Genomic DNA, 60,822 nt, shown 5'->3' on the forward strand with positions numbered 1-60,822 from the left:
TACATTTAAAAAATCTCTTCACAAGGCTCTTTGTACCCCGAGATACGCCTATAGGTTGCCTCTGAAACTCAGAGTCCCCTTGTCTGGGGGCCACCTCCTGCAGCCCAGCTCTCCCACTGATCCTGGCTCCAGCTGAAACCCTGGGCGTCCAGATTCCCGTCCCTGGCAAGCAGGCTGCCTGTGGCTTTCGGTCTTACTAAACACGTTGTTTCCACTTCTTTCCCGTTGGGAGAACACTAATTGGACCCTGCCATTCCCTCCTTAGGGGTTCTTGGCCCATGAGGAGACATAACTACCCACCCGACCTGTGTCAACCCAGAGGCCCCATCTCCTCAACCTCCACGTCAGTTCTCTGTCATTAAACCACGAGGACAGTCAGGAGCGCCTTTAACGATGCTCCTCCCTGGGCCGGAAGGAGACTGTGGAAGCAGCCGCCCACGGCCACCGCGCACCCCCCTGGGTGTGGGTGTTCTTCTCTTCTGTCATTTCATCCTGGCCGTCCACGCCTGGACTGTCTTTCGTTCCGGCGAAAGTTCCAGATGGAGCGGCATGTTAGGCTGGTTTCGGTTTAAGATCTTCATTAGGAAAGTGAATAACTTTGCCAACAGCAACGGAGAGCTTGTTCCCCGAATGAGGGGCTGATTATATACCGCTGCACGCGGCAGTGTTGGGTTCGGGCCCACGGGGCGCGGCTGTTTTGATCGCGCACAGGTGACCAGAGTCTGTGCATTATTCTCGAGTCAGGCATGAGGCCACCTGGGCTCCGAACCCTTGCATTTTGAGGCAGCGCTCTGCGATGGGAAGAGACACCTTTGGGCAAGTCACTTAAGAGTTTGATCTCCTTTGATGGTGAACATGGCAAATTTTGTATCATTTATTTTACTGCAATAAAGGGGGAAAACGTTTATTTCTTCATTTACCAGATCAGGTTGTCAATCTCTAAGGTTCCTTCCAGGCCTAGAACTCTGTGTTGACTCTGCAACCTTACTTAGGTTAGTCCTAGAAGGATCTGAAACCTAGCTGGAAACTTGGGAATCAGCTCTAGACAGCTTTTAAAATTGGCATTGTTTAAATAAGAGGTAACTTGTGGGAAAAAATCTCCTTTGTCTTCCAAATCCTTATTTCAAGGATCATCAGTCGGATTTCCTAGTGTTGCAGGCTGCATTCTTATTCACAGGGCCCCGGACTTTCCGCAGGTGTATCACCTATGCCCCACGCACGTGTAATCAATCACGCTGCTTCACCAGGAGGCCCAGGATTCAACCAGACATTGGCTCTGAAGGACCAGCACAACTCAAACACCAAAACTGACACGCTCTGTAAAGGAGAAGACTCAGGGGCCCTTTGGACGGATGTAGATGTGTCTGCATTTTAAATGAAATGGCACATTAAATATTACTTGTTAAATCTGAGGCAGATCTTTTCAAGTAACCGCCTCAGGAGCTTGTTGCACAGGTGCTAGTACTAATCACGTACCCACGAGCCCCGAACCTCCCCGAATCCCATCCGTAAACAAAGGTGGGCGCGTGCTAAATCAATGCATTTCAGATGGTGCCCTGCAGCCCCGTGGGGCACCTCGGGGCCGTCCTAGGAGCCCACAGAACCCCAAGCCTCCACTCCCTGCTCCCACCACATGAGAGCAGCTTGCATCCAGTTCTGTTGGGCTTCCGTATGCAAAACTTTTGAAGGAAAGTTTCCATTATTGAACTGAAAAGTTTGGAAGCCACTGCACTAGGTAGCCACTCCATTCCTTCCAGCAACGTGCTCCGAAGCCACGTTGCTCGCCTGCCTCTGCTGCTCCAGCAGGAGGCGGAGAGTTTCCTCATGCAGGACTTTCCCCCGAGCCAAGTCCTCGCGTGAACGAGAAGGTGAACATCTCAACTGAAGCTGTTGTTCGCCGGTAGCTGCTGGGCCCCGTCATAGCTCCAGGGGCTTGGGACAGCTCACGGGATGCCCACAGCCCTGTCCACAGCACCCCCAGGGACACAGCTCGCCCAGGGTTGGCAGCAGGGCAAAAATTACGTGTTCTCAGGTCAACCTGGGGAGTCCGGTGTTCCCTTGAGCTCTCACGGTTGCGTATGCAGCCTCACGACACCCCAAAAAGTGGGCGCTGCCCTCACTGCCTTGTCATCGGTGAGGGAACTGGAGGCTGAAAAGGCGGGGTAACGTCCCCAAGCCAAATGACAGAACCAGAACTTTCCTTTAGTGTTTTCTTAAATTGTGACATCTAGCCTCCTGGGATAAGACATACACTATAATGACTATTATCAAGCAAACACCTACGTATCTGCTACCCAGGAAACAGGCTGCTGCCGCCCCCCCCCCCCCAGGGCTCCCCTTCTGCCCCACCTGGGTCCCTTCTCTGTCCTGCTTCACTCCCCCACCCAGGGGACACTGACCTGACTTCTCTCCATAATCACCTCCTTGCTTTATTGTTACCTTACCACCTAAGAGGTGTACAAAGCCAGGATTTCTACCCCGGTCTCAAACCCCCGCCTATGCTCTTCACCTCGAGACAATGCTTCCTCTTGTTCTGTCAGCTGCTGAACGATGAGTTTACATCTTTCAGTTGCGAATTTGTTTCTCCTTTTAGACCTGTCAATGTCTGCTTGATGCATCTTGAAGCTGTTATTAGACACATACGAATTTCGAATTTTTCTTCCTTTTTTCATTACATGTCCCTCTTGATCTCTAACAATGATTCTTAAAGTATTATAGCTCCTGGCCTTCAAGTCTCATTTAATTTAACTCAGTATAATAACGCTACCCCAGCTTTCTTGGGATTAGTCTTCATGGTATCTCTCTACACCTTTTTTCTGCCCCCATAAGAACTGGAGAATCTTTCTACGGCACATGTTTTTAGCATTTTGACCTATTTGCAAAGTCATTAAAACTTTACAGTTCTGAAATATAAGACTAGAAAAAGAAATAAGGAGAAAAACAAAAACCAAAAAGATATGAATAGTGCCCTGGCCAGGTGGCTCCGTGGGTTAGAGCTTCATCCCACACTACGCCAAGGTTGCAGGTTCGATCCCCGGTCAGGGCACATACAAGAAGCAACCAGTGAATGCATGAATGAGTGGAACAACAAAATCAATGTCTGTCTCTCCCCTCCTCCCCTCTCTAAAAAAATAAATGTTTAACGTGAACGAGTCTAAGCCTGAGAACGAGCCTCCGGCCTGGCTCACACTTCTTCGGCGGCTGTGTTTCTCCGTGAAGAAAGGCTGCGTGTGGCCAGGTTTCCATAAATCAGTGCGCTGCATCGACATCACACTCACTCACACCGGTGATGTCTAACAGGACCAAACTAGTGAGCTGTTTATTTACACTGTTTATAAACACACGCATGTTTAGTACATAAATTAGTCACACTTGGCACCACAAGCACCACAAGTCAAACTACTTTATTGTCCAAGAGACTCTTTCTGGGGACACCAGCGGCCCGTTCGTTCACGGTGGCAGGAGCGCAGGCAGGCTCCGAGCCCTCACTCCTCGGCGCTCTGGGTGCCCACGTAGTCCTGGAGAAGCGCCTGCGCCTCCGCCCGCCGGCTCAGCTTGGTGGCCTTGCCCTGAAAGCGGCCTTTCTTCCCCGCTCCTTTCCCCTCCAGCACCTCAGCCACCCTGGAGAGCAGAGAGAGATACGGTCAGGGGTGAGGGTGTTCAAGGGAAAAGCCACGCAGAGCAGCCCCGAGTCTTTCCCCGTGGGCTTGGGGAAGGGAGAGGAAGAGCAGATGGCTTCTGGAAATCCTTCATAAATATACTCGCACAGGAGCACAAAGGTAGCGCACCTCGTTTACTGTGAGAGTGAGTAACTGGAAACAAGGGGAACATCTGGGTAAATTACGGCCGCCTCCAGGGAGCAGGGTGAGTGTGCACTAGGGGTGCAGGGCCCCAGACACAACACCAGAGGGGAGCGGCAGTGAGGCAAAGCGGGGAGGGAAGGGTGAGACTGTGGCAACGTGCACACGCCTGTCCTGCCTGAAGAGGGCGCCCCTGCGCAGCCTCCTCCTAGCCACCACCACAAGAGGAGTGTGAGCCCAGTACTGCCAGAAGAGTGCCTTTCCCCGGCCCCCTTTTTTGAGAAAAGCTAGAACTATGTATCTTAGCCCTGGCTAGTGTGGCTCAGTGACCTGAGCACCGGCCTGTGAACCAAAAGGTCGCTGGTTCGATTCCCAGTCAGGGCACATGCCTGGGCCACAGCCCAGGTCCTTGGTTGCAGGCGTGTGACCAGTCGGTGCATCTCTCACATCAATGTTTGCCTCCCTCTCTCGCTCCCTCCCCATTTTCCTAAAATAAATAAAATCTTTAAAAAATTTAAAATAGCATATAGGCCAAATCAGTCTATCAGTCTACAGGCCAATTCTGGCTACCTGTCAGGAACCTGTTTTAAAGGCTTGCGTTTCCCCGCCATGCTTTGGAGTGAACACATTCATCGGAGCCACTGAGGACTTTGAGAACTCCTACTCGAAAGAACGGGGGGCACTGCGCCACCACTATCTAATTTAACATGAAACACAAACAATAATACAAGGGGAAAGAAATCCAACCAAGCTCTGATTTTTCACCAACAATTACATCAATGCCTTTACTTCATTTCGAAATCCTAAAATTTCTCCCCCAAAGAGTTTGCACCTCTGCTTTGCTGGTGCCTTAACCAGCTGCCTCATCTGCCTACTGGTAACCGAGCACCTGTGTTCCTGTCTAACTGATGAATCCCAACTTCCAAATGAAGAAACAAAGCACATGAGCTTTAGGGCCGAAAGTTCTGAGTTCAAGACTCAGCTCTGCCACTTGGTGAGCTCGCAGGCACGTGGTGTACAATCCCCCCCCGTAAAACTGGGAGTGAGAGGGGGTGATGATTATTAGTTCAGCCCACCACACAGGTCTGTGACGTGGACCGAAATGAGGCTGCAGATGTGGTGGCCTTTGTCATCGGCAAAGGGCTGTAACAGGTTAGGCTTATAGGCGCCCCGCCCTGCACGACGGTCCACGGAAGATTACCTGGGCCCCAGGGTCTCCACGGCCTCGGCTGGCCCTGCCAGGAGGAAGAGGCCAGCACCTTTCTCGTCGCCCACAGTTAGGAACAGGAGCGTCTCCTAGGAGGGAAGACAAGGAGATGAGCCTTAAGATGAACGTAAGGATCTGGGGTCAAACCCTCTAACCTGTGCCCTATGCTCAGTCTCAAGAACAAATTTTAAAATCATACTGCAATTATAAATACATCAAATCAACATGTTGTATACCTTAAATTTATACAACGTTGTACCTCAATTCAAAATAAAACAGCTCCCCCCGCCCACAAATCACCAGTGCTGAGTGATAATGCAGACCCTCCACTCTGGCCCACCGGAGCTGAGAAACTTTCTCCAAGTGACCATAGGAACTTCGGTTCCACATTAAGAAGACACTCCTGACCACGGCCAAACGTACAGCACCCTTCGTGACCTGGCGGCCAGCCTTGGCAGCCTGGCCACCATGCATCCCCCGTGCACCCCACGCTTCCCAAACCTCTGAGCTTCCCTCCGCCTGGCCACCTCTGCTCCCTCGCCTGTGGCCGCTCCGCAGTCCTCAGGCCCCCGTCCGCCAACCCCCCCCCACCCTTCCAGGCAAGGTGCTCCTCCGCCTCTGGCATTGGCCACCCTGAATTATAAATGGCGACAGAATTATGAAGAGAGATATACACACAGCCTTCTCTGGACAGGTATCCCAAAAAGTGGGTTTCGGAATAAATATGAAAGAGAGGCCTGGAAGTTAGGAGAGCCCGGGAAGTGAGGACTGTCGGGACGGGGAAGGGCCGAGAAGCCAGAGCAAAGGGAAAACGGAGGACGGCCTTCGAAGGGCCACGCCGATCCTCGTGGTTCTACGACCAGCCCTTGGCGCACACAACCTGGGTGGTGCAGGGAACACCCAGCTCTGTACAAGGGGCTTGGAGACTGGTCAGCGTCTCAGGCCCAGAAGTCAGCACCACAGACCTAGCTCGACACCCAAAGCAGAGCTTGGCCCACAGCTCTGACCGTAAGGAAACGGTCCTGAGTGAGCCGCCGTTCCCGGTTCCCGGCTCCTCGTGTGTCCCCGCGGAGGGGCGGCCGCTGAACCAACCACCGCACTCCGGCCTCTGCCCGGGGCGCACAGAGAGCCGCAGGCCCCTCTCACCTCTGACCCGATCTGGTTGGCGATGATGTTCATGAACTCAGAATCCCCCTCCTTCCTACAACAAAAGGCACAGACGCGCGTGAGACGCACGAGGGAGAGGGAGCTGGGAAACCGGGGGACGCCCAGCCTCCTGCTGCCCGTCTGCGCGGCCCCAGATGCCCTCGGGAAGGACGACGAGCGCTGGCCGAGGGCCCGCAGCACGAGCTTCTCAGAGTCCGCAGCTCACAACAAGCTTTGCATTTGCTCCTGTCTCCCTCCCACGGGGCTCCCCGAGGCAGACAGAGGCCTGCTGGGTGGTGACGGGGGTGAGGGACGGCGATGAAAGTCAGAGTGAAGATACACCAAACCCAGGAAATCCTACAGGTAACACGTTTCTTAGGGTCCACCCAGCCTTGAGAATGCCAGTGAGAGACCCGCCAGCCACTGCGCAGGGCGCACGGGACAGGCGGAGCCCGAGAGCCCGACGCCCCCGCCTCACCTCACCTCTCACCTGCGTAACCCTCTCACCTGTGTAATGTGACCACCCCTCCCCAGTCGGGGCTGTCCCTGAGGCGGTGGGCGGTGTGCACAGCCAGGTCTCTGAGCAGGTTCAGGTTGTTCTGAAACGCATGGAGAGGATGACAAGAGAGCACCCCCTTCCCTCCACTTCCTTCTCCGCCCCCCCCCCCCCGCCCCGACCCCTGACAAACTGCACGTGTGGTCAGGTGGAGAGGCTGGGTCGGGCAGCCCATTCCGTGCCGAGCCCACGCCCTCTCCGGCCCCCGGGGAATAATCACCTTCTGCAGGAGCTTGGCGGAGTTCTGCAGCTTCTTCACGGCCTCCACGTGCTCCTCTGCCCCACACCTGCAAGGGACAGGCCCGTGGACATCTGCCCGCTTCCCGGTTCCTTTCAGTGTGGGGCGCACAGCGCTTAACGTTCACGAGGACGCCTTTCCCCCAGAGAGATTCCTCTGGCTGCCGTACAGGTAGGGGAGCTAAGCCCCGGGGGCCCGGGACCCGAGACGCAGGAGGCAACCGCAGGGGCATACTTAAGCAGCGCGGTCAGTGCTTTTTCGGTCCCGTAGCTTCTCTCCATCCACTTCAGCACCCGGCTCCCAGCCACAAATATCAGGTTGGTTTTGTTCTTTTTCCCCTTCTCAGTGCCCAGGATCTTAATGACCTGCACAAGGCGAGGGGGTAGCACCCACACTCGCACACACACGCAGAAGACACAGCGGGTGCTGGGCCCGAGGGAAGGGGACACCCAGACCTCCCCTCCGCCGGGGGAAGCAGAAAAGCAGCGACTGCGCTCAGGACCGCCCAGCTGCCCCGCTCCAGCACTCCCAGCCCTGTCTCGACCCCACACTCCCCGACACCCTCTCCCCCAGCCACCCCAAAGCCCTTCCTCACCCACCTGGAGGTCGCTGAGATTGCTCACGTGGGTCCCGCAGCACATGTTGGAATCAACACTCTGGATGGTGACAACTCGAATGGGCCCGGCATGGTCATCCGGCAGACCCCGGCCCCTCACCTGGAACACAGGGGAAGGGAGGGGCGGTCTGAATTCGGAAGAGGAGCCCGCGGAGGGCCTATCCGTGGAAACCGCCCCGCTGGCTCTTCCCTCACCTGCTCCACCTCAGGGTCGTCTGGGCTCAGCTCTCGCACGTTCACGGGCAGCCGGTCCCTGATTTTTTCATTGGCACTCTGCTCGATGGCGGCTGCCTGCTCTGCCGTCACGGAGGGGCTGTCCAGCTCGATCACACAGCGGAGTCGCCCCAACTCCCTGTCAGAAGAAGCATGGTGGCCACAGGATGTTGATGATGCCAGCAATAGTAACATAAAAAAGTTTATGGAGCCCTGGCTCCCGTAGCTCAGTGGACTGAGCGCGGGCTGTGAACCCAAGTGTCGCAGGTTCGATTCCCAGTCAGGGTACATGCCTGGGTTGCAGGCCATGACCCCCAGCAACCGCACACTGATGTTTCTCTCTCTCTATCTCTCCCTCCCTTCCCTCTCTAAAAGTAAATAAAATCTTTTTAAAATTTTTTTAAAAAGTGTATGGTTTACAAACAATGGCCATGTCTATCATCTTATTTAACCCTCACAAAAGTGCTGCAGGCAGACGGTCACTTCCATCTCACAGGTGACGGGTAGCAAAGGACGTGACCGAGGTCGCACAGCCAGGATTCACCCTGAGGGTCTTTAGGCTCAAAATTCTACGGTCCTTCCTAAGCGAGGGCAGGCGTCTCTCCTCTCGTCCCGGGGTCTCCCCTAAGAAACACACGGTCGCCCACCACCCCTCTTCAAGAAGAGCAGAACACGGCAGACTCTGAACACTGCTCTTTCTTGCCCACCCCCACCCCCAGAGCCTATTCCTGGGGAAGGAGCCCGTAGTCGGGGGCACACCCCAAGGTCAGCCCGCAGCCTCCCGCTCACCACGACGTCGTCTTCAGCCCGAACAGATGGTCAGCGACCGCTGTGATGAGATGCTGCGCTGAGCAGAGAGAACAAGGGACAGAGAGTGAGGGGCCCAGACAGCCACACGTCCCCACAGCAGCGCCGCGGACGCTCTCCCTGTCGCAGACTGCCAGGCAACGGGTGAGCTCCTTGAAACACTTCACTGAAAATCCCCACGAGACCCCCGCAGGCGGCTTTATGACGCCATTCCACACTGAGGACACTGAGGCCTAGACATGTCAAGCAACCTGCCAGAGCAATGTGGCTTATCAGGGGCAGGATCCGAACTGAAGGCTGAATGTGCCACATTCACTCGATAAATATTTATCCAGTGCCTGCCATAGGCAAGGCGCAGGGCTTAACAGTAGAGACACAACATTTATCCCTGACTGATGACAGGGAGGAGGAGGAAGAGGAGGAATTAACCAGGAAGGCAATGGGAATAACACAGCCAAAGGCCTTGGAGGAGGAAAGAAATAGGATGTGTTCAAGGAATCGAGAGGAAGCCGGCATGGCCAGCAGGCAGGGAGCAACGGGGAGGGCACCAGCTGAGGCTGGGGCAGCACACAGGCAGGGCTTGGGGGCCGTGAGCATCTAGCATCACCACGAGCAACAGGGGCCTTTGAAGAGCTTTAAGTAGAAGAGCAACATGATCAGATTTTAATTTTTTATTTTAAGCCTCACCTGGGGACTTTTTTTTTTAATTTGCCTTTTTAGAGAGAGAGGGAGAAGGGAGAGAAAGAAACATCGATGTGCGAGAAGCATCGATCAGATGCCTCCACACTCACCCAGAACGGGGATCTGCACCAGGACCAGGGACGAACCTGCAACCCAGGCATGTGCCCTGACCCGGAACCGGACCTGCAACCTTTGGGTTATAGAACAACACTCCTACCACTGAGCCACACCAGCCAGAGCCAGATTTCAACTTTTTTTTAATGTCTTTTTTTAAATTTTTTAAGATTTTATTTATTTTTAGAGAGGGAAGGGAGGGAGAAAGAGAGAGAAACATCAATGTGTGGTTGCTGGGGACCGTGGCCTGCAACCCAGGCATGTGCCCTGACTGGGAATCAAACCTACGATGCTTTGGTTTGCAGCCCGCGCTCAATCCACTGAGCCACACCAGCCAGGGCAGATTTCAACTTTTAAAAGACTGTTCTGGCTCTTTCGTGAAGAACAGGCTGCAAAGAAGCAAGATCAAACGTGGGGAGACTGCCACGAGGCCGTCACAGGGGTCTTGGGAGAGACCGTGAGCACCAGGACTAAGGCAGTCACGCTGGCAATGGGAGGGAACAGAGACGTGTTCAGAAAAGAAACCGGCAGGCCTCGGTGACCCACTGCCATCCCCACACAGGTGTCTGCACTAACCTCCAGGATCCTGGCAACTGGGTGGATGCTAACGCTGTGCTCCGGACACAGAGGATGCTATCGGAAGACCCCGTCTGGGGGAGTGGGCGACAGTTTTTTTTTTAAGATTTACTTATTTTTAGAGAGAGGGGATGGCAGGGAGAAAGAGAAACATAGATGTGTGTGAGAGAGAGAGAGAGAGAGAGATCGGCTGCTTCTCGCATGTGCCCTGAGCAGGGACCAAACCCACAGCCCAGACATGTGCCCTGCCTGGGAGTGAAACCAGCAGCCTCTTGCCTCCAGAAACGACGCCCAACCGGGCCACGCTGGTCAAGGTCACATGCCTGAGTTGCAAGTTCATCCCTGGTCTGGGCATGGGCAGCCCTGGTCCGGACATGTATGATCCCCATTCCGGGTGAGTGTGGAGGCACTCAGTGGTCAAGGCTGGGGGACTTTTTAATTCCATTTCGGGCATTTTGAGTTTAAGAAGACTGTGAGACATCCAGATAAAGATACCGAGTGGGAAGTTAGTAGCACTCACACAGCAGTTACTTGAATACTTTTACTTTAATTGCTCACATTGCTCTTCTAACATCCACCGTGCCCTGCCTCCATCGGAGCAGATTCTGAATGTCTGTCTTTTCCAAAAGGCTAACTCCCGGAGAACCCAAACCACACCTCCATCATCGCGGTGCCCCCCACACACAGCACCTGCCCCTCCATGCTCGCCGCGCCTACCTGAGTGCTGCTGCATGTGGTCAAACCTCCGCCCCCAGTCCACCCGGACTTGGACCTCAGTCCCAGGGGTCAGGGGCGTCTGCGTGAAATGATCAGCCTGGGCCCCCCGGCGGGTCACTCTCAGCACAGAGACATCATTGATCGTGCCACGGTCATCGGGCTGAGGAAACGAAGTAAGAATAATCAGTGGTGGAAAGCAGGGCTCACCCTCACTCCTGGATACAAAGACCCTCTGGGAAGTGTGTGAGAAACACACCCAGAATCTGAGATTCCCTACGGAATGCCCAGCGAGGCAGTCCGCTTGGTTCCATGAGGGAACTGTCTCATCCTCTTCACGCTGAACACCTGTATATTCTGTTCTTCAGAACAGAGTACCAGGATTAAAACAGAGATTGTAACTACAACCATGAAGATTTCAGTAAAACCCAAAGAACCTTAATCCTCACTCTCATTCCCTTAGTTTAGATCCTTATCTGTCAATAACATCTAAAATGATGCAAATTTTCCTCTTTCCCTCCACTCCATCCTCTGCACTGCTACTAGAACTAGAATTGAAAATATTCATCCATCCCTAGCCAGGTGGCTCAGTTGGTTGAAGGGTCATCCCACACACCAAAAGGTTGTGGGTTCAATTCCTGGTTAGGGCACATGCCTAGGTTACAGGAGGCAACCGACTGATGTTTCTCTCTCTCTCTCCCTCTCCACCTTCCTCTCTAAAAACTAATAAAACATATCCCTGTGTGGGGATTAAAATAAAAATATTCACTCATTTAAAAAAACGTCAAATGCCAACTGCTTGCAAGACACTGCACCAGCCTAAAAATACAATGTAAACGAGACCTGATCCCTCAAGGAACTTGAGAGTCTGGAGACAAACACAGACCAGACATGTGAACAAGTAACTGCAATATGATCTACCACATGCCGTAACATGGGAAAGTACATTGTTCTAGGAGCTCAAAGGAAAGAGACCTAACAGTCTTAAAAAAAAATCAAGGAAGACTTCCTAAAAGAAGTGAGGTATAAAATGTAATGTTCTGTGGTTGCCTGAGGTCACAAATTTTCTTCAGCAGGTCAGACGACCTCCGTGTTGGGAAAATCCTTGTAATAATGATGATACTGATAGGAAATTGGGACTTTGTCACTGTCAAGTTTCCTGAACATGTTCTCTCATGTCATTCCTTTGCCTAAGTACCTCCATGGCTCACCATGGCTTCCTAGATGAACTCCACACGCCTCAACACATCCTTCAGGGACCTCTGCACTGGCCTCACTTACCATCCCAAGGTCATCTCCAGCCTGTCATCACGCCACACACAGCAGAGACTCCGACCATATCTCACTATTTGCAGTTACCTAGACTCGTCAGGTTCTTGCAGGCTTCCCTGCCTTTGTCTGTGCAGTTATCTCTGCTGGAAAAGCCCCTCCCATAATGCCCTCCTTCGGTGTTACTATCCGCCTTTCCCCGGTTCACACTGGACCTTGCTGCTACCCCGTCACAGCTCCCGTAAGTCTGCCCTGTCATGCTTGCTCACGGGAACCATTTTGAGTTCTTGTCAAACGCCAAGCTAACTCCTACCTCAGGGCCTTTGCACTTGTTACTCCTGCTACCTAGAAGACTTACCCCTCCCCCAGCGGCACCACCAGATATTTACAATGGCTTTCCTCCTCACTTCTCTTAGGTCTCTACTGAAATAACTTGCCTCCTACCTAAGAGAATATTCTATCACTCTCTTTCCCGCAGGCTTTCATTTTATTTATAGCACTTATCTATTAACAGCTTTGCCTGTCCTCTCCAATAAATACTAGTATTCTGAGTATGTGGAGGCACTGTTTTGTTAGGTCCTTACCCTTAGATCCTGGAACAGTACCCGAATGTGTTATGACTAGGTAAGAATTTGTTGATAAATATCTGCTGAATGGGCAAATGAAGTGAATTGAACTTCCATCGTGTTCATTACGGCTGGGGGACGGAGGGGCAGGAGACCATTTTCCACCTGCGCAGAAAGGAATTAGGGGCTTCACGGGTGGGGGGAGGAGGGAAGGAGGCGCCCGTTACCTGTCCCCCGCCCTCGGGGAAAAGCAGCGTGTCTTCTAGCACCACCTGAAAACCGCTCAGCACTTCCTTCTTGCCATTGCTTCCCTCGGTTTGCAGCTCCGCTGGACGGCAGGACACCACGGTGGTGGTGAACTGAACAGAGAGATGAGAGCTTAAGCCCCGACCCCACCCCTCGGTACACCGGGACCGGATCTAGCTCCGCTGTCCCTCCGCACGGCCGCTCCTCCCGCACCTCCCCATCCGCTCAGCAGCATGAGGTTCCTCTCCAAGCCGGCCGCACCTCCCTGGCGTAGCTGTCCCGCTGACACCGGAACGCCATCGCAGTTTCCTCCCGGGACGCGGAACCGTGCGCACCGTAACGCCAGGGGGCGGACGGAGGCCGAAAGGGGACAATCCTCATTACGGGCGCGTCTCCGCGCAGAAGCTAGAAAGCAAGGAATGAAGTGTGTTTGGGACAAATTCATTGAGAACTCCACTTGCACACATTCCGGGCTGTTTAGCCACTGTTGTAGGACTATGGAAATGACCAGAGGACAAAACTGCGACCCGAGCTTGGCGAGGCACTGAGTTTAGCCCGTCGGGCTCCAGGGATGTGTGTGAGGTAGAGGTGGTGATGGTACTGGCTTGGATACGAGGCGGCGTGCGTAATAGAAATGCAACGCAAGCCACATTTATTAATAATATATTTTATTTAACTCAACGTATCTAGAATATTTTTCATCATGTAGTAGGTATATAAAAATAAGTTTTTTCCCCATACAAAATTTTCAAAACCTGGTATGTATTTTACACTCACATCTCAGTTCGAGCTGGCCACGTTTCAAGTACAATGTGTGACTAGTGCTATCTAACTGGACAGTGTAAATAAAGAAGTTAACAAGCTGCAATCAATACATCAAAACTTTAAACCATCTAAAAGTTAAAATTAACTTTCTGCTCTTTCAAACCAACTAATAAAAAGCCTAAAGACTCCAGATGTTTCAGATTTTAGAATTTTTCAGAATTTAGAATTTTTAGGTAGTAATGGGGAGAGCACACTCCATGTGTACCTGACACACTCCATTTGGAACTCTGGAGCAAAATCACGTAATCAAACTCATTGATATTTATGCTGAGAAATATACTAAATGGAATAAACAGACTATAAACAGCCTCACATAAATTTAGGTCATGTTTTGCTGCCAAATAAGCTTTGGTGGTTTTTTTAGGTCAGTTTTCAGAACTTTTCAGTTTTCAGCATTGTGGATGGGGGATGTGCTGTACAAATTCAAGTCCCAACTTAGCCACTTACTGTGACCTCTTTGATCACCTATGAAGAAAAGACCTAATTATGTTAAACAGTTGATATGAAATTCAAAAATTTTAATGAGATACTAAATAGTAAATTGTACAATATAATACAAATACAACTGTATATTAGCAGCTTTACTTCACATTTAAGAACTAATGTCAGCTTTAAAAGTATGAAGATTTCTGGCTGGTGTGGCTCAGTGGATTGAGTACTGGACTGCGAACAGAAAGGTCACAGGTTTGATTTCTGGTCAGGACACATGCCTGGGTCGTGGGCCAGGTGCCAGGGCATGTGAGAGGCAGCCACCAATGTTTCTCTCACACACTGTTTCTCTCCCCCTCTTTCTCCCTCCCATCTCCTCTCTCTAAAGAGTAAATAAAGTAAATAAAAATATAAAGAGATTTCTGGAGTATGCAGGAAGCTGAGGTGCATTTCTGGCTGGTTCTAGGGGTGGCGGTGGTATAAGCCTTACAGTGAAAGGCTGGTTTCTGCTGAGAAACCAGAGCATAGGTCTGTGCAACAGGAAGTCGTCCCCCCTCCCCACCCCCTGGTTACAGCCTGCCTCCACCATCTTTCTTCCAGTCTCAACAGTGAGGGCCAGGATCTCTGACACCCACCCCCACCTTGGAGAGGAACTGCAGAGGGAGAAGAGGCTTGCCTCTAGCAGGTAGAAGTACAAGCAGGAAAGAAACAGACCAGTTCCTAGGGATTTATTATAAACCATTTGCTGCCCCTTTGGCTTCTGCTCTACCATGTCCATGCACACGCTCACATACTCAAGAGAGCCCTGCTGAGCGGCCCGATCACAGAGATCTCAGCCAATGGGTAGGAAGTCAGAAGTGCCACCAGTCTACTCCTTTGCTATTCTGCCATCGGATACAGCAGCCATAGTCAAGTGCCTAGGAAAAAGAAATAGGAGGGCCCTTAATGAAGAGCTTCTAGGAAAGATCTGAGATCCCAGAGGACCCTGGTGCACAGCCAAAGAGCTGGACCAAGGCCCAGGCTCCAGCTTGTCAGAATGACTGGAAGAGGGCCGCAACATCCTCCCCAGCTCTGCTGTGCAGAAGTTAATTACTTGTTGCATCGGCACTGTCAGAATCATCCTGGGAAAAAAGAAAAAGACAAAAACACCTGTAGAGTGTGCAGAGAGTGAACATTTGTGTTCATAAACACTGCTCAGTCCCCTCTGCTCTCCATTTTCTTTTGTGATGTTCTGAGTCACATAACTTCTTGGGAGGCTAACACAGGATTTAGGACTCAATGAATAGTATTATGTCATGTATCATTTAGTTTCGGAATTTCAATTCATGCCACAGCTCTTCACAGCTGTAAAGGTAGCCAACGGGGCCGGATCTGTCCCGGGATGGAGAAGCAGAGGGAGGGATGGAAGTGAGGGGGGGTCTTGCTGGGGTTTTGAAGCCTGCAGAACACTCAACCTCCTGTGTCAAGTTCAAATTTGGCTAACATGCACTAAGAATTACTGTGTGCTAGGAACAGACACAGGAGCTTTCTAGTATCTTATTTTTAAGGGCAAAAGGGAAATAGAAGAGTTGAGAGGCAGGCTTTACTTACATCCAGATCATCCATGGCAGGGGGAGGTCTCTTGGCTTGGACCTTGCTCAGAAGCTAGGGGGGAGAGAAAAGTGGTCACAGGAGAGAAGAGCAACCTGCATACTGATGGGCCCAGAAGAACAGCCCCAGCCAGACAACTGCCCTATCTTTAAAGCCCCCAACACATCCGGGGAATGAATTAGAGAAAAGTACATTGATTTCCTTTTTAAAAGGAAATTTAAACACATACACAGAACACTGTCCTTACTAATCCAAGTCAGGATCGGCTAGTGTTTTTGCAACTTAAATAACTGGTGCTGAAATTCTGAAACCAAATAACACGTGGCAGGGTGCAATTTACTGGGAAAATGGTGACTTTTAATGTGAATTTTATGCTGCTTAGTTTGAGCTTCCCACGAAGTTGTCTGGCTCAAGAAAAGGCACACACACAACACACACACACAATAGAGATCAACAATTACAGGAAAAGAGGAAGAGGTTTAGCCAAATTTTTCAGAACACAGGCTATACTCTATGAATAGTGAGTGAACCTATGTATATAATTTCACTAATAGAATACTCATTTATCCCATCCCTACTAAACATTGCATAAAAAACATAAAGAATATCAGCACCAGTGAGCAGCCAGTCTGGGGAGCTCATGTATTTCTGCCTAGCCCTGATGACAACCCTCCAGAGAATGTGCACAGGGACACGGAAAGTGATCGAGATGGACGCAAAACGGCATTACCTCTGCGTAATGCTCCACCTGAGCCAGCTCCACCTCTTCATCCCCTTCCCAGTCTCTCCAGTTATCGAAGTCCACAGACAACCACACTGGCTGCAAGGAGAAGCACGAACAGTCACAGGCCAGGAGGGCAGCAGACGCGCACGGAGAAGTGCGAAGTGCGGTCGTGTGCACAGAAGCGTGCTTGGGGAGGAAGGTCAATGGGAATAGTCTTCCCAACAGCACCCCTCTGACTAACCCCACCTTCGGACTGCCACGTCATCATCACCATCCATACGGATTTACCGAGAGCCTATTAAGCACAATGCCAGGCATAGCACAGAGAGGCACAGAAATTCTGCCCTCCAAAAGCAGACTATGGACTGGGGAAGTAACACAACTGGAAATATAACTCTCATAAAGTATCACAGAGTCAACCAAGCAAGACAGGGACAATTCTTCGAGGCCCATGTTCCAAGTTCCCACACTTAGAGAAGTTATCCACTCATTCATTTAACAGACACTTATTGAACGCATACAATGGGCCAGACTCTGAGATTGGCACTGGGATCATAAATATGTTCAGTGCATAGTCCCAGCCATGGAGGAGCAAGGGGAGAAGGGAAATGTAAATAAATAATTATAATACAGTGTGGGAAGGGTGGTGGTAGGTTGTGTAGGGGATATTTTGGGGGAATCCAGGCTTCTTGGAGTCGCACAGCCTTGAAGGATGAGCGGGGGTTAGGTGGGAGAAGGTAGTGGTGATGGAGGCTTTCCAGGAAGAAGGCTCAGCTTGAGCAAAGGTACGAAGCCTGATCTGTGCAAAAGAGCTGCAAGCAGCTTGCTGGGGCTGGAAGGTGAAGTTGGAGGCAGAGAGTAAAGGGACATGAGGCTACAGCGGGAGGAATAGCCAGGGCATGGTCTTTTTTTTTTTAAAGATTTTATTTATTTGTTTTTAGAGAGAAGGAAGGGAGGGAGAAAGAGAGGGAGAGAAACATCAATGTATGGTTGCCTCTCACATGCCACCACTGGGGACCTGGCCCGCAACCCAGGCACGTGCCCTGACTGGGAATTGAACCGGAGACCCTTTGGTTCGCAGCCCGTGCTCAATCCACTGAGCTAAACCAGCCAGGGCACCAGGGCATGATCTTATGTCATGCTGTGGTGCTTGAACTTCAACCTAAAGGGCAGCAGTTATGAGCTCAAATGCCTGTAAGAGTCAGGAAGATAATGAAAAGCAGTCAAGTGAGGTGGACCTCATGCCCCATTTAAAGCACCAACTCCAGGCATTTGGGAGTTTTAGACCAGTGGGCCAAAATCTCCATTTTTCAAGAGAAGCTAATACTCTGGATTTGTAGGTGAAATCTCCGTTATTTTTATATGTCAGCAACCAATCAAAGATTCTAAATATCAGTAATCAAAGTAATGTTTAACACCGCGAAGAGTACTAAAATAAATCTGAGAGCTAGACCCAACCAGCAGACAGCCAATTTGCAGCCTTTAGGAGAAAAGAAGCCACCGCAGAATCTTTAGTAAGGGTCTGACACAGCCAAATGTGTGTTTTAGACAGACCGTAATGGGAGCGATGCATTAAATAGATCGGGGGTGGGCTGAAAATACACAACAAACTTCACCCAGTGATGGATGAGGCCTGAATTAGGAAGAGATAAAGGAATGGATCCGATATTATCCAGAAAGTCAAAGAGGCAGGACCCCAGTGAGCGACTAAATGTTGGTGGGAAAGGGAGGCTATGGAGATTCCCAGACCTAGCTCGGGCCCCTGCACACATGGGCAGAGAGCACAGGAGCACGAGCAGGCCACCCCCTACCTTGATGTCCTCCTTGGTGAGCCGGGGCCAGGCCACTTTCTCCTTCCATTTCCTCACAAAGCAGGTAATGGAGCGGCCAGAGCGCTTATCCTGAGAGTCCTGCCAGGTGGAGAGCCTCATTTTGAGGGTCTGAGGTTTAGAATGAATCTCCCATTGTTCCAGGCAGGCTTCCCATCCAAACCTTCCCGTGCCACCCCATCCTTACCTTGGAGTTCACCTTGGCATAGAACTCAATCTCATTGTACAATTCCACTCCATCGGCATTCCTGCAGCTGAGGAGACAATGCAGCGGAGGAGATGCAGGAGGGAGTGGGGGGGGGGGCTTAGGAGATGGGAAATGTCCCCGGGAAACCGGGTTCTACAGAGGGGAGGCCGGTACCTGAACACAATGCGGTGGTCTTCTATGAGCACGTGGACGTCGGTGCTGTCCTCGACACAAAACTCCATGAACACATACTTGGGCCTGTCATACCACAGAGTCCGGGCCTGCTGCCTGAAGAGGAGTGGAGGTGGGGCTTCGTAGGGGTGGGAGAGGGAAGACTGGGAGCATTTGGGAAAGATGGGAGGAGGGAAGGTATGGGGATATTTTATGCTACCGCCCTGTCAACATGGAGCCAAATGAAACAAGAGGAGGTGGAAGGGGGGTGATGGGAATGGGTGTGTGTGGCGAGGGTGAATCTGGGGAGAATCAAAAGCGTGGGAGTAGAGGTGGCCCTGGCTAGGTAGTTCAGTTGGTTAGAGCATCATCCTTTTTTTTTTTTCCTTTTTTAGGACAGAGGGGAAGGGAGGGAGAGAGAGAGAAACATCAATGTGTGGTTGCCTGTTGCACACCCTGATATGGGAACCTGGCCAGCAACCCAGGCATGTGCCCTGACTGGGTATCAAACCGGAGACCCTGTGCAAACCACAGAGTTGCCGGTGCTCAATCCACTGAGCCACACCAGCCAGGGCTGGAGGATCATCCTGATGTGCCGCGGTTGGGGGTTGGATTCCCAGTCAGGGCAGATACAAGAATCAACCAATGAATGCATAAATAAGTGGGACACCACATCAATGTTTCTCTCCCTTCCTCTCTCTCTTTCTTTAAAATTCAATAAATAAATAAATACAATTTTGTAAGTGTGAGAGTAGAGAGATCGTGAGTCATGGAGACCCCTGAGGTTACACTGCCTCTAAACACCCCAAAGTTATAGAGACCTGGGATCTGGAGTTCCCATGGGACCTCGAAGAACCTCTTGCGTCCCGAAAACGTGGGGCGAGGAATGAATCTAAAGGGGAAACGGCTGCCAGAAACACTCACCGTGCCATGGTGGCTCCCGCTGCCCAGTGGCGTTTGGCATGCGAGGCAGGGGTCGCTATCTTTAGATCCTGGTGACGCCCCCAGCAGCTGCCTCTCCTTATATGGTCAGGGGAAGGTTTTGGAGGCCGAGAAAACGTGGCCATACAACCAAGGGAGCTGCACTCCGGAGAGACAGTAGGACAGCAGTATCCCTGCAGCCCTTCACAGGTCCGAGTCTCCAGAGATGTACACATTTAGGATGAGACGACCCGCCCTCCGGAGCCAGGGCAAGGGCTACGCTGCACTAGATACGCACGGAATGGCTCGACCCCGGCTCCGATCACCTGTTTCTCCAACGCTTAGTATATTCAGTGCCTGATTCACAGTAGGTGTTCAATACAAAATTATCGGCCTGAATTAAATCTTCGGGGAAGGCCCGCCCTCCGTGACGTCCGAACTCGGTGACATCTGAGCCCCGCCCACCCGCTCTCGGGGCTCCCAGCCCACGCGCCGTTGCCAAGGCAGCAAGGGGGCGCGGCTGACGTGCGGGGCGTTTCCGGGAAGATGGCGGCTGTCGAAGTGGCTGAGGAGCCGGTAACGGTGCTGGCGGCGGCTGGACCAAAGGTGAAGGACGAAGAGGAGGAAGAAGAGGAGTCACTGCCACCGTGCGAGGCGGTGCGCTGGGCCCCGGTGGGGGCGGTGGCGGAGGCCGGTCCTGGCACGACGGCGTTCTCGGAAGAGGCGGCTGCCGAGGATCCCGGCGCGACCCCGGGCTCCCCGCCGGACTCGCCCGGCCGGACACTGCGGCGGCTGCGGGCCGAGCGGCGGCGGCTGGACTCGGCGCTGCTCGCGCTGTCCTCGCACTTCGCGCAGGTGCAGTTCCGCTTGCGCCAGGTGGTGCGTGGGGCGCCGGCGGAGCAGCAGCGCCTCCTGCGCGAGCTCGAGGACTTTGCCTTTCGCGGTTGCCCTCACGTCCTGGGATACTGGGGGCCCGAGGATCCCACCAGCGACGAGGGTGACGGACTGCCGGGGAACCGGCCGCAGTTGCGGGGCGAGGACCAGGTGAGCAGCTGGGGCCGGGCCCCGAGGGATGTGGGAATAGGAGGGATTGGGTGGGGGGCGGCGATGCTGCTGCTGATAGAGGTAGTAGTGGTGAGAAGCCTACCTGTCTAGGCTCACCTACCTGTCTAGGTGAGCGAGTATGCGCGTCCGGGACGTGAAGGTTGAGACAGGTGTGCGGAGCCCGCCGAAGGGCAGGGGGACCGAGAAGCATGGGAGGGAGATGTCCACCGAAGGTGTGATGACGTGAAGGGCAGAGGAGCAATAGGCAAAGAGGGTATTCGGAGGGCACTAGAGCACCCTGCCAAAACTGCTGCTCCCGCTCACCTTGCCAAGTACTTAAGTCCTGGCACATTTGCTAATAGAATGCCCCGACCCCGGGGATTGGGGAAATCGGCTAGTGAAGAGCAAGTGAATGGAAGTCATAGAAATTTAGATCTGCTCTGACCGTGCTTTTCTGGAATCGACAGAATCTCATCTTTAGACTTGTGTGATTGAGAGCTTTGGTGAATAGCAGAGGATCTAAGTAATTAAGAAGAAACACAACTCCTGATTACACAACTTCTGAATTTTCCAATGCTGGTATTTCAAAAATCCTTCCCCAGTCTGCTTCATAACTAGGTATCCTAAATGAGGTTCCTTTGGTAACTGGCAAGATTCATTCAGTTAGCCAACCTCGGGGAAGTGAGGAGGATCTGTGTGCCACACGGAGGGAGCATTGCCTTATAGTCTCTGAATCTCTGGGCGTGTGCAGTTGTAAATCAGTGTTGCAGACACTCACTGTCTTTTCTTTACCTTTTTATTCTTCAGGCTACAACCCACATATGGTTTTCTTCCCACTTTAATTGGTTTTTACCAAGAAGACTTTATCAGTAACAGATACTGAATTATTTTAACCTGAAATGTTTCCAGTGCAATCCTGTGTTTACTGTTCCACCCACGCACCTGGCAGACTCTGCAGGAATAGAAGGGATTAAAAAAGTTTCTGTGGGCCAGGCCCTGTTGGGGTGTGAAGAGCACCAAAGGCTCTCTGTGGATTGCTCTTTTGCTGTTCATTTCACTGTTGGAAACAGTACAACTTGAGGGAGGGGGGAGTGGAGTGCTCCAAACTACCTAATAAGCAGCTGTAATCCCGTGTGCATATATTGACACCTGAACAGGTAGTGCCAAAGTGGGGGATACGTGTGAACCGAATGATTTACTTCTTTTCCGTTTCTGATTTTTTAAACCAGTATTTTATCTCACCTCATAGTGGAAATCAATTATTTCTTTATTTCCTGCCTTGCACTGGATCTCACTGCTCTATCCTTTTAAACTTGTTTGCTCACATCCCAATAAATAGCATACTAGAACTGTTATGGCAAGTGACAGAGTTCAGCAAATATTCTCATGAAAACAGAATCAGGATTTACACTGGTTTCTTTCTTCCTTGGCTTCATAAAGTTGGGGTACAATGAAAACACAAGGGAAGTTTACCCAGTTCTTGCTCCTTGTGCTGGTTAGACAACTTCCTCTAGTCAGAGTTTGTCACAGTCATCCCCGTTTATCTGAGAGGGGGATAGCGTTTGAAGACCCCTTGTGGATGCCTGATAGCTTGGGTAGTGCTGACCATATATACTGTTTTATCCTATATCTACATACCTATGATAAAGTATAATGTATAAATTAGACACAGTGAGAGATTAACAACAGTAACTAATACTAAAGTAGAACAGTTATGACAATATATTGTAATAAGTTATGTGAATGGCTTTGGGCCACTAGTAAGTGAAGTGAGGGTTGCCCGAGCACAGACGAGCGTGCCGCCAGCAGCCGCAGCAGCCCACCTGACGACCAGGACGCTGCCGACTGATGGGTGGGCCGTGGGTATGGCGTGGATGCCCGAACGCTCTGGGCGAAGGGGTGATTCAGGCTCAGGACTTCATAATGCTTCTCAGAACGGTGCACAGTTTAAAGCCTTTGAGTTGTTTATTTCTGGAATTTCCTGTGTAATATTTTCAGGCATCAGTTGACTACAGGTAACTGAAACCCCAGAAGGTGAAAGCGCTAAGGGGGGACTGTTGTGTTTCGAATGTGTCCTTCTGTGCCTGACTCAGTAGCGTAAACTAAATTTGTATCGAGCACTTACCCTGTGCTAGGCCTGGAAGGTACAAAGTCAGAGCCTTTGCCTGGAAGGAGTTCATAGACTGGAGGAAACGGAATCCTAAATAAATAACTATAATGTGAGCTGAGCTAAGGTAGAAGTGTGTACAGAATACAGGGAGGAGGAAAGGATCAGATCTGCCGGGGAGATCAGGGAACCTCCCAGAAAGAACAGCCAGGGCTGCATTGAGACAGGAAAAGGAACGGGATTCTGACAAAACACCACAACACGCGGGAGGGCCTGGAGGAGTGTCCTGAGGAAAGGCTTGCTTCCACGTTGAAGAAAGGTAAAGCAAGAGCATTGCTTTTTAAATAACTTGGAAAAAAGTTAATTTGTTGTTTTCCATTTGTTCTCTCTCATACCTTACTTCTGGAGGGCTTGGTAAGTACCATCTTAACGTTAAATTTAATATCCTGTCAATTTCTAATTTAAAATGCAGCCTTATACCTGCATGATTTGCTGCATTTGCTTTGTTTTGATACTCAAGAAAGGCGCGGAAGAACCCGTGTTTGAGTACATATTGGCAAGATCTTACCACCCTGAGGGACGTTGATAATTTCAGTGCAGAAACTGCCCGATGGCCAACAGTGGGAAAAAGAGTCACTGCTCAGAGTAACTTATCAAACCTTTAAAACAACCACCACCAAAATTACCTTCCTCCCACCCCCGTCACTGGGCTTTGGATTTGTTTTCATTGTCCCAGGTATCTGCGTTTATTCTTTTGATTTTGCAGACATCTGTAATACATTGGAGGGGCTTTGAATATTTAAGAAACTGGGTATAAGTTTTAAAGCCTTCCTCTACAAACTTAAGTCTGTATTCCCTGCACAAAATTTTCAGGAGTTGCTCTGTGGTGATTGGCTATGGAGGATGGCCAGGCTAGTTCCGGGAGGCTTTCTTGTCTAAGATAAATTGTCTCGATCCTAACTGGACCTTTGGGGGTGGGGGGCAGCAGTCTCAACAAAAGGCCCTCTTGTATTCATATCCTGTTTCCAATGAGGGACACATACTTTCTTAAAGAAAACACAATGTTAATAAATTTTCCTGCATGAAATTATTCTTATTTTTGAGTCTATTTTATAAATTCCCGTGTTTCACCTGGATTATTTGAAAACCCTTCACATTTAGTTAGTCATTATTCGCTGTGGAGGTTTCTTGATGCGCCCCGAGTTTTCCTTTCCCTGTGAAATGAACCTAAGTCTCTTCTCGTCTTAGAGTGAGCAGGAGAAGCGGGAGCGTCTGGAGACCCAAAGGGAGAAGCAGAAGGAGCTGATACTGCAGCTCAAAACCCAACTAGATGACCTGGAGACGTTCGCCTACCAGGAGGGCAACTACGACTCCCTGCCGCAGTCCATGGTCCTGGAGAGGCAGCGGGTACGCGGCTGTCGGGGGCGCTTCTGCCCCGCTAAGGCCCCCTCGCTCCTTCCAGTGCCCGTTCTTCCCTGGGTCGTCTGCCTAGGGCCTGTGAGAATCCCTTCGCTGGCCCAAATCAAAGGGAGGCTTTCCCATCACACAGGACCAGTCTTTATTCGCACATGGAAACACAAGCTCCAAAGCTTTATAATACCACGATTGGGCTAAGTCTTTTTGTTGGTTATTATTAGTAATACTAGTAGTGATATATAATAATAATAACTAATACTTTCATTTGATCATTAAAACAGTTCTACTTGAGCACATTATACAATATAAAATAGCCTTTTTCCCCCCACAGCCAGTTGATAAATATGCCAGGCATCCAGACTGACTTTAACACTGTATTTGAGCAACATCTGGGTAGACAGGTAAATCTGCTGGTAGAAATACAGCTGCAGGCCTGGCTAGTGTGGCTCAGTGGATTGATCATCAGCCTGTGAACCAAAAAGTTGCTAGTTCGATTCCTAGTCAGGGCACATGCCTGGGTCGCAGACCAGGTCCCCAGTCGGGGGCCTGTGGGAGGCAACTGGTTGTCTCCCTCACACATCAGCATCTCTCCCTCGCTCCCTCCCTCCCACCCCTCTCTCTCAAAATAAATAAAGTTTTAAAAAAAGTACAAAATATTTAAAGGAAAGAAATACATCTGTAGCTTCCCCTACATGTGTGTCTGTCTCTGTGATGTGGCTGCTTCTCTGGCGGAAGTTACATTACATACATAGATTTCATTGTCCCTAGCATTGTCACTAGGATATTTTGGCTGTAAGGTACCTTGATGTTTTGTAAAGATTCTTCTTTTGTTGCCTAGCATAGGACACGCAGGGATGAGAGGCTAGAAACTAAGAGAATAAACCAGTATTTATTCTCCTGGGGACCTTGGGGGAAGCTGATATGAGGGTGTTTGGGTCATCAGCCACTGGGGGTTATTCACACGGTCGGTCTCCCGAGTGGAGGTCGCCCGGCCCGGCGGGACGTCTGCAGTGAGAGGAGCCGTTTCTGTCAGGGAGGGACCCGAGGTTCTCGTCACTCGCATAGAAGGGGAAGGTGTCCCCTTACCTCGATCAGCAGCCGTATCATTTGTCTCGCAAATTTGGGAGCTATCGATGTCTTTGATTTCTGTTTAAGTGTAGGAGGTATGCTAATAAAGATTCTCCTCCTTCCTAATCTTCTCTCTGAAAATTCCAGAGGGTGTGCTCATTGCTTGTGGTCTTGACAGGTGATCATAGACGAGTTAATAAAGAAACTGGACATGAATCTGAATGAGGACATCAGCGCGCTGTCCACCGAAGAGCTTCGGCAGCGTGTGGACGCAGCTGTGGCTCAGATTGTGAACCCGGCCCGAGTGAAGGAACAGTTGGTTGAGCAGCTGAAGACTCAGATCCGAGACCTCGAGATGTTCATCAGCTTCATCCAAGGTCAGAGGAGGGTGGACAGACGCTGTGGTGATTATATGTGTTATAAGGGCTAACACCTAAAGGTGCCAGTCTTGGTGTACTATTTAAGAGATGTGGTCACTTAGTAAGGGAGCCAACATAGTAGACTGGAAAGAACATGAACTTTAGAACCAGATAGCTAAATCCCAGCTCTGCCGTTTACTGACTTCATATCCTCGGGCAGGTTCCTAACCACCCTCCTCACCCATGAAATGATTCATGCTTCCTTCACTCAGCAAATATTTATTGAGCCAACTACAATATGGCAGTCACTGTTCTACACAATTAAATAAGATATATGTGTAAGTCTTGTCATGTAGTAGGCATCAGTAAATATTCTTCCTTTAAAAATCTGCCACCAAGCCCTGCCCTGGCTGGCATAGCTCAAGGGATTGAGCATGGGCTGCAAACCAAAGGGTCTCCAGTTCAATTCCCAGTCAGGGCACACGCCTGGGTTGTGGGCCAGGTCCCCAGTAGGGGGCACACGAGAGGCAACCACACATTGATGTTTCTCTCCCTCCCTTCTCCTCGGTGTAAGTTAAATTTTTTAAAAAATCTGCCATCAAGAGGCTAAAGAAGTATCTCCTCTCTGTAACTTCTGACTCCAGACGAGGTGGGAAGCCCACTGCAGACAGACGGCGGGCGCTGTGAGTGCAAGGCCGGTGGGAAGACAGGAAATGGCTCCACCAGAACTGGCAGCAGCAGATTGCCCGCGGGAAACAGCAAAAGTAAGTGCAGCTCTCAGATCAGGCAACTCTGTAGAGACAGAAAGTAGATCCGTGGTTGCCCAGGGCTCAGGGGCGCTGGGAAGAAGTGGGGAGTGGGAAACGCTAATGGTACACGGTATCTTTTTGGGATGATGGTTACACAACTCTGTGAGTATACAAAAACCACTGAATTGAACAGTTTAAATAGGTGAATTGTATGGTATATGAATTATATTTCAATATAGCTGTTATCAACAGAAAAAAAAAGTTCAGTGGTATCCTTAACTGAAAAAAGTAAGCCCAGGGACATCCTGGTTGGCTCTTGGCTTTACGTGGGACCCACACATAGCTCAAAAGCAAGACTTGATCCCAACTTGGGACTTCTTGAATGGACCCCTGTGTCACTCCGGCCCTAACTGATGCGTCTTTGTGCTTCCCAAACAGCAAAGGCAGAAGACGTGAAGCGAGTCCAGGAGACGGGGCTGCACCTGATGCGGCGAGCGCTGGCAGTGCTCCAGATGTTTGCCGTCAGCCAGTTCGGCTGCGCCACGGGCCAGATCCCGCAGGGCCTGTGGCCACGGGGCCAGGCCGACAGGGACTACTCCCCCTTACTGAAGAGGCTGGAGGTGTCAGTAGACAGAGTGAAACAGCTAGCCTTAAGGCATCAGCCACACGACCACGTCATCACCTCTGCCAACCTCCAGGACCTCTCTCTGGGGGGCAAGGACGAGCTGACCACAGCAGTGCGGAAGGAGCTGACAGTGGCCGTGAGGGACCTGCTGGCCCACGGGCTGTACGCCTCCTCCCCGGGGATGAGCCTCGTCATGGCCCCCATTGCTTGTCTGCTGCCGGCCTTCTCCTCGGCCCCCGAGGCCATGCATCCCTGGGAGCTCTTTGTAAAGTACTACCACGCTAAGAACGGCCGTGCGTTTGTGGAATCCCCGGCCCGGAAGCTCTCCCAGTCCTTTGCCCTGCCTGTTACGGGAGGCTCTGTGGTGACCCCCAAGCAGAGCCTACTGACAGCCATCCACATGGTGCTGACAGAACACGACCCGTTCAAGCGCAGCGCAGACTCGGAGTTGAAGGCCCTGGTGTGCATGGCCCTGAACGAGCAGCGTCTCGTGTCCTGGGTGAACCTCATCTGCAAGTCGGGGTCGCTCATCGAGCCGCACTACCAGCCCTGGAGCTACATGGCGCACACGGGCTTTGAGAGTGCCCTCAACCTGCTTAGTCGCCTTAGTAGCCTCAAGTTCAGCCTCCCTGTTGACCTGGCTGTGCGCCAGCTCAAAAACATCAAAGACGCCTTTTGACGGGAGTGCCCTGGCCCTGCCCCAGCACCTTGCTCAGTAAAGACAGATGGTTAGCCTCATAGGCGGGGAGAGCAGGAGGAACAGTTGAAGATGTTCTCTCTAGCCAAATGACTGCGAAGTCTGCTTTCCCTGCCAGCTTGGCATCTCAGAAAGAAATTCTGAGACTCTCTTATTTAAAGGTTCTTTCCTGGTGCGTAACCACAGTGTGCTTGTCGCACATATATTGGAGCCTATATAAAAGAAGTCAGTCCTGGCACAGTGTCAGTGCAGCAACCTCTGATGACAGGTCTGGCTTTTAGAAAACGCAGGTTTCTCTAACCACTCTCTTAATGACGGTGAGTGACAACACGAGTGGTGAGTTTTTGGTCCTGGAAGACATTTGACTTGAGGTTCCTATAAATCCAGCTGGGAGCCAAGGTCGGGAGAGGCTATGTATGTGCATTCCGCAGCTGCCTCTAAAACTAGGCACGTGGGAATATTCTGAGACCAGCGTTTCTAAGGGAGTTAACCACAAGTTAATGTTAATATGAGCCCTTTTTCATGCGGAGGTAAGAACTGAAGTCTGTTCCTGATGAGGTGGTCCCCTCTCACGGCACAGACGATGGTGGTGAGGTTTTGGAGAGGGTTTATAAGGAAAGACAGCCATCACCTTGCACCATGTTTGTGGCAAGTAATCTTTCCTCTGTGCACCTCCTGAGGAGACGCTGGCAGTCTTCTCAGAAGCAGACATGTTAAAGGTGTGCTTCTCAGGAGGACCCTTGCCACGGCGCCAAGTGGCTGGGAAAACACATCAGTGACCAGCAGTGACTCCCTCCTGGGCTGAGACTCCCTTTGTCCTGGGGGCTGGGTGACGGAGGTCTGATGTGCGCTAGGCGCTGCAGCGGGGGTGGGAACGGTGACACATTGCTGCTGGCGGACAGGGGAGGGGCTGAGCGCTTCGCTGCAAAACCGGCTCCAGAGCAGTCCGAGCCGGTCCTCCGTGAGTTAGCCGTGTTAGTTCGTATTCGCCACTCAGCCTGCATATGCTCCAGGGCCGACCAGAGACGGGCAAAGTGTTGCCACCTTTTCGAAAACCCAGCGGGCTCCCACACTACTGACTCAGCATGTTTCACGTATTAAATTGCCAGCTGCACTTTATGTCTGCACTGTTACGGTGGTGCATTTTAACTTAATTTTTTCCAGCAACATTATTTAAGATGTATTGTTGAGAATTCATTAGAATTAGTTTTCCTGTGTGAAGCAGAATAAATGGAAATATTGTGGAAAATGATATATCTGTGGTTGCTAATAAAATCTAGTATTTTGTATAGATTCTCTGTAAAGATCTTAGAGATCCTTGGCTTGGGTTCGTAGGTCGGTCTGGGCGTTATCAGCCCATCCGAGTGAGATCATTTCCTTGAACTGCGTCTGACTCCTGGCCTTCCTGCCTGCCCTCTGCCCTCTGCTCTGGATCAACTCAGCTTTGCTGGTGGCTTTTCCCCCTGAATAAATTCACTAAAAAGTGCCCTTTATCACCCCGTCTCACCCAGGCCTACACTCCCATCCCCACGGCAGACGTCACCGCACGCGCCACTTTGGGGACTGGCACTTTTAAACCCATTTGTCTGGGTATCAGGGTGGGTACTAACTCGTAGAGCCCTGTGTCACCTCAATATTATCTTTTCCTAATCCTCAAACACTAGTTTACATTCAGGCGTTGTGCTAGCATTACGGGGGGGGGGGATTCTTGTTTGTGCCATCTGCTGTAATTCTCACAACTTGTAAGGCAGGACCTTGTTCTTTCCATTTCATAGCCAAGGAGGGAGAGCTGCAGAAGGTGGGACATTCTGTCCAGGTCTACGTGAAGAAAGAGCTGGGGTTTGAATTCAAGTTGCCTGAGTCCACTTCTTACAGTGCAGTTCACACGCTATCATGTTACCTCGTTGAATCACGGCAATGATTCAATGATTCAATGGGGGCTGCTTCTAGATCTTGTTTCTCTCTCTCCTTTGTCCACACCCTCCCTCTACCACCACTTCAGGGGAGAGAAGGTGTTTTCTACATACCTGCCAGAAACGTCAGCTGCCAAGGAACTGGGCTGCAGGGAGGTGGGCAGACAGTCTGCTCTGCCCAGCTCTGCGTGAAGCAGAGATGTGTGGACACAGACAGTCCCGCCAGCATCCAGCAGATGCCCGCTAGTCACTGGTACCATCTGCATTATAACGGGACGGAGCTCCGCCCTCGGCTTGGGGTGAGGCAGACAGGACAAGGGAGGAGAGGAGGGACAGTCAGCCAGTGTAAGGATGTGCAAGTACAGGGTGAAAAAGAGCCATGGGTGTGTACCCAATGAAAGGGCAGGTCTGTTGTAAAGATTGCTAAGGCGCTCTGTATTTATTCACTACTGAGTGCCTACCAACTGCCTGGGCCGGGCTAGATGCTGAGGAAAGAGAAGAAAAACATACGCCCTGCTTTCAAGGAACATGTACCTAGCTAAGGAGATACCAAGATAAACAGAGACTTGGGTAGCTTATTAAAACACAAATGGCAGGGTCCCATCCCCAGAGTGGTTTATTCAGTAGCTCTGGAATGGGGCCTGAGAATTCGCATTTCTAGTAAGTTCCCAGGTTTTGCTGCTTTTACTAGTCTGGAGACCACACTTTGAGAACCATTGATCCAAACCAACTAAGATTTGTTCCATAATAAAGATAAGTATAGATTAGATTGCTGAGGGAACACAGAAAAGGGGGAGATTAATTCTGCCTGGGAGAATTCCACAATGGTCCTGAAGGGTATATAAGATGTTGCCTGGCTCAGGAGGATACAGCAAAGGAGGATAAAGACACACGCAACAGCCTGAGTGAAGACCCCAGGACTCAGAAGCGCTTGGAACGCTGAGTAGTTGAGCTGGAAGGAACCCAAGGGGTACAGGAAGCGTATGGAGGAGTCAGGATCTCATGCTAGAGGAAAGGAGTGAGTGTTCAAACTTTGGTACAAAGAGCTAACAAAGTATTTCAGGCAGGTAAGTGGTGGACTTGAGAGCTGGGTTTAGAGAAGTTTCTCAAAACTAAAACATACACATCACATGGCCCTGCTCCAGACCTGAATTGGAATCTATGGGTTACAGATGCATCTGTAATAAGCACCCCAAGCAAAATTCTGACCCACATGAAAGTTTACAGAGGGAGTGGAGAAGAAAAAGAACCGAGGCTGGTTCAGCTAGGGAGCAGGTGGAAACAGAAAAAAAAAGGCTTAAAAGATAAGGCAAAATTCGCAGGGTTTAGTTACTGATTTGATGGGGAGAGTGCGTGTGAGAAGAATCTAGGCAATTATAAGATTTCAGGGTTTGGTTTGTATTTCCAAGGGAGCAACAGTAAGAGGCGGAAGCAGGTAAGAAGGCCAGGAGAAGGCCATGCAAGTAGAAACGGATAGGGTAGTGTGCTGTAGTAGGGAGGGCACTGGGTTGGGAATGGGGGGACCTTGTTCTATGTGACCAATTCTGTGACTTTGCTGCTGTAGGGCTGTCATCTTTGAGAAGACAGAGTAGGTGACCTCTGAGGTTCCTTCCAACTCTAAAATGTCATATTCCAAATTAAAGTAGAAAATATTTTGCCCTGGCTGGCGTAGCTCAGTGGATTGATCTCGGGCTGCGAACCAGGCATCACAGGTTCCATTCCCAGCCAGGACACATGCCTAGGTTGCAGGCCATGGCCCCCAGCAACCACACACTGATCTTTCTCTTTCTTTCTCTCTTTCTCTCTCTCTCTCCCCCCCCCCCCCCTTCCCTTCCCTCTCTAAAAATAATAAATAAAATCTTTTAAAAAATATTTTAACTGAATGTAGAAATATAAGTACATAATTAGGGTCATAAACCATTGCAATGGTGTTCTGAGGGCTGCAGGAAAACACTGGTCCCTGTAGAACCTCAAGAAAACTGGCGAACCTGGTTGGTCCCACATCTTGCCCAAGACCAGTCTTACAGATTTTTCAATGCTGAGATGAGCAAAAACTGTAAGATGTTTTTTTTTTTCTTTTGCACTCAGAAGACACCTAAAGAACCATCTAAAAACACTTGCAGTAAGTAGTGGAAATTCCGTTTGAGAGCCAAATACACCTGAGTTCAATCCTAGATTTGACTCTATTGATTAGGCTCAACCTCAGAAAGATAAATGATCCTTTCTGAATCTCAGGTTCCTCAAGTCTAAATGTTAAGAAAATATCCAAGATGCAGAGCTGCGAGGATTAAATAGGCTGTCCACTTAACTAGCACCGAGTAGGTGCTCACTATGGTGACAGGGTAAACAGGCTCAGAAGGACTGCCTGAGTCTGTGTCCCAGCTCCATCTTACTAGCTGTGGACTTTGGGCAAATTAATTTCTCTAAGCCACAGTTTCCTCACTTGTAACATGGAGATAACAGTACCCGTCTCCTAGTGGTGTTACGAGGGTCAAATGAAATAATATACATAAAAAGAACTCGCCTTAACACAGGGTTAGCGGCTGCTATCACCATCATCGTCCTTCTCCTCCACTGCCTCTTCTAGCCTGGAGCGTTTAAACATCACGACGCTGTCGGGAACAATGCCCTTGTTTGACTGATGCTCGTTTCTCCCTCCTTAGACCTAACAGTTCACAAGGTGGACACTAAAAAATGTCCCATTTGGTTCCCTGACTCTTCCAGAGGAGGCCAGTAAATCTCAAGCTGTGACTCCTCCTAGCGCCAGAGAAAGGAACTACAACCAAGGGGGCAGCGGAGCCGCTGACTCCAAAACCTGCGAGCATACAAACTAGCCTTCCACGCTTTTGCATCCGTGCGCGAAAGACCCCGCTCGCTGGCTCTTTGCTGCTGGTGGATCTGCTGATAAAGTTTGATTTGAATAAATAAGAGACCCGGCAGGACCCACTTTCCCCCAAGCGCTCCTTCCGCCAGCAACCCAGAGTCTGAGCGATGCGCAATAGGCGGGTCCAGACGTACGGGGCAGTACCGGAAGTGAGATCACATCTCCCACGGGGTGAAAGGTTAGCGGAAGTGTGGTTCTTTCTTTTCTGCGCTAGGCCCTAGTGGTTGCTGTCGGTGAGTGGAGAGTAGGGGAGGGTCTTCCAATCCACCGCCATCCGCGGCCTGGGGGGTCGAGTTGTAGGACGGTACCGAGTACGTTCCGTTTCTCGGTCTCTGGCGGCTTCGTAGCGAATCCTGTCCTGTGAGCAGGGCCCGCGGGGGCCTGGGCCAGGACGGCAGTAAGCGCAGCCTGAAGCTCCGGCCCCGCACGCAACCTGGGCTTGCGAATTTCTCAGTAACCCCTTGTTCCCTTCTGCAGAAATGGGCAAGTTTATGAAACCCGGGAAGGTGGTGCTGGTCCTGGCTGGACGCTACTCCGGACGCAAAGCGGTCATCGTGAAGGTACCAGCCGCGCGAGCCTGTATGCCCGTGTTTCCCGGGGATCGGGCCGGTTTCGGAGGGCGGCGAGCTTGGAATGCAAGAACTAGTTCAGGACGGGAACCCTTGAGCATTGCGCGTGGAGGTGGGATTGAAAAGAGCTCTTGGAAGAGGAAAGTGAAGAATAAAAACAAACGAGCTCAATTGGACACCCACATCAGGACGCGTCCTGTACCCAGGAGACTTGAAATAGTAACTACGGCCAGCGTTCACTGAACGCTTGTTCGGTGCCTGGCACACTGACTGACAGGTGTCTTCGTGTCCGTTCCTTGCCGGAACCATAGGGGATTCGTTTGGAGAGGGTCACTGATTCACCTGAGGTCGAGCAGGGAGTAAGCGCTGCAGCTGGGATTCGGGAAAAACAGGAGAAAGTATTTCCGCCCCAAATGGCCATTGAGCATGTTAGGCCCTTCGTGGTGTACCTTCTACCCACGCCTTTTGCCCTCCTGAAATGTCCTGGACACGGACCACATGCAGTCTGGTTCTGGGTGTGTGGGGGACACGGGCACTCCTGGTTCCTCGGCCCCCACCTGCTTGAGGCTGGTCTCTGGGCGTAACCTGTGGTTTGGGGACCCTGCCTCCGCCCCCTTCCAGCAGAGCGGGCGGGGGGGGGGGGGGGCGTAGGAAGTTTAGGATTGTAAAGACCTAAGAAGCAGTGCTTGGCATGGAGGGAGCCGTGCATAAATGTTGGCTGTTGTTTTAAATCGCTTAATCCCAGGAGCCTTTCCAGATCCTCCCTGGTGGGCATGAATCCCGCCCTCACCCCTCCTACTGTTCACTGTCTGCTTCGTGTGGTTTTCCTCTGTAGGATGGTGGGTCTCGGAGACCTGGGAACGAGGGTGACCCTTCGATACCTGCCGTGCCTGCAGCTGGCACAGGGCCTAGGTGGGCGCCGAACTGATAACAAATGTCATCCTCGCTGTTTCAGAACATCGACGATGGCACGTCAGACCGCCCCTACAGCCACGCTCTGGTGGCTGGCATTGACCGCTATCCCCGCAAAGTGACAGCCGCCATGGGCAAGAAGAAAATCGCCAAGAGGTCTAAGATCAAGTCTTTTGTGAAAGTGTATAACTACAATCACCTCATGCCCACGAGGTGAGCATTTCAGGGATGGGAATGAAAGTGCCTATTTCTTTACCCGCTTGTCTGTCCGTCCGCCTTGCTGGGTAAGGAGACAACCTTGCAACCATCCAGTGTGGGGGAAGTTCTCAGTCTCAAGTAAAGGTTCGTTTCCCTTGTTTCCATCCACTGCAGACTCAGGCATGGGACCCGGCCTGCTCTCCTCGAGACAGACCCTGCACCGGCAGAGCCTGACCAGGACTGAGTGCAGTGAGACAGCGTGCTAGCCACCCCCCACCCCCGCCGTCACAGTGCAATTCTGTTAAAGTGATGGCACTTAGCTAGAAACTGAGTAACTGGGAAAGTTGAGAATGAAGCGTGAGCTTTTTCAGTGGCTTAAATCTATGTGAATGAGTCCACTGACACTGGAGATTTCCCAAGCCTGTCATCGGGACTTTGGGACGGCTTTTAATTACTGCTCCCGTGGAGTCAGATCCTGGCACCCCAGTGTCCTGGGAGGACGTGGTAGCATGTGAGCTGATCCTGCCTCCCCTCCGTTGCCCCCAGGTACTCTGTGGATATCCCCCTGGACAAAACTGTCGTCAACAAGGACATCTTCAGAGACCCTGCTCTGAAACGCAAGGCCCGACGGGAGGCCAAGGTCAAGTTCGAAGAGAGGTGAGTTAGGGTCTGGTGGTGGGTGTTGAGGCATGGTGTCACTAATTCCTGTGAAGGGGATTTCATCTCTTTGTTCCTCTTCTCATTGGTGACCTCTTTTCCTCTCTAGGTACAAGACCGGCAAGAACAAATGGTTCTTCCAGAAGCTGCGGTTTTAGATCTTTTTTGTTTCGGTCATTAAAAATCCAAAAAAAAAGCCTGGCTGGCGTAGCTCAGTGGATTGAGCGTGGGCTGTGAACCAAGGCGTAGCGGGTTCGATTCCAGGTCGGGGCACATGCCTGGGTTGCAGGCCATGACCTCCAGTAATGGCACACTGATGTTGATGTCACTGTCTCTGTCTGTCTCTGTCTCTCTCTAAAAATAAATAAAATCTTAAAAAAATTAAAAAAAATATTCATGTGTCTGCCTGTTGCATGTATTATTGGTCTGGGAAAGGAGCACAGTCATAAGATGAAACATGAGTGGGTGAGGGGCTGTGGGAAAATGCAAACATATAAAAGCTAAATCCGCCTGTGTGGTTATCAGCCTGAGCACTAGTCTGAGTCTCACGAAGGGTGAAGTGTGATCTGCTGAACGGCTTCCCAGGAGGGCCCCTGCTGACATTCTGAGGGGCAGAGAAGTCCCACCATCCCTGGCCTCGGCTGGCACCTAGAGAACCTGTGCCACCTGCCCCTGTAACCACCTGTGACGACCAGAAGAGGCCCCTCTGAGCGGGTGGGGGGCTACCCTGGATTGAGAAGTAACCTGAGGTTCTCGAACCTTGCAGTGGTAGTTTGACAAACCGGAGTTCCTCCCTGTGATTTGGATTTGGTTGGAGAATCTCTAGCTGGTTCTCCGATGAGGACCACACGGAGGGGAGTGGAGGCCCAGAGCCGCCGCTCCTAGTGGAACTGGGGAGAGGTCCCCTAACAGCCTGGCCAGCAGAGACTGGCAAGGCCAGGAAAGGATGATTCGAGGGGTGTGAGACACTTGGGACCCTGTTTTACAGATGGAATAGGCTCTCCAGCTGAGCTGGTTGTCACTAGAAGAAACGAGTCCAGGGGCCTGTTGGCCAAGCCTGAGGCACTTAGCACACTTCTACCTGGGGTGGGGACTGTGAGAAAGAGGCCCAATAAGTTACTCTTGGTGTAAAAACCCTGGACTAGGTGAAGATACTAGGAAACATCACTTTGTACTTTGATTTTGGCTTCTCACCTTTATGTGTTGGGCATCTCTCACTGAGACACTCCTGTTAGCTTGCAAATGAAAAGGAATTGAAACTCGCCTTTGACTAAAAGTTCAAATTCTTGCACTGTTTGGTGTGGCTCAGTGGATTGAATGCAGGCCTGCAAACCAAAAGGTCACCAGTTTGATTCCTGGTCAGGGTACATGCCTGGGTTGTGAGCCAGGTCCCCGGCTGGGGGTGGGCAATGTGTACCTCACACATTGATGTTTCCCTCTCCCCATCTCAAAAAAAAAAAAAGCTCTCACTCTGCCTCAAAGTACAAGTTCAAATGTCCAACCAGGTTTGGATACATGCTTCACTTTCTGTAATGTGACATTGGGCAAATGTTTATAGTAATGTGCTTCAGAAGTTTAGGCTCTCATCTGCAAAATCAGTAAAGTAGAACTAAGAGGGATCGTTTTAAAGATTGAGTTTAGGCTTTGGGACCATGTGAGAGGCAAGCACACACTGACGTTTCCCTCTCCCTCCTTTCCCCTCTGTATAAATAATATATATATATATATTTTTTTGAAGGTTAAAAAGGCTTTTATATTTTTTAATTCTATTTTAATCATTGTTCAAGTAGTTTTCTGTTATATATTTTTTAATTTAAAAAATAAAGATTAGCCCTGGCTGGCGTAGCTCAGTGGATTGAGCGCGGGCTGTGAACCAAAGCATCGCAGGTTTGATTCCCAGTCAGGGCACATGCCTGGGTTGCAGGCCACAGCCCCCAGCAACCACACATTGATGTTTCTCCCTCTCTTTCTCCCTTTCTCCCTCCCTTCCCTCTCTAAAAATAAATAAAATCTTTAAAAAAAAGAGTAAAATCTTTTTTAAAAAGTTAAATAAATAAAGATTGAGTTTAATTCATGCAAAGCAGAACCAGTACTGGGCACAAAACAGCTCTCAACAAATTAGGTATTATGACAGCTTTGTGAACTTGACGGAGATTTGTTCTGGTTGCATTTGTCATTCAATTGTTTCATCAATGTCTACATGTGCCTGGCATGATTCTGAACTGTAGGGAAATATCTATTAACAAAGCAGACAAAATTCTACCAATGGCCTGCTGGGATCGACAGGATATGAATGGCTGATTGGGGCCAGAATTCAGTTTGCATTTCAAAAGGCAGCTTTCCCAGAGGCTCACAGCGGAGCAAAGTCGACCTAGAGACCTGAAAGGCTCCTCCTAGGGGTGGGGAGAAACCAGCTGGGGGCGTGTGAACACGAAAGGGCAGGGATTTATCTGAAATGAAAGTGGAAGTAAAGAGCCGCCAGGCAGAGCCACTCGAACAGCATCTCAGAAGGTAGACGCCAGACTTCAGTCTGGTGGCTTCTGCCCCTTTGTTCCCAGCTCTGAACGCCGGCGGCTCTGCCACCCAGACCCCAGGCCCATGTCAGTGACTGAAGACAATGTAAGTGAGGAGGATGCTGTCGGGGGTCGGGAGAAGCAGAGGAGCGCTCCTCTCAGCAGGGCTGGGTGGCCAGGCCGCTCCCTGTCCACCTGCTAGAGCAGCTGAGAGTCTAGGGAGAAGCCTGGCTGGGTTTTCCGCTCCCCTGTGGAGTTAGTCCCCAACCCACTGCCTCAAAGACAGTTCTAGAACCTGCGCTTCAGGAGCTGATGAATTCCTTGGGTGAATGCATTTTCTGGAGAGAGAATTCATAGTTTTCATTAGATGCTCAAAAGAATTCTGTGACCTATAACTTTAAGAATTGTAGGCCCAGTATCACAGGTTCGATTCCCAGTCAGGGCACATGCCTAAGTTGCAGGCCATGGCCCCCAGCAATGGCACATTGATGTTTCTCTCTCTCTCTCTCCTTCTCCCTCCCTTCCCTCTCTAAAAATAAATATAAATAAATAAATCTTTAAAAAAAAAAAAAAGAATTGTAGGCCTTGGCTGGGTAGCTCAGTTGGTTAGAGCTTTAACCCACTACGCCAGGGTTTCTGGTTCGATCCTCACGTGGGGCACATACAAGAGGCAGCCAATGAATGCACAGGCAGGTGGAGCAACAAATAGATGTTTCTCTATGTGAGATCAATAAATTTTTTAAAAATCTTTTTTAGAAAAGACACTGATAAATCAATGAATGCATAAATAATTGAAACAACAAAATAAATGGAACAAATTGATGTTTCTCTAAAAATCAATAACAAATAAAAGAATTGCTCTAATGACAATTCTAAACATTTAAGAAATGTTCCCATTCTTAACTTCCTGAGATCTTCCCCAGCAAATTCTGCCCCTCCTTGTACTTGCATCCCAACCTTGGGCCCTCCTCCTGCTCAGAGGAAGGAGTGTACCTTCTCCAAGAGCTAACCCCCCCTGCCCCCCACCGTCTGTCATGCCACCATTTCCTGGCCTGTGCACGCCCAGACTCACGCCAGACTCGGCTCTGTGAGGACCGGTCCCTGGTCTGGCCCGTTCACTCTCAACCCCCAGTGCCTAGCACGGTTCCAGGCATGCAGTAGACACTCAATAAACGCTGTTGGATGAATGAGTCTCATCCGCTCTCCTGTTATGTCTGTCTTTCCTTTCCTGATAGCACCCTGCTACCAATACACTTAGAAATTTTTCGTTTGCCCTTCAATGTCATATGAAAGACCACGGGCTCTAGCGCCAGCCTGCCTGGTTCCAAATCCTGGTTCTTGCAACTGTGTGGCCCTAGACAAATTATTCTTCACTCTAAAGCTGTTATCTAAGCTCCATTTCCTTATCCATAGGATGAGTATTGTAGCCCTCGCCAGGTGGCTCAGCTGGTTGGAGTGTCATCTCATACATCAAAAAGTTGGTGGTTTGATCCCCAGTAAGGGCACATACATAGGGTGCGGGTTTGATCCGCAGCCGGGGTGCAAAGGGAAACAACCCATCAATGTTTCTCTCTTTCTTTCTTTGTCTCTCTTCCTCTCTCTCTCCCAAGTAAATAAACATATCCTCAGTTGAAGACTTAAAATGTTTAAAATATGAGTTATAGCAAAGCTTTCTTATAAGAGTACTTAACTGTAAGAATCCAACTAGATAACCCATAAATTAATACAGTAAAAACACTGCTTGGGTTCGATTCCCAGCCAGGGTACATGCCTGGGTTGCAGGCCATAACCCCCAGCAACTGCACATTGATGTTTCTCTCTCTCTCTCTATCTCCCTCCCTTCCCTTTCTAAAAAATAAATAAATAAAAGCTTAAAAAAAAAAAAAACACTGCTTGGCACACACTAAGCACTAAATACATGTTCATTATTGTTACTATTATTGCCGCCCTTTTCAGAACCCAGTTCCCCAGGACCATCTTTTTCTTTTCTTTTTTTTTTTAATTTCTACTTTTAGAGAGAGGGGAGGGGAGGGAGAAGGAGAAGAGAGTAACATTGATCAGTTGCCTCCTGCACGCCCCCAGATGGGGACCTGGCCCGCAGCCCAGGCATGTGCCCTGACTGGGTATCAAACGGGGTACCTCTCATGTCTCAGGCTGGCACTCGATCCACTGAACCACACCAGCCAGCGGGCAGGACCACCTTGATTCACCCCCACCTCAGGCCTACCTGTCTGCTAAAACTCCTTGAAAGGGCCTTTATGTATTAAAAAGAAAGAAGGAAAGTGGGTTCAGAAAGCTGGTTTTTTGTTTTAATCACACTAAATTCATTATTGGGAGACGACCTTTATTAATAACATCTTGGTGTCTGTCTTCCCAGAGTTCTTATGCATTAATAAATATCCTTATGAATTAAAGCTTGTTTAAAAATTTTAAAGATTTTATTTATTTATTTTTAGAGAGGGAAGGGAAGGAGAGAGAGAGAGAAACATCAATGTGCGGTTGCTGGGGGCCATGGCCTGTAACCCAGGCATGTGCCCTGACTGGGAATCGAACCTGCAATGCTTGGTTCACAGCCTGCACTCAATCCACTGAGCTATGCCAGCCAGGACTAAAACTTTTTTTAAAGATTTTACTTATTTACTTTTTATAGAGAGGGGAAGCAGGGAGAAAGAGAGGGAGAGAAACATCAGTGTGTAAGATATATTGATCAGTTGCCTCACCCACACCCCTTACTGGGGAACCGTGCCAGCAATCCAGGCATGTGCCCTGACTGGGAACCAAACTGGTGACCATTTGGTTCACAGATCAGCACTGAGTCCACTGAGGCACACCAGCCAGGGCTGAATTAAAACTTTTTAAATTGACAGACTAGGCATCCTACCTTATATATAGTTTTGTATCTTCTGATTGTGGGCATTTTTTCCATGCTGCTAAATGTTCTTCATTAATGTCTTTTAATTGCTACATCATATTTTATATTTATTTGGCTATCCCTCTGTGGTTGGACATGTTCTCTTGTTGTAAACAAAGCTACAATAATAAGAATTCTTGTACATGAACTTCTGGCCGTTTCCTTATGATAAGTAGAGTTTGTTTTTTCTCAGTCTCAATGGTCTTTTTTCCATTCTTCATCTTAGTCGGCCTGTTAGCAGCACTTGGCCCAGCTGCTAGCTCCTCCTCTTCCTCTTCCTCCTCCTCCTTGATCTCTCTTCATCCTTCACACCTCTCCTCTCAGGTTTCCCCAGCCAGTCCTCCGCATTCTCCTCAGCTGGTTCTCCCTTGTTCCCCTAACCTCCTGGTGTCAGGTGCCCCAGAAATCAGCCCTCGGACCTCTTTTCTGTCTACACCCACCCCTGTTGCTCTCATTTAGCTTTATGACTTTAAATCTCTCTGCATAGGTAATTCCCAAATGCATACTCCCAGCCTAAACCTCTTCCCCGCTGAATGCTAGACTGGTAGAAGCACTGCCACTATAGGTCTTGACCTAGATGTTGAATAGGCACTTCATACTGAACATGCCCAAAACAACCCCCTAACTTTCTGTCCCAAACCTCTTCGACCCATAGTCTCTCCCATTTCAGCGAATGGCTTTTCTTCCCTCCAGTTTCCAAAAAAGGCTCAGATCCAAAAGCTTAAGAGTCATCCCAGACTCCTGTCTTCCACACCCTATTTCTGATCTATCAGCAATTACAGTCTATCTTGACTTTTTTTTTCCACTTTTATAGACTCTTGACTACTCCTCACCACCTCTGCTGCTACCACCTGGTCACTAACACCACTCACCTGGACGCTGCAACGGCCTCCTCCATGATCTCCCTGCCTGGGCCGATTCCCCACACCAGTCTGTTCACGTAACAGCCAAGGAATCGTGCTAACACTTAAGCCTGCCTGTGGCTTCCCCCCTCACGTGGAGTAAAAGGCCCTGTGTGATCCCACCCCATTTCCTGTGACTTCACTTCCAACCCCTCTCCCTCCCTCCCTCAGTTCTGGCCACACTGCCCTCCCAGGACATGTCCAACCCACTTCTATCCCCCAGATACACCCAACAAACTCCCACCTCAGGGCCTTTGCACAGGCCCTCTGCATGGCTCCTGCTCCTCCTCCAAGTGTGTGCTGAGCTATCTCAGGGAGGCCTATTCTTATCACCCCATTTAAAACTGTCCTCCGGCATTCTCTGTCCTCCCTTCCCTGCTTTGTTTTTATCCATAACACTTATCACTAACATGATACACTTTTTAGTTATTCCGCTTATTATCTGGCTCATCCCCTAGAATGTAAACTCCACAAGGAAGTTCCGTCCGTTTTGCTCACTTCCATGGCCCCGGAGCCTAGGACAGGGCCTGGCAAACGGTGGATGTGAATTGACTGTTAAGCCACTGGGTGAGGAGGCGAGTGAGCAAGTGGCCGGCTGGTGGCCCTCTCCTCTCAGCTCGGTTTTATCCCTCTGCCTCCTTGGTGTCTGACCCTCCCCAGGCCTGGCCCTGGTGCTGCTCATCTCTGACCGTGTCTTCCGTTTCTTCTCTGCATTCTCTCCTGGCCCCTGACCACGTCGCCTGGAAGAGTACGTTTTCAAGGCTCTTTTCCCCAGCGAGCTCTCCCGTCCTCTTGGCTTCGACCATCAGCACGTGCTGTTGCAACTCAGGGTCCTACCCACCAAGTCTTATCCCTGACCTGCGTCTTCAGTGGCCTTGGGTTTGACTGACTTTGGCTCATTAGTCGACCTTGGTGCATCTCAGGTTTCTTTTTATGGGAAACGGAGTTTATTAAAATAGAAAACACGTGACATAGCACTTACGTGCCAGGCGCCACGTCCAAACGAAATTAAATACAGGTGGAAACAGCTAGTCTGCCCGTTTTACAGGTGAGGAAAACAAAGTACCGAGTTTAAAAAAAAATCTTGCAGTAGTCACAGGAGCTGATGTAAAATAAACCTCAGGGGTCCGGCCCCAGTTTGTGCTCCTAACCACTGTCCTAACCTGCCTCCTAATACTCCTGCGATGAGCATGGATAGCCTGAGATTTTACCTTAAGTGGCGGTGAGGGTCTAAACTCAGCAAGTAAGGCAGAAGAATGAATGTATGTAGTGAAGAGTAACCTTACACCGTGGACTTAACCCAAAAGCATCCGGTATTTACAGCCTCTCAGTGGGCTCAGTGCAGAGTGGACGGCAGGTTTGTTTCGGTTGAGCTTCAGATGGACAGCGGCTTGCATTTAGAGACCACACATGAACAGCCTGTATAGTTGGATTCAAGTGACTACAATTGGCCTGTGTTGTCGTTAAGAGGGTCCTGGAAGAGACAAGTATCAGTTGGGCGTTGGAGACGAGAGGCAGTTTTGTGATAGTTAAATGACCTGGGGCCCAACCCTGCCCGGCACTTAGCAGGCCTGGCCCTCTTTCGTTGCCCACTGGGTCAGTGGCATCACACCACACTCCCCATGGGGCGCCCAGGTCTGCCACCTGGCATCGTCTCTCCTGGTCATTCCCCTCCGTCTCCTTAATGCAAACACCCACGGAGTGTGGGGGCTTCTCCTCACGAAACGTACTCACCCACATGCTCTTTCGTGCCTCCCGCGGGAGCCCCAGGTCAGCTCCTGTCGGGTCAGTGGAAACGGGAGACGGAGAGCCCGCACTTGCTTCCCTCGCCCCACAGCCCCCGCCCCAGTTCACTCCGCCGCCACCACTGCCGGGGCCTCGTTTCAACACCACATCCGGCACCTCACTCCTCCTTTCGGAAATCCCCGCTATTCCCCTTTTCCTGCCTGTTTCACATCTAAACTCTTCGGATTGAGTTTTTCTGTAAAATACTCTTATCTATGAAGCTACTGTTTATTTTTATTAAGCTATTTATTAAATAGCATTGCCAATTACCGGATTTCCAACTATGTATCATGACATCAAGATTTAAAGCAAGCCCTGGCTGGTGTGGCTCAGTGGGCTGGGGTCATCCTGTGAACTGAAAGGTCAGGTCGCGGTCTGATTCCCAGTCAGGGCACATGTCTAGGCTGCAGGCCAGGCCCCCAGCTGGGGGCCTGCGAGACCCAATCAATGGTTCTTTTGCACATCAATGTTTCTCTCCCTCTCTTTCTCCCTCCCTTCCCTTCTCTCTGAAAATAAATAAATAAAATATTTTAATAAAAAAAAGATTTAAAGCAGCAGTAAAAAGAGGTTGGACTGTGGACTGAATCCAGCCCACTAATATATTTTATTTTTCATATATTTTTTTAAACATGGAGGCGTATTTTTCAAATAAAAATACAGATTTCTGGTTTTCCTTAAAAATGAGAAGATAAGGGGCACCGGGACCTCATTCTTATGGGGAAAATCTCGGTTAGAGCTAAGACGAGGCTGCCACTTTAGTGGGGACGTGCTCTCCCAGTTTGTCAGAGTCCCCACCACTCCCCATCTCCCTCTCCCGGCTCCCTCGACTCACCGATATCATCTAACTGGCCCTTAAAGGTATCACGTTTACAACCCCTTGTTTGCAGAAATGTAAGGAATGAGGCACATTTCTCACTAGTCGTAAACCAGCATTATTCAAGCCCTAGCTTTCCTCTGCTTAAAACAGTGAACTCACCGAATGTCTTCAATGCCTTCTGCTATACGCTTCCATCCTATTATTCATTCACTTCATTCATTCAACACACATTTGCCAAGAGCTTGTTTTGTGCCAGGGACTCTACGGAGCACTGGCGATACAGAGAGGACCAGGACACAGGCCCGTCTCCCTTCGTGAGTTCACATGTACACTCTGGGGTGACCTTATTTACCAGGCTTCCCAACCAACCACAGGGTGCACTCTGCCAGCTGATGTCTGCTCCAAACCACAAACAAAGGTGCGTTTATCCGCATCCTTGGTGTCCTTCCCCTGCCCGTGTTGTCAGCACCCCCTTCCTCTCTCTCTCTCTCTCCCTCTCTCTCTCCCTGCTCCAAATCACTCCTATCCTGAAAGGCTGCTTGGAACAGCCAAAAGGGTGGCAGCCAAGAGGCAAGCTGGGAGGTGTGGGGTAAATTACTCCCCAACTCTGGGTTTAATTTCTTCATTGTAGAGAACAAATTGGCAGCGAGGAGTCAGACTGCCTAGGACTGAATTACTTCCAGCAAGTCACTCAACCTCTCTGGGCTGCGGTTTCCTCACCTGTAAAATAAGGCTAAGAGGGTATTTATCTCATAGGGCTTTTGGAAGAACTGAGTGATATAATGCATCTAAATGGCCTAGCGCTGGTGCGCGCCCTCTCGGGAGCACGCATGCGCCTCTCTGTCACTCTGTTCTTCCCCTTGCGGCACCACCTTGGCCTCTCCTGAGCTCTGAGGGCCTTTCTTCGGCCTCTGTACCTTGTTTCCTGAGTCCTTGCGCCCAGCCGGCTCACTCCTACTACATCTATAGCTTTCCAAATAAACTTTCTCCATAAATTGAAAAGAAATTAAAGATTTTATGTATTTATTTTTAGAGAGAGGGGAAGGGAGAAAGAAAGGAAGAGAAACATGGATGTGTGATCAATCGGTTGCCTCTCGCCTGCCCACAACCCGGGGGCCTGGCCCACAACCCAGGCACACGCCCTGACCAGGAACTGAACCAGCAAACCTTTTGATTCACAGGCTAGCACTCAATCCACTGAGCCACACCAGCCAGGGCTGAAAAAAATTTTTTTTAATTTATTTTTTAGAGAGGGAAGGGAAGGAGATAGGCATAGAGAGAGAGAAACATCAATGTGCGGTTGCTGGGGGTCATGGCCTGCAACCCAGGCATGTATCCTGACTGGGAATCGAACCTGCGACACTTTGGTTCGCAGCCCGCGCTCAATCCACTGAGCTACGCCAGCCAGGGGAAATTTTTTTTTTATTTAAAAAAAAAAAAAGGCTTAGCACAATGCCTGACATGTTTGTGCTTAATACATGTTAGCTAATAGTATTATGACATTTTGCGATTCTAAGCACTCGCTCCTCCGGGAGGCCTTGCTGGCTGAGTTAACCCCTTTGTGACTGCCCCTCTTCCGAACTCCTGCTGTCCTCCACAACCATCTGTGTGACTGTGCACAGTCCAGGCCGTTTTGTACAGGCCTGAGGGCTGCCCTGGTCTCCCACTGCCCTGGGCCAGTACCCGGGACCTCACAGCAGGAGCTCCACCAGTGTTCGTGAAACTCTAGGTCTCCATAATAAACCAGCCACGGCTGCTACAAAGGGCCCTGCCCTTCAGAGGGTGGCTGAGGCCACCAGGGTCTGAGCAGAGGTGGGCCAGGACCAGCTCAGGGCCCAGTCAAGGGGCTGGGTTGTTCTTGGGCTGAGCACCAGCTCTGATCCTGGAGAGTCCAGAATAGGCACCCCCCGTCCCTGGGCTCATTTCACTGTCCAGGGAGGCCAGTGGATATTTGGTCATTCCCCTCTGCTCAAACAGGCAGCCTACAAAGAGAGTCTATTCCACTCCATTCAGAAGGAGCAGATCAGACTCAAGATGAAGCTGCAGCAGCTGCAGAAGCTGAAAGAGGAGCGCCGGAACTCTCCCCAGAACGAGGTAAGCTAGGAGAAGGGGTGGAGCCTGGTAGAAAAAGCCGGAGAGTTCTTAGTTTCATCCCTGGCTCAGCCACTTCTTGCTGTGTGACCTTGACTATGTTACTTGAACTCTCTGGATCTGTTTCTTCATCTGTAAAGTGGAGCTGCCTCCCCCACAGCCTTGTGCAAGGACACACTGAGATCTCGTGTGTGAAGTGCCGGAACAGGCTTGACCTGCTTTCACCACCCCTTCACCCACTCTTCCCTCGTACCCAATAAATGTATTCACCCCTTGTACTCGGTATCAATCACGTGGAACTGGGAACGCTTTCTTCCCGGGAGGGAGTGGGGAACTCTCACACCCTGGAAGGCTGCATCAGCCTCCCCTCCCCCACCTCCAGGTCCCATTCCCAATGCCTGAAGTCCCCCTGGTGTTCCGAGGACACACTCAGCAAGGCAGGGAGATGCCCAAGTCTTTGATTTCCAACCTGAAGATCTGCTACCCTCTGCCTGGAGGCTCAGCCCTGGTCACCTTCGATGACCCCAGCGGTGAGCTCTCTGGGAAGTGCCAGGAGGGAGGCGGGGAGGCTCCTCAGTGCTGATCCTGCCCCTTCCACCCAGTGGCCAAGCAGGTGCTCCAACTAAAGGAGCATAAGATCGACCTGGAACAGTGCCGGCTGCGGGTGCAGGTCCAGCCCGTGGAGCTGCCCATGGTGACAAGCATCCAGGTGATTGAATGGAGAGTCCCGGGACGTACAGGCGGTGAGGCGCACCTGGACACTGAGGCGTGGGGGTGTGCCTGGGACCATGCCTACTTGTGTCCTCCCAGGTATCCAGCCAGATGAGTAGCCAGAGGGTGCTGGTCAGCGGGTTTCCTCCTGGGCTCAAGCTGAGCGAGGAGGAGCTGCTGGACAAGCTGGAGATCTTCTTTGGCAAGACCAGGAATGGGGGTGGAGACGTGGAAACCCGGGAACTGCTGCACGGCGGCGGCGTCATGCTGGGCTTTGTTAAGGATGAAGGTGAGGGCCCTACCAGGGAGGTTACGCAGCTGCAGCTGCCTCAGACCCTGGAGGAAGAAGGCCCTTGATGCTAAAGGTCTGTCCCTTCCTGTCCCGGCAGTGGCCCAGAACCTGTGCCGGATCGGCCAGTTCACAGTGCCACTGGGTGGGCAGAAGGTCCCTCTGAAAGTCTCCCCCTACATGAGCGGAGAGATTCAGAAGGCAGAGGTAAGTAGGACGGTGGAGGCTGGGCCATCCGACCCGTCTGCCTGCCAGAAGCTACCCCAGAGAAGAATATGAGCCCCCAAACCCCGCTGACCTACCCACTGCCGGCCCCTCCAGGCCTCCTGCCCCCTCCCCTACCCGTGCTCCCTTGGGCACTGCTTGCTCCTGTCTCTGTCTCTGGCCCCTGACTCTCACGAGCCTTTACCCATCTCCCAACTCCTTTTCCAGGTCAGGCCCCAGCTAGTGCCCCAGTCAGTACTGGTACTCAACATCCCCGACATCCTGGAAGGCCCGGAGCTGCATGACGTCCTGGAGGTCCACTTCCAGAAGCCCACCCGCGGGGGAGGGGAGGTGGAGGCCCTGACGGTCGTGCCCCCGGGAGAGCAGACACTGGCGGTGTTCACCGCCGTGGAGTCGGGCTAGGAGCCCGCCCTTCTCACACCGGGCTGGGGCCAGGGGTACGCGGACGGGCGAGATCGGGCCAGTCAGTGGCAGGCAGGGACTCCGGGTTGCGAAACACAGCCCCAGAACAGTAAAAGTGTCTGCATGGCATGATCTTCTTCCTCATTTTATTTCATGAAAGGAAACTTGATTCGGGCATGGAAACGGTCTGGGGTGGGGGCGGGGCAGAAACCCCAACTGTCCGCCGCCGTCAGCACTGGTCCTTCACGGGCTCACCTTCCCCTCCACTCTTACACGGCGGCATCCAGGAACAGGGTTTGGCTTTTTATTGACACAAACACAAAAGGCAGCTTCGGTAATGGGGTGCGGTACACAGAAGCAGAAGTCGCACTTCACACCACGCAGGCCTCACTTAGACAACGAAGAGGCTGAGCCCTCCCCACCACCTCCCGTGGGCAAAGGCTGGGGCGATAACCCTTCTTAATTCCAGCTTAGAGAGCAGAGGGAGTGACACCCCTACCCGAGGAAGTCCCCGCTTTGGTTCCGGTGGCCCAGGTCCTAACCCCGCCACCGCCCCCCACCCCCAGTTTTACTCCCCTGCTCCATCTCCCCCCACCCATGTAAACGAAGTCTGGGGCTGAGCTGGAAAAGGTGCCGCCCTGCTCCGAGAAGGCAGGGGGCAGGGAGCCTCCCATGACCGAGGGGGGATGTGCTTTAATTTTTACTTTGGTCCCAGAACAACAAATAGTAGCATTGCCTCCCAGGGCTCTGGCTGTGAATGCCACACTTATCTGCAAGGCTGAGAAAACGTCCCCGCCTCTTTCTCCTCAAGCACTGATAGAGAAATGACAGCCGCCGAGACAGACGGGACGTGGCACAGAGCCCCGGAGGTGAGGGGCCGCCCCCCTCCCCGCCCCCACCCCGCCCCCACCCCCGGCGCACACACAGATTTTTGGCAGTGTCGTGGGACTGGGGAGCGGCAAAACCCCAGCCCCACCCGAACGAGGAAGGCACTGGGGAGTACCGGGGTGGAGAAGGAGGTGCGAGACAGGGACCCCCCCCCTACATACACAAGCACAGGTTTTCCACTGCTAAGGCACTGAGAACAAATCCAGAGAACTCAGTGAAGGCGGGGGCTCCGCGTCCCTCCCTGGGGGAGCAGGTGCGACCCCGCGCTTGCTGTAAGAGGCAACCTTGGTTAAGAGCGGCGGCAAGCCTGGAGGTGGAACAAGCCCAATTGTGCTTAAGACGTTGGGGACGAGAGGACGAGGCCATGCCATGAGGCAAGGGGGTTCACAGGTGGGCACCGGTCGGCCTGGGGCGGAAGGGACACTCGGGCGAAACAGGGACGTGCTGGACTCACACAGATTGGCCCCATATCCTGAGCTGACATTTCAATTCTTTGGGGAGGTCGTGGGGCAGGGGCGGGAGGGGGGATGAGGCGGAGGCGGAGGCGGAAGCACGCAGAAGGGAACGGGAAGGGATTGGCTAACCTTGGCACGAAAGCAGCACAACAGGCCCGGGGAAAGGGTGGGGGCAGGAAGCAGCCGGTCTCCCTCTGACCCTCCCTGTCCCCTTGGCAGGGCCCAGACATCCAAGTGGTCACTTCCCACCCTCTTCAGAGGGCAGGAAGGAGGGAGGGGGCAGCCTTGGCTACAGAGAAAGAATAGGGCAGGGAGAGGTCATCGCCGCGGAGACCTCGGGGAGAGAGAGAGAGAGCAGAGCTTCATGACACACGACGAAATGCAGAGGGTCTGGCGGTCCACGTAAATGGCTTCCCAGCTTCTCTCTTCCCGGGTCCCAGGGGTCTCCCAGCCCCGCCCTAGTTCTCCTTCTCTGGCCCAGGTACCAAGATGACTTTGCCCACATTCTTCTTCTCCTGCATCTGCTTCATGGCATCCGCCACCTGAAGAAGAAGACGAGACCCTGCTCCCAGTGCCATCCAGCACCCCCTCCCGAGAGCCAGCCTAGAGGAGGAGGCTCTCCTCCTCCCAGGACCCCCACCCTGGGACCTCCCCCGCCTCCCAGAGTCCTGCCCAGGCCCCCTCAGCACAGCCACTGCAGCCACGACACTCACCTTTTCGAAGGGCCACACAGAGTCAACGTGGGGTTTGATGTGGCCCTGGTTGTACAGAGCCAGGAGGCGGGCCACCACGCCGCTGACCAGCTCCACCTCGCCGTCCAGGTAGCCCAGGTGGAAGCCACACACCGCCCGGTTGGCCGGCAGCAGCTGCAGGGCTGTCACGCTGAACTGATTCCACCACGTGCGTGCCAGGGCCATCAGGTTCCGCTTGGGGCCCGTCAGCAGGTTAGCCATTCCTGAGAGACAAGGAGGCGCGGCCCGTGAACCCAGGTGCCAGGCGCATCCCTGTGTGTCTGGATGCACGTTCATCCGCCCCCGAGGGGCCCCTTACAACCACCCACACCAGTGCCGGGGAGTGCCGGGGTAAGCCCTGACTTGCAGGCTACCAGGCCCCAAAAGACTCCAGCTAACTCAAAAATGGTCCTAACCTTTACTTATTTATTTTCATGTAGGTGAAATAGATATTTTAAATTTTATCTTTCAGTTACGGTTTACATTCAATATTATTTTGTATTTGTTTCAGATGTATGAGACTCATTTTTTTAAAAGGAAATGCAGCTTGCCCAGGAAGTGCAGGAGGGTAAGACAGAGGAAGGCAGACCGGTTGATTTCGCGTCGGGAACAATCCCCAAACAGGAGCCCAGAAAGAACACAGAATTCACTGTGATTTGCATGAAAGGTTGTGAAGGAAAATGACGGTAGCTGCGCCCAGGAGGCAGAGATCTGAATGCCACGTCCAGGCTGCCAACACCCCTTTTTAAAAAGGATTTTATTTATTTATTTTAGAGAGGGGAGAGAAGGAAGAGAAACATCAACGTGTGGTTGCCTCTGGTGTACCCCCTACCCGGGACCTGGCCCGCAACCCAGGCACGTGACCTAGCCTGGGAATTGAACCTGCGACCCTTTTGTTCCCAGGCCCCTGCTCAATCCACTGAGCTACACCAGCCAGGGCCAGGCTGCCCCTTTTTCATTCACAAGCCCTGTGCCCCTATAGCCCACCCTGCTTCCCCCCTAACTCCCCCCTCCATCCCTGCCACTGACTCACCGTAGGTGATCAATTTGCCCATGGGTTTGAGGAGGTTGTAGCCCTTGGCAGTATCTGACCCACCCAGAGGGTCCATGACGATGTCCACACCTGTCACGGAATAAGGGGGCCCAGGAACAGCATGAGAATCCCCCAGCCTAGAAACCCCCTCTCTAGCCCATGCCACGCCCTGCCCTGACCCCACCTTTGGGGGAGATCTTCTTGATCTCATCCACGTAGTCAGTCGTGTGGTAGTCAATGGGGTGTGTGACCCCGTTCTCCTTCAGCACCTCGTGCTTGCTGGCCGAGGCCGTCCCGAACACCGTCACGTTCTGCACCGTCCGGCACAGCTGCAGGGCAGCAATACCCACACCCCCTGCAACGAGACGTTTCACAAGGAGGGGCTACAGAGTCCCCCAGCCACCCCTCTCCGTTCCTGCCTCTCAAGCACCGAACCCGTCACCCTCATTTTGCCCAGGTTCATTTGGAGACTTGCTGCCCACATCTTACGTCCAATTTCCATGGCTAAGAATGGGGGGAAGGGTGGCTGCCCAGGAAGGGGTGCTGGGCGAGGGCACGTTGCTATGGATAGCACACCAGGCTGGACCTGGTGCCTGAATGTTGCCACAGCAACAATCCTGCAGAGGCCTTGGCGCCATAGGCCAAGGCAGCCACTGTTCCCATGACAACAGTCCAGACGTGCCACAGAGCAGGGGCCTAGAAGAAAATCTGGGAGGCGTAAGGAGCGGGGATAAAGGGAAGGGGCCTGTTACCTGCAGCCATGTGTACCAAGACGCTGTGGCCAGGCCGCAGGTTGCCAAAATCAAAGAGGACCATGTACGCTGTGATGTAATTGACCAGCAAGGCGGCGGCTTCCTCAAAGGTCATGGCCTCAGGCATCAGGAAGGTCTGGGCCGAGGGAACAGTCACCTCCTCCTGCCACATGCCCGACCGGATCAACACCATCACTCGGTCCCCTACCTTGAAGAATGGAAGAGGAGCGTGATTCGGTCACTCATTCATTCACCCCCTGGCAGTTTATGATTTTCTGTTATGTACAAGGCCCTCTTCCTAGGAATGAAGTAGCAGCGGAAGCAGCAGCAGTAGTTGTGCTAATAATAATAATAAAAATAACGATGTCATCACAAACAATGGTAACTTACCTTTATGGAGCACTTACCAAGGTCCAAGCCCTATTGTAAGTGTTTCACATATAAACATTTAATCCTCACGCCAGCTCTTTGAGGTAGATACTATCCTTATCTCCACCTCACAGATCTTAGACTTCACTATTGTATCAGGTCCCTGATGCAAGAAGCTTACAGTTAGGGCAGCCTGAAGCATTGTTAAAGAGATCAAACTGCTTCTCTTAAAAAAAAAAAAAAAAAGGCCCCACTGTTTACTGGTGATGTGACTTTGGGCAAATAAACAATTATTTAACCTTTTTGAGCCCCAGTTTTCCTATCTGTAAAATAGGGCAGATGTGAGGGTTAGACGGCAAAAAATCACTTAGTGATTTTTTTTTCTCTTTTTGCCAAATGTGGGCCACATGGTAGATACATAGTAGTGTTAGCTAATAATAATGACAACCATAATGACAGGAACAGCGGCTAGGAGGGGAGGTCACCCGTCCAGTAACTGAAGGAAGAGGGAGAATGGGATCAGGGCCATATCTCAGCACAGGTAAAGATCTCTGAGGACTTTAGGGCTGGGTGTGGTCACCTCAGGTGAAGTGTGTGAGTCAGCAGGGGGGAGGGCCCACTTTCACCCAGAAGCAGGGGGAGGGGCAAGGAGAGCCACATAACCCCTCCCACCAGCAAAAGGTATTTTGCTCAATCTTAGCCACCTGCAGGAGAGCCTCCTTTCAGGAAGAAAAGGGGGCAAAGAAAGCGGAACCCTTGTCTGGGCATTCTCAGGGAAAAAGGAAGGCCTCTCCTCACTCTCTGAAGAGCGTGGAGAGGGAGGTGTGGGTGCTGTTCTGGGACAGCCCAGGTCTGTCTTAGTCCCTGCCAGGAATGATGGGAATTCCGCATATTAATGAGACTGGGGATCCACAGGGAAGGAGGATGGGAGTCCCCCACACACCCTTTTTCATGTCCTCAAGGCCTCACATTCCATCAGGGAGGAGGACTGAGGGCAGGCAGGCTGGGCTCTTTCCCCGTAAGCACTGATCTGCCAGGAGGTCTGGGGAATTCCGTCCCAGGACTCAAAGCTAACAGATTCCGCAATCACCCTGGAGAACTGGGAAACGTGCAGTGGTCAGACTGGGCGGTAGCCAGTCAAAGATCTGGCCCAGAACTAGGCTCCCCACTTCCCCAGACTAAATGTCCACCCCCTCAGCCCATCACAGGGCAGGGTCAGCCCTGATATCAGGAGGCAGGGAGGGCTCTCCCCACAGAACTCAGCCTTTTACAATCAGATTCTTGCCCTGGACAGGATATCCTGTATTTACCAAGTGGAAAGTGTGGGGAGGGGAGATTAGGTGGGTGGCCTTCAGCATCGGCATGACCTATGACTCCTGGCCAATGAAAAAAAAAAAATTCCTTTGAGCACCTTCTCAAAAGTGGATTATTTAGAAATCAGTGGAAAGGGTGGGGCCACAACTGAATGCACAGAGAAGCCCTTTAAAGAAGAGATGCCTGCACGCACAATCAATCCAAGAATTCCAGCTCCGGGATCTAGGACTGGCACGTCCAGCAAGACAAACGCCACATCTGAGAGGCCTCTCTTGCAAGGCCCTAAACAAATGACGTGCACAGGCTCACCCGAGATCTCTGCAAAAGTTGGTCATTTGGAACTCTCGGGTGTCCAGGGTTGTAGCCAAGATTAGTGATAAACGAAAAGGAGAAACAGACCGGCAGAGCTGGGCCAACCTGCTGCCGGTGCCACACCTCCCACTCCAGTTCAAATGGGCACCGCAGGGGTTTCTGAGGGTCCTCCACAGGGAAGGTGGAGGCAGGTACTGCCCCCTGGACCAGCTTCCCCAGGGCGGCAGTGGGGGTCCTGACTTGATGATGGCTGAGTCGCCGGAGAAGAGATTGCAATCACGGGAGACAGAGTCCAAAACAAAGATCCAGAGACCCAATCTCAACTCCGTCCCTCTACTTCACCCCGGCCACCACCAAAATCAGACTGGCAGCCTAGGGCCAGGGGACCGGCGGTGGCAGGCTCCCTCTCTTCCCTGATGGGAGTGCCTCATTCTCTCGGTCCCGCTCTGGGAGGGGCCGCCTCACACACCCACAGACCACGGGGCTGCATGTGACTAGGGCTCTGGCACGGCCACGTGCCCCCGCCCAACTCCGACTACACAGCTCCTCCAGCTCCCTTGAGGAACGAGGCACCAACCGTCATTAGGGTCAAAGACCACAATTACCCAGGGAGTTTGGTGGGCAGGGGTACAGGTGCGGTGTTATTGGGGATTGTGTGTGTGGAGCCGGAGGGGGGGGGGGGGTTGGAAGGTCACTGCGCGCATGCGCGTGGGCGCCTTATTGTTTTCCCCCCCACACACCTACCACCACCACAGCCGCTTTTGGGCGGCGGCCACAATTAAAAATGGTTGGGAAGGGGACGATAACTGCGTCTCCACCCTCCCACCCGCAAATACAGATTCGGTTCTCCACTGGCCTCAAAACCCAGGCTCCTTTCCTACTACGCCTTCCATGCCCGTCTATCCAGGTCGTGCCAGTTTCCTCTGCCCTGCCACACCCCCGGCGCCCGCCCACTCCTGCCGCACTACCCAGTGGCCCCTGGGCTGGTCCGCTCACCTTACGGTCATCGACTCCCTCGCCCACAGCGATCACGACTCCTGCTCCCTCCATGCCCGGGGTAAGGGGCAACGGCGGCAGCCGGTCGTACAGCCCCTGCCGGGCCATAAGGTCTGCGAAGTTGAGCCCACAGGCCCGGACGCGCAGCGTCAGTTGGCCGGGGCCGGGGGACGGGGGCGCGGCCGGCCGGCTCTGCAGCTTCACCTTGTCGTAGCCGCCGAAGCCGGTGAGCACCAGGCAGCGCAGCGGCGGCTGCGAAGGGGCGGCGGCCCCCTCCGAGGCCGTAGATGGCTGGGCGTCGCCAGCTGCTCCGGCATCCGGGGGCTGGGAAGAGGCGTCTTCCGAAGCCCCTGCCTCGGCCGCCGCCACAACAGTGGCCACCTCGGCTACCTCTCTCTCCGCGGACATGGCTGGGACTCCCGACGTGCGCTCACAGCTGGACGGAGGGTGCACAGCTGGGGAGGGCGGGGCGCGCGTCGGGAGGAGCTGCGGCTGCGGACTCGGAGCCGTAGGGGCGGGGGGCGGGCCCGGGGGCGGGGCCTCGCGCGCCCCCTTAAAGGGCCAGGGCCACAGTACCCGTGCTGCGGGATCCTGAGAAGTGGAGTTGAGGGTTGACTGCGGACAGACACATGCGAGGGCATTCTTGCAGTCATGTAGATCACGATTTAATTCACTTACTTATTCATAATAAGCCTTATGTAATTTAAAAACATGTTAAGGGTTGAACAACAATTAAAAAAATTTTTTTAAACATACTAAGGAGCAGTCTGAAGGACGACCCTAAAACCTGAGCAGACATCAGATTTGGGGAGCCAGACACTTGTGGACCGGAACCCAACCAAGTTGTTCCTCAGACCCTAACTGGACCCGTTTGTGACCTATTCCGTGTAGTCCAGCACTGGCAAACTTGGAGCAGGGAGATTGAGTCGTTAACACTTTCCATTGATTTTGTTTGTTAAAGCACAGTCTCTCAATTTTCTCTTCTGTAAAATGGTGAAAATGTTGCTTGGTAAAGGGTAAAGATAAAAATTAAATCGAGTATCCTCGGTTCAAAGACACGCTTTTAAAAGGTAAAAGATGTCATATAAACGCAAACGGCTCCATTATTGTTAGATTCCGATCAAGCCTGAAATGACTTAGAGCTTGTCTCTGGCTCCCAGCAGGGCTGTGACTCTGGGCAATTGGATCTGCCTCTTCTTCACTCCCCAACTCCGTCTGCCCGTAGTATCCACCAGAGGACGCAGCTCCCCAAAAACTTTTCACCCTGCTCTCGGCTGGAGAAACTCATTCTTGCCTCTCCGCTAATCCAGACCCACCGTTAAGTCAAGATAGCCCCAGACTAGGCCATCCGTTGCCATGGGGACGGAAAGCCCTGACGTCACCACTTTCCTGGTGGGTGTCTTGGGAGTCTGGACTCTCCTAACCCCGAGACTCCCTGCCGGGACATGAGCATGGAGGAGGGACAACGAACCCCAAAGGCTCCCTCCTTCTTCTACCACCTCGTGCCCCTCCTGCTCAGGAAGTCGATGGTTGTCCCCGTGCGTGTCCGCACTAGCACACCAGCGTGCCCACTTGAGCAAGCAAAAGGCCCGAGCTCCGGGTGCTTGCTGATCCCACCCTACCCCTCAGAACTTCGCCCAAGCTCTGCCCGCCCCCACCCCCAAGGAAGTCGAATCGGACAAATAGCCCGGCTCGGCCCGCCCCAAACCGGCAGGGGCCCCTTGGATCACAACAGCACACTAAAACCTTGCTTTCGGGCCTTGGTTTCCCGGGGTCCCCCATCCCCCCCCAGCTCCCCTGAGCCCCGCCTCCCGGGTGCGCGGGCGGGAGGCGGGGCCAGGGGCGCGGCCACCGGGCTGGGGGCGGGGCAGAAGGGGGCAGCGGCCCCGGGTGGGGGTTCGGCGCGGGCCCGCGAGATGCCGGTGTCGGCGGCCCGAGTGGCTGCAGCTGCGGCGGCGGGGGAGGCAGCAGCGGAACCCAGGAGGGGGGCTGCGCGGCGGACCGGCGAGTAGCCGGGACCATGGAGGGCCAGAGCGGCCGCTGCAAGATCGTGGTGGTAGGGGACGCGGAGTGCGGCAAGACGGCGCTGCTGCAGGTGTTCGCCAAGGACGCCTACCCAGGGGTGAGGGACCCGGGTCTTGGAGGGGGGAGCTGAGGCCGCGGGGTTGGCTGACTGGCGCCTAGGGGAAGGACAGAAGTGGGTGTTGGGGTAAGCAGGGACGAGAGACAGAGGCTCAGAGGACCGTGGGGTGGTGTTGGGGGCTCTGGAAGGACTGCAGAGGATTGGGATGGGAGGAAGTCGGGATCAGGGTGAGATGAATGGGGTTTGGGGGAAGCAGAGGATCCCAGAGGGGGCGCTAGGGGGATTTCTGAGGTCCTGGGCATCGGAGAGCGGAAGAACTAGGGGCTGAAGGGGCTGGAAGAGGGTCTGGGAATCTAATAGATTCCCTCAGGCACCGCTCCCAGGATCTCCCCTTTGCCCAGCACCAGCCAACTTGTGCCCAGGCGCAGGGCTTGGACGGGGTGTGGGAGTGAGGAGGGCATCTGTCTGGGGTGAAGACTGGAGGATCTCATCTTGACCCATCCGTGTCTGCAGAGTTATGTCCCCACCGTGTTTGAGAACTACACCGCGAGCTTTGAGATAGACCAGCGCCGCATTGAGCTCAACATGTGGGACACTTCAGGTAACCAACTCTCTGGGGTCACCCTGACTTCCAGGGCCCCCGTCCTGACCCCTCCTTTGGCTAGACCTTTATTTAGGCTTCAGGTCAGTTCAGCCCATACATCTAATTCTAGGCGGAAGGAAAAATCCATTTTCTCGTTAGAGCCAGGGAAACTGAGGCAGAGCTTGCTGACATATGTAGAAACCACGTCCTGAAGGATAAAAGCCTAGTATCCAGTTCCCTCTGCTGGATTCTGCCTACCTGGGAAAGTTGAGAGAGAATTTTTTTTTTTTTAATTTGGGAACATGTTTTTTAGGAGATTGGACTGGGTTTCGGAAAGACATTTAGAATTTCTTTGGGTGTGGGAACTCCTTCTCCAGACTGAACTATAGAAATCTGAGATCAAGCCCCAAGAGGATGGGAGAGCGAGCGCTCTCTCCCTTGTCCGAAAAGGAGGAGGGTTTTTATTTTTACTCTGGTCCCCTAGAGGTCATTACAAGATGTCTGTCAAAGCCCAGGCAGCACATGCAAATTTTTGTGAGAATGTCGAGAGATCTCGTGAGCTCTCAATCTTTTTCAGAAAAGACTGAATGATTACTTTTAGAGAAACCCCTAGGGAAGCAGAGAGCTGTTTTCTGCCATCTAACCTCCCCTATGCCTGTCCCTGCCTTGGAGAACCAGACTCCTTGATGGGCATTAATAACTGCTCTTTTCTATTCTCTGCTCCTAGCGTCCCTTGGCCAGGGTTGCTAAGGTCTCCCCTGCCCTTCCAGGCCTTCCCCCCACTCAGGACCCTCACTTGCCCTCTCCCCGCTGTCTTCCCTCAGGCTCCTCTTACTATGATAACGTCCGGCCCCTGGCCTACCCTGATTCAGATGCTGTGCTCATCTGCTTCGACATTAGCCGACCAGAAACACTGGACAGTGTCCTCAAGAAGGTGGGAGCCTGGGGAGGCAGGAAACTGGGCAGGTGGGGAGACAAGAAAGCTTGTTCGTGCCTGACGCCACGTGAGCCATCAGCTGGAGCGTGTGTGAAGCTCTCATCCTCCCGACCCCCCTTTCCTGGAAAGCAGTTCTTGGAGCTCAATAGGGCATCTGGGGGCGATGGGGGAGAGGAGGGAGAGGTACTCAAGAGATTTCTTAGCCACCCTCCCCCTCTCCTTGGGCGTGGGAGCCTCCCATGGGCGGGATGAGAATGCCGCTCCTGGAGCCCAGGAAGGCCCGTGGTCTCCTCTCCAGGCCCCTGTTTCCATGATAAAAGCCCACGGTGAAAGGACAGAAGTCAGCTCAGGCAGCCCCAGTTCCCAGGTGGGGGAGGGGAGACTGAATCGGTCTGTTCCCAGGAACAAATTTGGGAAAGAGGGTGGGAATGGCAAAGCTCCAGGCTGGCAGACACTTCACAGCCCTTGAATGAGAAGCAGGTCCCAGACCACACAGCCCCACCCGGGCCCTCCCTTCCCGCTCCTCCTCTCACACCCCCTCCCCGCTGTCAGCCCAGGCCCACCGTCCCGCGTCCTTTCCCACACAGGACGGTGCAGAGCGGTGTCGGTCTCTGCGTGCTGCGAGGCGGGGTGGCCTCCTAGTGCAGAGCACGGTACACTGTGTGCCTCCCCCTACCCCTCCGTAACTCTGTTTTCTTTCCCCAAATAGTGGCAAGGGGAGACTCAGGAGTTTTGCCCCAATGCCAAGGTTGTGCTGGTTGGCTGTAAACTGGATATGCGGACCGACCTCACCACACTGAGGGAGCTGTCCAAGCAGAGGCTGATTCCTGTTACACATGAGCAGGTGGGACTCTCGACCTTTGACCTCATCCTGGCCCAGATCTCCCCCCATGTCAGACCCTTCCAGTCTCTGATTTGAAAATACCCTATTTTGTTCATCCCTGGTCCTGGCCTCTGACCTCCGACCCGATCCCTTGACTGCCCCCCGCTGACCTTGCTGAGCTGCAGGCGAGACCTCATAACTTCCTTCACCTACCTACCCCACCCGTCCAGGGCACTGTGCTGGCCAAGCAGGTGGGGGCCGTGTCCTACGTGGAGTGCTCCTCCCGGTCCTCCGAGCGCAGCGTCAGGGATGTCTTCCACGTGGCCACGGTGGCCTCCCTCGGCCGTGGTCACAGGCAGCTGCGCCGTACGGACTCGCGCCGGGGACTGCAGCGATCTGCTCAGCTGGCGGGACGGCCAGACCGGGGGAACGGGAACGAAGGCGAGATACACAAGGATCGAGCCAAGAGTTGCAACCTCATGTGAGGAGCAGGGGAGGGACAGAGTGGCGGGAGGGGTGGTGAAGGGCACACGTGTTCCCCTGCCTGCACCCTGGCTTCCTGACCTCTTGACTCTGGCTGGGACTTCAGGGCAGGCTGAGAGAGCATTCCTCTTAGGGAAGGGACCCAGAGGCAGAGGGTGCCACCACCACCCCCCACATCCTCACACCCCTCCTCTGCACAGGAAGCCGAGGGAGCTAGCAGGGCCAGCGTCTGGGCCAGGAGCTGGGATGGGGCAGGGGGCTGGGGGAGCTGGCGTCATCAAGTGGTGGCCTCGGTTGACATTCAGCGTATGAAGGGTGCCTTCCTGCCCCACCCCAGACCCCGTGTCTTGGTCCTGGCTTTCTTCCCTGAGAAACGTGTCCATTCCATGACTTTCTACTTCCTCTCCTCTCACTTCTAGAGCTGTTCTCACTCATCCTAACCTCCAGGCAAAACGCACTAAATTAAAAGGCAAATCGAGAAGCCCCTTCTCCTCCCATATACCCACCAGTCCTGGCTCCTTCTGCTCTTCCCCCAACAGTCCCCAAATAAAGCCCATGTCCATGGAAAACGGCTGTGGCTTTAGTTTTGTTGCTTTCAAAAAAAAAAACCAGTCTACCGATCTCTAGCAGCAGGAGGGCAAGTTAGACTTCAGGAAGAACTGGCTCACAGAGAAGAAGCAGAGGAAGTCACGGGTTGGATCAGCTGTGTCCTTGTAGGAGCCAGAGGTGGGGAAGGGAGATATTTTGGGATATCCATCTTAATTAATGACCCAGACGATCCTACAGCCATCGGGGGTTCGGAAGTGGACTGATGTGCAGTTCATCCCTTAGCCCAGCTGGGGCCCCTGCTCGTGTGGGCAGGGTCCTGCTGAAGGGGTGCAGGCCCTTTGCTCACCGTTTCCGTACACCCCCACTTTGGAATCTTCTAGTGCCCTGGGAGTGGGGGTAGGGAGGGCCTCCAGAGCCTCCACATCGCAGAAGCTGAGCCTGAGCAGAGTGAAGCTGGCCAGGGAGACAGGGGCTTGATTCTGGGGTGTCCCCGGAGTGGGGCTGGGGGGCAGGGATTTTCACCCTCCCTTCCGTTGTGAGTTCCTTAATGATTTCGGACGGAGCATCAGCTGAGTTTAGGGTCACCCCCCAGCCCCTAGAGAAGGAGAGCTGGCGGAGGGGCCGGCTGGAGCGCTCGTTGTCCGGAAAGACAGTGCTGGCCTGTGTTCGCGGGAGTCTGGTTTCACATTGTCCTGTATTCCCTCCCTGGCTCGGGTCCCACTGGCCTCTTTTCGGTGACATTCTCCCCCAGGAACCGTCCTGGGCCCTCCCCTCCCCCAGCCCCATACAGCACTTCCAGACACGCTCTGGGAGAGAACACAGACCGTCCCCCCCATCTTCTGGCCCCCCCCCACACTAATTCACAGCCCGTCCCTCCCTCATTCATTCAGCAAATACGTACCGGGCACCAACTGTGCGCCAGACACTGGCTTGGGCGACAGAAAGGACCAGTTTCTTTAATCTGGGGACCAGTCCGTCAGGAAAAAGAGGTACCCCAGGCGTGACAGTGCCTTGGCGGCGGGAACCAGCCCTCTGAGCCAGGGCCTGAGGGTGGAAGAGGAGTTTGCCAGGCAGGGAAAGGGCAGGAAAGGCACTTGGGACAGAGGGCAGAGCATGTGCGGACACGTGGGCATGAGAGAGAACGCGGCCCGGTCGGGGCTGCCGTGGCCGGAAGGGCAGAAGGCAAGGCTGGGGGGGTACTGGGAGGCCAGCGCAGGGCCCACGAAGGAACCAGGGCTTCCTTCT

General features: G+C 52.3%; 7 protein-coding genes across 15 annotated transcripts; 4 read left to right on the forward strand and 3 right to left on the reverse strand.

Moving 5' to 3' along the window:
* Window positions 1-3,385: 3,385 nt before the first annotated feature.
* AARSD1 (alanyl-tRNA synthetase domain containing 1) lies at window positions 3,386-13,136 on the reverse strand. Its single transcript, XM_028520742.2, has 12 exons — window positions 13,011-13,136; window positions 12,731-12,862; window positions 10,672-10,831; window positions 8,566-8,623; window positions 7,759-7,915; window positions 7,547-7,663; window positions 7,182-7,312; window positions 6,930-6,996; window positions 6,661-6,752; window positions 6,154-6,208; window positions 5,002-5,096; window positions 3,386-3,621 (listed from the first exon to the last, which is right to left on the reverse strand). Exons 1-12 carry the CDS (start codon window positions 13,128-13,130, stop codon window positions 3,486-3,488), a joined length of 1,320 nt encoding a protein of 439 aa, XP_028376543.2. The 5' UTR covers window positions 13,131-13,136; the 3' UTR covers window positions 3,386-3,485.
* An 817-nt stretch (window positions 13,137-13,953) lies between these two features.
* On the reverse strand, window positions 13,954-20,205 carry PTGES3L (prostaglandin E synthase 3 like). Of its 4 annotated transcripts, none has more exons than XM_028520746.2 (8): window positions 19,429-20,205; window positions 18,508-18,621; window positions 18,334-18,400; window positions 18,129-18,227; window positions 16,324-16,413; window positions 15,594-15,647; window positions 15,097-15,124; window positions 13,954-14,920 (listed from the first exon to the last, which is right to left on the reverse strand). In XM_028520746.2, exons 1-8 carry the CDS (start codon window positions 19,659-19,661, stop codon window positions 14,913-14,915), a joined length of 693 nt encoding a protein of 230 aa, XP_028376547.1. In that variant the 5' UTR covers window positions 19,662-20,205; the 3' UTR covers window positions 13,954-14,912. The 4 variants fall into 4 exon arrangements, with proteins under 4 accessions (XP_028376547.1, XP_035889844.1, XP_035889845.1 ...); XM_036033951.1 differs by having other exon boundaries at window positions 13,954-15,124; window positions 19,429-19,524; window positions 19,752-19,954; XM_036033952.1 differs by having other exon boundaries at window positions 13,954-15,124; window positions 18,508-18,668; window positions 19,429-19,524; window positions 19,752-19,954.
* Window positions 19,950-28,783, forward strand: RUNDC1 (RUN domain containing 1). 3 transcript variants are annotated; one of them, XM_028520741.2, is made up of 6 exons: window positions 19,950-20,469; window positions 22,985-22,990; window positions 23,825-23,983; window positions 25,239-25,437; window positions 26,064-26,183; window positions 26,607-28,783. In XM_028520741.2, the coding sequence occupies exons 1-6, from the start codon at window positions 19,972-19,974 to the stop codon at window positions 27,470-27,472; spliced, it is 1,848 nt and encodes a 615-aa protein (XP_028376542.1). In that variant the 5' UTR covers window positions 19,950-19,971; the 3' UTR covers window positions 27,473-28,783. The 3 variants fall into 3 exon arrangements, with proteins under 3 accessions (XP_028376542.1, XP_035889842.1, XP_028376540.1); XM_036033949.1 differs by having other exon boundaries at window positions 26,064-26,179; window positions 26,603-28,783; XM_028520739.2 differs by lacking the exon at window positions 22,985-22,990.
* Window positions 28,784-32,417: 3,634 nt separating this feature from the next.
* Window positions 32,418-34,815, forward strand: RPL27 (ribosomal protein L27). Of its 3 annotated transcripts, none has more exons than XM_028519867.2 (5): window positions 32,418-32,520; window positions 32,765-32,847; window positions 33,812-33,981; window positions 34,513-34,623; window positions 34,733-34,815. In XM_028519867.2, exons 2-5 carry the CDS (start codon window positions 32,767-32,769, stop codon window positions 34,779-34,781), a joined length of 411 nt encoding a protein of 136 aa, XP_028375668.1. In that variant the 5' UTR covers window positions 32,418-32,520; window positions 32,765-32,766; the 3' UTR covers window positions 34,782-34,815. The 3 variants fall into 3 exon arrangements, with proteins under 3 accessions (XP_028375668.1, XP_035889847.1, XP_035889846.1); XM_036033953.1 differs by lacking the exon at window positions 32,418-32,520 and adding an exon at window positions 32,575-32,598; XM_036033954.1 differs by lacking the exon at window positions 34,733-34,815 and having other exon boundaries at window positions 34,513-34,628.
* Window positions 34,816-37,067: 2,252 nt separating this feature from the next.
* IFI35 (interferon induced protein 35) lies at window positions 37,068-47,398 on the forward strand. 2 transcript variants are annotated; one of them, XM_028521026.2, is made up of 7 exons: window positions 37,068-37,242; window positions 45,529-45,645; window positions 46,025-46,172; window positions 46,245-46,351; window positions 46,453-46,642; window positions 46,743-46,849; window positions 47,075-47,398. In XM_028521026.2, exons 1-7 carry the CDS (start codon window positions 37,222-37,224, stop codon window positions 47,267-47,269), a joined length of 885 nt encoding a protein of 294 aa, XP_028376827.2. In that variant the 5' UTR covers window positions 37,068-37,221; the 3' UTR covers window positions 47,270-47,398. The 2 variants fall into 2 exon arrangements, with proteins under 2 accessions (XP_028376827.2, XP_035889848.1); XM_036033955.1 differs by having other exon boundaries at window positions 45,565-45,645.
* A 187-nt stretch (window positions 47,399-47,585) lies between these two features.
* On the reverse strand, window positions 47,586-54,603 carry VAT1 (vesicle amine transport 1). The gene is made up of 6 exons (XM_028520723.2): window positions 54,120-54,603; window positions 51,129-51,336; window positions 50,561-50,731; window positions 50,377-50,466; window positions 49,326-49,567; window positions 47,586-49,154 (listed from the first exon to the last, which is right to left on the reverse strand). The coding sequence occupies exons 1-6, from the start codon at window positions 54,525-54,527 to the stop codon at window positions 49,071-49,073; spliced, it is 1,203 nt and encodes a 400-aa protein (XP_028376524.1). The 5' UTR covers window positions 54,528-54,603; the 3' UTR covers window positions 47,586-49,070.
* Window positions 54,604-56,012: 1,409 nt separating this feature from the next.
* Window positions 56,013-59,637, forward strand: RND2 (Rho family GTPase 2). The gene is made up of 5 exons (XM_028519946.2): window positions 56,013-56,241; window positions 56,716-56,803; window positions 57,610-57,719; window positions 58,432-58,566; window positions 58,776-59,637. Exons 1-5 carry the CDS (start codon window positions 56,140-56,142, stop codon window positions 59,028-59,030), a joined length of 690 nt encoding a protein of 229 aa, XP_028375747.1. The 5' UTR covers window positions 56,013-56,139; the 3' UTR covers window positions 59,031-59,637.
* The last annotated feature ends 1,185 nt before the right edge of the window (window positions 59,638-60,822 follow it).

Source organism: Phyllostomus discolor, chromosome 8 (genome assembly GCF_004126475.2).
Source record: "Phyllostomus discolor isolate MPI-MPIP mPhyDis1 chromosome 8, mPhyDis1.pri.v3, whole genome shotgun sequence".
Lineage (NCBI taxonomy): Eukaryota > Metazoa > Chordata > Mammalia > Chiroptera > Phyllostomidae > Phyllostomus > Phyllostomus discolor.

Excerpts from the sequence above, each read along its gene's own strand:
- AARSD1 (XM_028520742.2), bottom strand. The coding sequence starts at position 13,130 with ATGAGGATTGTCCCCTTTCGGCCTCCGTCCGCCCCCTGGCGTTACGGT. Across the intron at positions 8,624-10,671 it reads CCACATGCAGCAGCACTCAG|CGCAGCATCTCATCACAGCG; the intron begins GTAGGCGCGGCG and ends CTCTCTGCTCAG. Across the intron at positions 6,753-6,929 it reads CCGCCAAGCTCCTGCAGAAG|AACAACCTGAACCTGCTCAG; the intron begins GTGATTATTCCC and ends CATGCGTTTCAG.
- PTGES3L (XM_028520746.2), bottom strand. The coding sequence starts at position 19,661 with ATGTGTACATCTCTGGAGACTCGGACCTGTGAAGGGCTGCAGGGATAC. Across the intron at positions 18,622-19,428 it reads GCGGGAGCCACCATGGCACG|GCAGCAGGCCCGGACTCTGT; the intron begins GTGAGTGTTTCT and ends ACTCCTCTTCAG. Across the intron at positions 15,125-15,593 it reads CTGCCATGGATGATCTGGAT|GATGATTCTGACAGTGCCGA; the intron begins GTAAGTAAAGCC and ends CTTTTTTCCCAG.
- RUNDC1 (XM_028520741.2), top strand. The coding sequence starts at position 19,972 with ATGGCGGCTGTCGAAGTGGCTGAGGAGCCGGTAACGGTGCTGGCGGCG. Across the intron at positions 23,984-25,238 it reads TGGTCCTGGAGAGGCAGCGG|GTGATCATAGACGAGTTAAT; the intron begins GTACGCGGCTGT and ends TGGTCTTGACAG. Across the intron at positions 26,184-26,606 it reads GCCCGCGGGAAACAGCAAAA|CAAAGGCAGAAGACGTGAAG; the intron begins GTAAGTGCAGCT and ends CTTCCCAAACAG.
- RPL27 (XM_028519867.2), top strand. The coding sequence starts at position 32,767 with ATGGGCAAGTTTATGAAACCCGGGAAGGTGGTGCTGGTCCTGGCTGGA. Across the intron at positions 33,982-34,512 it reads AATCACCTCATGCCCACGAG|GTACTCTGTGGATATCCCCC; the intron begins GTGAGCATTTCA and ends CGTTGCCCCCAG. Across the intron at positions 34,624-34,732 it reads AAGGTCAAGTTCGAAGAGAG|GTACAAGACCGGCAAGAACA; the intron begins GTGAGTTAGGGT and ends TTTCCTCTCTAG.
- IFI35 (XM_028521026.2), top strand. The coding sequence starts at position 37,222 with ATGTCAGTGACTGAAGACAAT. Across the intron at positions 46,643-46,742 it reads GGGCTTTGTTAAGGATGAAG|TGGCCCAGAACCTGTGCCGG; the intron begins GTGAGGGCCCTA and ends CTGTCCCGGCAG. Across the intron at positions 46,850-47,074 it reads GAGAGATTCAGAAGGCAGAG|GTCAGGCCCCAGCTAGTGCC; the intron begins GTAAGTAGGACG and ends CTCCTTTTCCAG.
- VAT1 (XM_028520723.2), bottom strand. The coding sequence starts at position 54,527 with ATGTCCGCGGAGAGAGAGGTAGCCGAGGTGGCCACTGTTGTGGCGGCG. Across the intron at positions 50,732-51,128 it reads CTTGGTACACATGGCTGCAG|GGGGTGTGGGTATTGCTGCC; the intron begins GTAACAGGCCCC and ends GTCTCGTTGCAG. Across the intron at positions 49,155-49,325 it reads CTGTGTGGCCCTTCGAAAAG|GTGGCGGATGCCATGAAGCA; the intron begins GTGAGTGTCGTG and ends CTTCTTCTTCAG.
- RND2 (XM_028519946.2), top strand. The coding sequence starts at position 56,140 with ATGGAGGGCCAGAGCGGCCGCTGCAAGATCGTGGTGGTAGGGGACGCG. Across the intron at positions 56,804-57,609 it reads CAACATGTGGGACACTTCAG|GCTCCTCTTACTATGATAAC; the intron begins GTAACCAACTCT and ends GTCTTCCCTCAG. Across the intron at positions 58,567-58,775 it reads TTCCTGTTACACATGAGCAG|GGCACTGTGCTGGCCAAGCA; the intron begins GTGGGACTCTCG and ends CCACCCGTCCAG.